The sequence below is a fragment of the Ovis aries genome, chromosome 17 (assembly GCF_016772045.2).
Source record: "Ovis aries strain OAR_USU_Benz2616 breed Rambouillet chromosome 17, ARS-UI_Ramb_v3.0, whole genome shotgun sequence".
NCBI lineage: Eukaryota > Metazoa > Chordata > Mammalia > Artiodactyla > Bovidae > Ovis > Ovis aries.
In genome coordinates this window covers 41,098,664-41,170,752 of record NC_056070.1, presented here as the reverse complement: position 1 = coordinate 41,170,752, position 72,089 = coordinate 41,098,664, and positions in this window count along the sequence as shown.

Sequence of the window (72,089 nt, the reverse complement as noted above, 5' to 3'; positions counted from 1 at the left end):
CTGGTGCATGGGAATGACCCACAGAGATGTTATGGGGAGGGAGGTGGGAGGGGGTTTCATGTTTGGGAACGCATGTAAGAATTAAAGATTTTAAAATTAAAAAAAAAAAAACTAAAAAAAAAAAAACCATATGGTTATCTCAATAGATGCAGAGAAAGCCTTTGACAAAATTCAATATCAATTTATGATACAAACCCTCCAGAAAGCAGGCATAGAAGGAACATACCTCAACATAATAAAAGCCATATATGAAAACCCACAGCAAACAGTATCCTCAATAGCGAAAAATTGAAAGCATTTCCCGTAAAGTCAGGAACAAGACAAGGGTGCACACTCTCATCACTACTATTCAACATAGTTTTGGAAGTTTTGGCCACAGCAATCAGAGAAGAAAAAGAAATAAAAGGAATCCAGATTGGAAAAGAAGTAAAACTCTCACTCTTTGCAGATGACATGATCCTCTACATAGAAGACCCTAAAGAAACCACCAGAAAATTACTAGAGCTAATCAATTGATATAGTAAAGTTATAGGACATAAAATTAATACACAGAAATCTCTTGCATTATTATACACTAACAATGAGAAAACAGAAAGACAAATTAAGGAAACAATCCCATTCACTATTGCAATGAAAAGAATAAAATACTTAGGAATAAATCTACCTAAAGAAACAAATGACCTATATATAAAAAATATAAAACACTGATGAAAGAAATCTAAGATGACACAAATAGATGAAGAAATATACCATGTTCATGGATTGGAAGAATCAATATAGTGAAAATGACTATACTACCCAAGGCAATGTATAGATTAAATGCAATCCCTACCAAGCTACCAATGGTATTTTTCAGAGAACTAGAAAAATACTTTCACAGTTTGTATGGAAATACAAATAACCTCGAATACCCAAAGCAATCTTGAGAAAGAAAAACGGAACTGGAGGAATCAACCTACTATACTTCAGGCTATACTACAAAGCTATAGTAATTAAGACAGTAGGTACTGGCACAAAGACAGAAATATGGATCAATGGAACAAAATAGAAAGCCCAGAGATAAATCCACACACTATGGACACAACCACTATGGACACTTTATCTTTGACAAAGGAGGCAAGAATATACAATGGAGAAAAGACAATCTCTTTAACAAGTGATGCCGGGAAAACTGATCAACCACTTGTAAAAGAATGAAACTAGAACACTTTCTAACACCATACACAAAAATAAACTTAAAATGTATTAAAGATCTAAACGTAAGGCCAGAAACTATAAAATTCCTAGAGGAAAACATAGGCAAAACACTCTCTGACATAAATCACAGCAGGATCCTCTATGACCCACCTCCCAGAGTAATGGAAATAAGAGCAAAAATAAACAAATGGGACCTAATTAAATGTAAAAGCTTTTGCACAACGAAGGAAACTATATGCAAGGTGAAAAGACAGACTCAGAATGGGAGAAAATAATAGCAAACAAAGCAACTGACAAAGAATTAATCTCAAAAATATACAAGCAGCTCCTGAAGCTCAATTCCAGAAAAATAAATGACCGAATCAAAAATGGGCCAAAGAACTAAGCAGACATTTCTCCAAAGAAGACATACAGATGGCTAACAAACACATGAAAAGTTGCTCAACATTATTCATTATCAGAGAAACGCAAATCAAAACCACAATAAGGTACCATCTCTCGCTGGTCAGAATGGCTGGTATCAAAAAGCCTACAAACAATAAATACTGGAGAGGATGCAGAGAAAAGGGTACCCTCTTACATTGTTGGTGGGAATGCAAACTAGTATAGTCACTATGGAGAACAGTGTGGAGATTCCTTAAGTACTGGAAATTGAACTGCCATATGACCCAGCAATCCCACTGCTGGGCATACAAACTAAGGAAACCAGAATTGAAAGAGACACATGTACCCCAATGTTCGTCTCAGCACTGTTTATAATAGCCAGGAGATGGAAGTAACCTAGATGTCCATCAGCAGGTGAATGGATAAGAAAGCTGTGGTACATATACACAATGGAATATTACTCAGTTATTAAAGAGAACGCATTTGAATCAGTTCTAATGAGGTGGATGAAACTGGAGCCTATTATACAGAGTGAAGTAAGTCAGAAAGAAAAACACCAATATAGTATACTAACACATATATATGGAATTTAGAAAGATGGTAACAATGACCCTATATGAGAGACAGCAAAAGAGACACAGATGTATAGAACAGACTTTTGGACTTTGTGGGAGAAGGTGAGGGTGGGATGATTTGAGAGAATAGCATTGAAAGATGTATATTACCATATGTGAAATAGATCACCAGTCCAGGTTCAATGCATGAGACAGGGTGCTCAGGGCCAGTAGAGTAATTAGCTTCCAAGTAATATAAATAAACAAAATTTAAAAAAAAACAATAACACCTTCAAAAATATTCACAATCCACTGGTAGTTCTACAGAGGTCTTTATTATTTTAGCTGCTCTCCCATTAAAGATAGTATTTATGAAGGAATTAAATGTCACCATTAAGTCATTTACAGTTCAGTGTGAATTAATGATGTAAGAGTAAGCTTTTCTATGGTTTTAGAAGAGAGAACATTTGGGTTCTGAGGCCTGGGAGGCATGCAGGAGGAGCTGACATCCAGAATGGGAGAAAAAGAAAGTATAACCAAAAGTGGGGTCCAGCTGCTCTCTGCTCAAAAAGCCAGTGAAGAGACAAGGTTGGTGGAAAGGAAAGTTTGTTTTATTTCGGATGCTGGCAACTGGTGAAGGGAGGTGGACACCTGTCCAAAGGCTAATCGCCATCTCCCCATCCCCCACTGACATCAGTGGGCAAGAGCTTTTATAGACAGAGGGAGGGGGCTACATACAGAAACATCATAGTCAGCTCCAACAGTTATCTTGCAATTGGTCACTGGTGATCTGACCAGTGTCATCTTGTTTGATTTAGGTACAGTTAACCTTCAGTTCCAGGCTTGTTTCCATCTCTGGAGGCCAATTCTAGGAACTGTGGTTGCTTATGTAATGGCTACATTCTGGTCATCACGTGGCTAGCTTCTTCCACCTGGTGAGGGTTTTAGCATCTTCAAGACAGCTCACCAGATATGACTCAGAATATTATCTACCAGTCCTTGAGGGGGAACTAAAGGTCCTTGACTTTGCCTAATGGGTAGACTTTTATTATTTGGTCTTCTTTGATAGTTTCCCTTCATTTCTGCATGTTCTCACTTCTCTGATTAAACTTATTCTTGTGACGTTTTTCCACAGACAAAAAGCAGGCTGAGGATGTGATGGGGAAGAACCATATAGTTCTGCTCCATTTCAAAAGGGATTATGCCCTGGGAATGCCAAAAACCCTTTCATAAATTCATCCTGCAACCATTTTTGATACAGAAGCAGGGGACACCTGAGTAACTAGAAAAAGCTTCTTTCATTCCTGATGATACACATTTCCTAAGGCTAATTTAGACTAGGGATTTTATAATATACAAAGAGCATAAAGATATTTTAATTACAGGTAACTCCTAAGCAGAACTGGAAAACAAGGAATTGAAATCTTTCAAATAGAAGGAAAAGAAGAAAAGAAACAGAGAAGAATTCATATCATTATCATACTCATCAACATCATCATCATCATAATTTGGCTCAATAAGGAACCGTGGAGACTAGGTGCTTTAAGATGTTTGGCCAGATGAGGTAAGTTTGCTAACAAGAGTTCTATTAGCATAAGTGAAAAATCCACTGGCTATACTATAATGCAGAGAAATCGCACTGCAAAATATGTGAAGACACAGCTATATAGAGTGAGGTCACATCAAAATTAGATCAAAATAATGGGGTTTACTGATCATCTACAAGTGAAGAAATATTGAAATGCTTTTAAAATACATCCTGCATGGTATAAACATAACTTTAAATAATCTTTTGCTGAGTGAAGGTATTGCTGATTCTAGTAACTGATCCAGAAAGTAATGCATCCTTCTCTTGCTGTCACTTTCATTTATGAAATTCAGATTCATTTCTCCCAAAAGAGATAGAAATAAGGAAGAAAGGGGGAAAGTGAGTTCCATAACCCTCACAGATCAAAGAAATTAAGTTTCTATGAGGTGAAAAATAACATCAACTTTAAAAATTAAATAACTCATTCTGAAGGCATTAAGTGTAATGTAACAACAAATGTAATCTTTCCATTTATTGAGAAAACATTTTAAGCAATGAATTTGAGAAAAGATGGAAACATCATTATATCAGTTACTAACACTGCAGAACAAATCTTAGCAAAACTTGGCATCATAAAACAGTAAAAATGGTGTTATTTCTCATGATTTTTATCTGTTAAGAATCTATAAAGATATTGGTTAAGCAGGTAAGACTCAGAGTCTCCCACGAAGCTGCAGGCAGATTGTAGGTGAAAAGGAGACAGCTGGAGGCTGGACATCCATCTCTCTCCTCATATAGTCTCATAGCTTTCCCATGACATCTTTTTCTGGATTTCCTGACAGCATGAGGACCTCATGGCAATGGAACTATTCATGTTACAGGTCAGGATTTCAGAGGGAGGGTGTTATTGAGCAATGTGGAGGTTGAATCTCCTCTATGACCTAGTCTTGGAGGTCATCAAACAGCACTTGGGTCTCATTTGACTAGTCAAAAGACTCAGCAGTCTTTTCTGTCTCAGATGCATAGGATATAAATCCAACCTCTCAACAGAAAGAGTGTGAAAGACAACACTGTCAGACAATCATGTGGCTTGACTATCTTGGGAAAGAACAATTTTTCATATCATGTCTTCCAACCCACATGGTCTCCTGAAAATACATCTTTCACATTTCTTTTACTGAGAGGTGAAATATCACATGCAAGCTTATTTTTCATTAGACTATGACAATAACAAAGATAATAATATGAAAATAATAAAGATAACACTGTCTCACTTAATCCCATCATTACTTCCATTTTATACTTGCAAAGTTTGAACTACACAGAGTACTGAGATACAGAGTGAAGTCAGAGAGAGAAAAACAAATATTGTACATTAATGCATATATATGGAATCAAGTAAATGTTGCAGAGGATACTATTTGCAAAGCAAAAATAGAAATGCAGATGTAGAGAACAAATGTATGGATGCCAAGGAGGGAGAAGAGGAATGGGAGGAGTTGGGAGATTGGGACTGACATATATGCACAATTGATACTATGTATAAAATAGACAACAAATGAGAACATACTGTATAGCACAGGGAACTTTACTCAATGCTCTGTGATAAATGGGAAGGAAATTTACAAAAAAGAGGGTATATGTTGTATACATTGGAGAAAGAAATGGCAACTCATTCCAGCAATCTTGCCTGGGGAATCCCATGGACAGAGGAACCTGAAGGGGCACAGTCCATGGGGTCACAAAGAGTGGACATGACCAAGTGACTAACACACACACACACGTGTGTATACATACAGTTGATTCACTTTGCTGTATACCAGAAAATAGCACAATGTTGTTATTGTGTTATTTAAAGCAACAAGGCAACTATACCCCAATAAAGATTAACTTTAAAAAAAGATAGCAGTGAAAATATTACTGTCAAATATAAACATAGATTGACCCATTTCAAATTCCAATTGCTTTCTATTATACTATGTCATTGTATAATTCAGTTCAGATCAGTTCAGTTCAGTTCAGTCGCTCAGTCGTGTCCAACTCTTTGTGACCCCATCAATCTCAGCACGCCAGGCCTCCCAGTCTATCACCAATTCCCGGAGTTCACTCAGATTCATGTCCATCGAGTCAGTGATGCCATCCAGCCATCTCATCCTCTGTCATCCCCTTCTCCTCCTGCCTCCAATCCCTCCCAGCATCAAAGTCTTTTCCAATGAGTCAACTCTTCTCATGAGGTGGCCAAAGTAGTGGAGTTTCAGCTTCAGCATCATTCCTTCCAAAGAATACCCAGGGCTGATCTCCTTTAGAATGGACTGGTTGGATCTCCTTGCAGTCCAAGGGACTCTCAAGAGTCTTCTCCAACACCACAGTTCAAACGCCTCAATTCTTCGGCACTCAGCCTTCTTCACAGTCCAACTCTCACATCCATACATAACCACAGGAAAAACCATAGCCTTGACTAGACAGACCTTAGTCGGCAAAGTAATGTCTCTTTTATCACAGTTTTATTCTTAATTTATTTGATCTAAATTCCTAACAGATAGCAAAGTCTCCAATTGAAAGAAGAAAATATTGTGAGGAATTAATTTCTTCAAATTCCCTTCCCTCCCCATCAAATTATCTTGAATCCTGTTTGTCTCTTTTCATTCTGTTCCTAGTTGACTGCAAAGCTAATTCTTTCCCCTTTATTTTGAATCTCCTCCCTTCCTGTCTGCTCTGAGAATTTTCCTTCTTAATTATATCCACTTATTTTACCTTCAACCTCCCTTCACTCTTGGCTCTTTCTCTTCCTTTTAAAAATAAACTCACATTTCTTATCCTGGAAAAAATAACCCTTCTTAAGTCTGTTCCTCTCTCTGTTAAGCCACTTCCCTTCCTGGTTTCCTGTCAAGTCTAAATTGCTTATCAGTATGGTTTATGTTAGATGGATTCGTTTTATTAGCTCTCACTCTGTGACTAATTCTGTTCTGGTTTCAGCCTCTTGTATCTTTAAGCAATTCTTTCAAGTAACACAGCTTTAGTTCAACTCCATGAGGAGGGGACAAGAGTTGAATTTGCATCCTTTTATAGTAAATATCCTTCTCCTAACCTTCATTCAATGGCACCCCGCTCCAGTATTCTTGCCTGGAAAATCCCATAAACAGAGGAGCCTGGAAGGCTGCAGTCCATGGGGTCGCTGAGGGTCGGACACGACTGAGCTACTTCACTTTCACTTTCATGCATTGGAGAAGGAAATGGCAACCCACCCCAGTGTTCTTGCCTGGAGAATCCCAGGGACGGCAGAGCCTGGTGGGCTGCCGTCTATGGGGTCGCACAGAGTCGGACACGACTGAAGCGACTTAGCAGTAGCAGCAACCTTCATTCAAGGTTCGATATTTGCCATGGATAAAGATTTTGCTTGATGAATTTTACCAGCTTCTCGTTAAAAGTATTTACTCCTTTTCCTTTATGTAGATAGAAGTGGGATAGCTGGATCATATGGTTGTCTTAATTTTAATTTCTTAGGCAAACTCCATACTGTTTTCCACAGTAGCTGCACCAATTTAAATTCCCAACTGAGCACAAGGGTTTCCTTTACCTCACATACTGAATGCTACTTGTTATTGATGTCTTTTCAATGATACCCATTCTGACAGGTATGAGGTGATAACTCCCTGTGGTTTCAATTTACATTTTCATGATAATCAGTGACATTATGCACCTTTTCATGTACCTGTTAACCATGTGTGTGTTCTTTGGAAAAATAGCTATTCAACTCCTTCACATGTTTTTTAACTAGGCTATTTGTATGTTTTGTATATTAAGTTGTATGAGTTTCTAGCATATTTTGGATATTTTCTTTCTATTGGTGATTTCCTTTGTTGTGCAAAAGCTTTTTAGTTTGACATAGTCTCATTTGTTTATTATTGTTTCCTTTGCTGTTGCTGTCAAATAAAAAAATTATTGCCAAAACCCAATCAGTTATAGAGCTTATGCTTTATGTTTTCTTTTTTATAGTTTCAGGTCTTATGTTCAAATTCTTTTTTGTGTATGGTGTTAAGTAGTGATCCAATTTCATTCTTCTGTGAGTAGCTGTCTGGTTTTCCCAAAACCATTTACTGAACAGATAATTTTTTTTCCCATTATGTATGCTTGGCTCCTTTGTCAAAAATTAATTGACCATAATATGTATGGTTTATTTTGGGCTCTCTTCTTCTACACCTATTTTTTACATCAATATCATATTGTGTTAGTTACTATATCTTTCTGATACAGTTTGAAATCAGGATGTGTGATGCCTCCAGCCTTGTTGTTCTTTCTCGAGATTATTTTAGTTATCACAATCTTTCATATAAATTTTAAGACTGGTTTTTTCCTTTTCTAAATACCTATTCAAATGAAATAAGTTCATTATTATAAAATATTCTGTGCTCTCACATAGCCACATTATTGATAGCAGCCAGGGTATGGAAACAATGTAAATTAAAACTCCATTGATAAAAAGGTTAAAAGTATATTTCTTTTTCTTTCTCAAATATTATTCAGTCTTAAAAAATAAGGAAATCCTGTCATTTGCAACAGCATGAATGAAACTGCAGGACGTTGTGTTCAGTGAAATAAGCTAGGCAGAGAAAGACAAATACCTCATGATCTCACTTATATCTAGAACCTAAAAATAAAATCCAACTCATAGAAGCAGAGTGTAGAAAAGTGGTTACCAGAGGCCAAAAGGTGGGGGAGATAAAGAGTGATTGGTAAAACAGTATGAACTTTCAGCTATCAGATGAATAAGTTCTGAGGAGTTGATGTATGCTATGGTGACTCTCATTGATAATACTGCATTGTAAAATTGAAATTTGCTAAGAGACTAGATCCAACCAGTCCATTCTGAAGGAGATCAGCCCTGGGATTTCTTTGGAAGGAATGATGCTAAAGCTGAAACTCCAGTACTTTGGTCAGCTCATGCGAAGACTTGACTCATTGGAAGAGACTCTGATGCTGGGAGGGATTGGGGGCAGGAGGAGAAGGGGACGACAGAGGATAGATGGCTGGATGGCATCACTGACTCAATGGATTTGAGTCTGAGTGAACTTCGGGAGTTGGTGATGGACAGGGAGGCCTGGTGTGCTGCGATTCATGGGGTCACAAAGACTAGGACACGACTGAGCGACTGAACTGAACTGAACTGAAGAGACTAGAACTTAAGTGTTCTCACCAATAAAAGCAGAAAAATAACAGGTAATTACATGAGGTGATTAGTGTGTTAATTATCAATGGAAGGAATCCTTTTACATTGTATGTGTATGTCAAATTAGCACATTGTATACTTTGAATATCTGAAAGTATATTTGTATCAGAATACAAATACACTGAAAGTATATTTGTATCAGAATAAAAATTTTATTAGCAATTAAAATTTTATTATCAATTATAAGTCCATAAAGGAAAAAAAAAAAAAAGATTCAGTCCCATGACTCCAGTAAAATGCCAGTAGCTTGGAAACTCAGGACAAAAATGTTTTCACTTCTCTATTTCTCTCAAGCCTAATGGTTGTCAGAGTACAATTGTCAATTATAATTACTATGCAGATACTTCTCATGGTTTAGTGTTTACCTTTTAAAGTCTAGCATGGCAACTTCAGCCAAAAAGCTAGGAAATGCTATAATAGGGTGTTTTATCACCCCTGTCCTGATAGGCAGGGCTGGCCAGTGTTTTTGTCTGCTCATGCAGTCATAATAAAAACCTAGACTAGATGGATTAAAGAACAGAAATTTTTCCCAGTGTTGGAGGTTAGCAGGCTGAACCTCGGAGAGCTGGCAGACTTGGTTCCAAGAGGAAGCTTTCCTCCTGGATTTTAGCTGCCTTCTCCCTGTGTCCTCACACGGCCTTTCTTCAGTGTGTGCATATAAAGAGAGAGAGACAGATTCCTCTTTCTTCTTCTTCCTAGTATAAGGTCACTAACCCCAACCTGAAGAGCCCACCCTCATGACCTAATCTAACTCTAAGCCTACCCTCATGACCTAATCAACTCCCAAAGACCTCACATATACACCATAACATTGGGAGTTGAGGTTTCAGTATAGCAATACTGGAAGGCACAAGTAGTCCGTCCACAATAGCTGTCCTATAATTGGTTCCAAAATTAGCAAAACTAAAAATTGATTTTAAGGTTATAATTCAATTCGGAATTATGAACTTCCTCATGAGCTCTGAATTTGACTGGGGTCATAAATGGTCATTTCTTCTTCCAAGGTTGTTGTGAAAGCCATCATATTCCCCGTCAGATATAAATAAGTCTCTGATGTCATTGCAATCTTGGGTCATGATGAATCTTTATTAGTCTTAGATATTTCTGTGGACTCCAGATTAGGACATAAGTCAAGAATAACAGCCAAAGAGGCAGATGGCCAGGTAAAGACAATGGATTGAATGCACATATCTAAATTTGGCCCATCCTGAAATTGCACTAAAACTACAATTAAAAGGTTGATTCATGTTGAGGTTTGACAGAAAAACAGCAAAATTCTATAAAGCAATTATCCTTCAATTAAAAATAAATTAATTTTTTTAGTGAAAGAATTTTAAATAAAAAGCACATACCAGAGTATGTGAACAGGAGAAGAATATATCAACAATATGTTTGAAACTGGAAAGCATAAGGATCACAGATCCAATCTAGCCCTCATTTTATTTTTTATTTTTTTCCTGATGATTTTCTGTGTGTGTGTGTGTGTGTGTGTGTGTGTGTGTGTGTGTGTGTTTTACTTTACAATACTGTATTGGTTTTGCCATGCATTGACATGAATCCACCACAAGTATACATGAGTTCCCAGTCCTGAACCCCTCTCCCACCACCCTCCTCATATCATCTCTCTGGGTCATCCCAGTGCACCAGCCCCAAGCATCCTGTATCCTGTATCAAACTTAGACTGGCGATTCGTTTCTTACATGATAGTATATATGTTTCAATGCCATTCTCCCAAATCATCCCACCCTCTCCCTCTCCCACAGAGTCCAAAAGTCTGTTCTATACATCTGTGTCTCTTTTGCTGTCTCCCATACAGGGTTATCATTACCATCTTTCTAAATTCCATATATATGTGTTAGTATACAGTATTGGTGTTTTTCTTTCTGTCTTATTTCACTCTGTATAATCAGCTGCAGTTTCATCCACCTCATTAGGACTGATTCAAATATATTCTTTTTAATGGCTGAGTAATACTCCATTGTGTATATGTACCACAGCTTTCTTATCCATTCGTCTGCTGATGGACATCTAGGTTGCTTCCATGTCCTGGCTATTATAAACAGTGCTGCAGTGAACATTGGGGTACATGTGTCTCTTTCTATTCTAGTTTCCTCAGTGTGTATGCCCAGCAATGGGATTGCTGGGTCATAAGGCAGTTCTATTTCCAGTTTTTTTAAGGAATCTTCACACTGTTCTCCATAGCAGCTGTACTAGTTTGCATTCCCACCAACAGTGTAAGAGGGTTCCCTTTTCTCCACACCCTCTCCAGCATTTATTGCTTGTAGACTTTAGGATTGCAGCCATTCTGACTGGTGTGAAACGGTACCTCATTGTGGTCTTGATTTGCATTTCTCTGATAATAAGTGATGTTGAGCATCTTTTCATGTGTTTGTTAGCCATCCATATGTCTTCTTTGGTGAAACGTCTATTTAGTTCTTTGGCCCATTTTTTGATTAGGTCATTTATTTTTCTGAAATTGAGCTGCAGGAGTTGCTTGTATATTTTTGAGATTAGTTGTTTGTCAGTTGCTTTGTTTGCTATTCTTTTCTCCCATTCCAAAGGCTGTCTTTTCACCTTTCTTATAGTTTCCTTTGTTGTGCAGAAGCTTTTAATTTTAATTAGATCCTATTTATTTCCAGTATTCTGGGAGGTGGATCATAGAGGATCCTGCTGTGATTTATGTTGGAGAGTGTTTTGCCTATGTTCTCCTCTAGGAGTTTTATAGTTTCTGGTCTTACATTTAGATCTTTAATCCATTTGTAAAAGAATGAAACTAGAACACTTTCTAACACCACACACAAAAATGAACTCAAAATGGATTAAATATCTAAACGTAAGACCAGAAACTAACCCTCATTTTTAAAAGCAACATTTGGTTAGAGTCCCCACAGGACAAAATGCCTCTGTAACGTGGAGCAAAGGGAAAACTGAAATGCAGAAAATGTCCTCAAAGCTGTTTGGTAAATAGCTAGACACCTAGATTCCCTTTCCACCCCACCCCTCCAGAGGGACAGTCAGTCCCCAAGTCTAGGAAGACTACTACATGGTTGTCATATGGAAAAGAAGAAGAAAAAAAGAGGATCCATAGATCCAGAGAAATCTGTTGAGAGGATGAACACACCAAAAATAGGGGGAATAAATGAACATAGGAAAACTGAATGATAAATTCTGAAACTCTATTATTTCCCCATCTGGGTTCTCAGAGCACTGAAAGCCAGGAATTCACTCCAGGAAGTGGAAATTCCCAGAACTTGAACTCTGAGCAGCCCTAGAGGAAAAGACCTAAAGAAGTTTTTGCCAACAGAGACTCAGCCAGGTGACACAACAGAGAGACATGAAAGAAAGAGTGATTTCATATCCGCAGATCTGAGAGATGACTCTTAACTATGGTTCTAGGAATTCAAGTTTACTCAGATCCTTTCAAGATTGGAAGAACTGGAGTCAAGAGAGACCAAATTTGGGTTCTGTGTAAGGCTGGAAATGAATGAAAAATATGGGTCATCACAGAAGAAATCTTGTTTGGCACCTATGGTTCATAGATCATGCTATAAAAGAAATACAATTCAAGCTCTGATGAGGCTTACAAATCGGCAACTGATTAAAGCACATAGATAACAATTACAGAGAGCAGTCAGGACCTGATAAAGCTAGATTTCAAAACAAGACGAAGGTGTCTCAAGGTTTCAACTCCACTGTGGGCAACCTGGCAACTTGTGGCCCCAAGGCCTCTGCTTATTTCCAAGGGTAACACAAAGACACAATGCTCCTGGTGGGACAGTTAAGAGAAGAGATGGACATGTGCTCCTGCGTTTCAGTTAGTCTGTTAATCCTCTCTCTGAGACTAAGAGTGTGTGGGTCTAAATTCATATCAAAAATTAGGTCAAGTCAGATCTATATAGAGCTCAGCATGATGCTACCATTCAGCACATGAGTCAGTTTACTAGCTCAGTGGCATGAAATGGGAAGGCTTTGAACCTGAAACTCAATTATCTCTTCAGAGCAGGTTGCAGAAAGTGGGGGTACAGACTCAACTAATTTCTAAGAGGTACACCAGCAATGAGAGAATGGTAGACAAAGGATAGACCATCAGAGAAACAGATCAACACAGAAGATGAGTTACCAGTCATAGCAAGGCTAACACCTAGAATGAGCTAACACTAGGAAAGTCAAGTTACAGGAAAGATAAAGAAGCTTTATGATTTATTCTCTGAACAAGAAAAAATTGGAGGCTTAGGTCTAATGCTCAGGGGTGAATTGTCTACCTAACCTAAATGATGAAAAAACAAGCTGACATAAACAGATTGAAAAAGAAAGAATCAGAGATACAATTGTGAATTTTGAATACTTAAATGCTTGTTTCATGAAAGAGGAATTAGAATTCTTTCTGGACCTCTTATTTTTACAGCTGAGTATACCCTACTGAATCTGTGCTGCAATCAGTTAAAGGCAGGATGGCTGCCTCTCAAAAAATGTGGTTCAGATGTGGAGGGGTTGCATCACTACACACACACATAAGAGGGTATGAAAAGGTTTATTGCTGACATAACGAGGCTTTCTGGGAATGCAGTGCACGCTCCCACGCAGGTCTGAAAATGGATTCAGAAATTGCAGGGAAAGGAGACGGGCTTAGCTTTTATGGTAATTAGGCAGTGGGGCTGGAGTGAACAGTCCTGCTGGCAGATCAGGACTTGCAGGGTCCAGATTTATTGCTGGTGCCAAAGAAGGAAAAATTGCATTTTCTTATCAGCTTGCTCAGATGTAGGGCAAAATGGGAGGGCAAGTGATGGACTTGAAAGCTCTTGGCAGTCAAACATCAATAACACAGTCAGAGTCTTTATTACAATCTAACATACCAAGTTTTGAAATGGCAAGAATTATTCTTAGGAAAGAAAATCTCATTTTTGGAGATTAGACAACAAAGAATTTATATAGTGCTAACTAGTGTCTTCTTGAGATCTGTGACTCTTATTCTTGCGTGATAGATGAGACAACTTAGAAACATCTAATTATCTAAATTTCTAGATCAAACAAAGATTGACTCAAATGTAGTAGTTTGGAGGTATATTATAATGTGCTTCATACAGCAGCTAATACAACTTTAATGTTATAAGAGCTAAATAATCACTAAAGCAGTGGACTTTTTTTTTTTACCACTATTTTAGTTCCAAATCAGAGAAATTCACAATGATTTGGAAGAAGATGGAAACGTGAACTTGGTTTCAATCTGGTTAATTCAAAAAATGCATTTGATTTAAAGATATCTCTACAGTTCACAGATGTCAGTTTTATATTACCTTTTAATACCTATTTAATAATGTTTTCTAAATCGCTGCTCATTTCAACATAATATTCCATGTACAAAAGAAAATATACATTTGTTTTGTAATTATAATGTGGTCGGCTAAAAGTTCTGTGTTAAGGATTACCAGTCAGGGACCAGTGTTTTTTCTGGATTAAAAAAAAAGGGGGGGGGGTGGAATTAACACAAGCATGTCAGGAATAACACCTGCTAAATGTTCAGATAGAGGCACAATAAATAAATTAGCATGTTTGCTACTTTTCTTGTAAATATATATATATTTATATATAATAGGTTTGAAAAAATGTTTTAAATTTAAGCATTATGGCTAAATAACTGTTAACCTATGACTGCCTGAAATCCTAGAATTAAGAGACTGAAGTGAAATTTGCCAATACTGCAAAAGTATGTACTTAGACCCAGTTAGTAGGATGGTCTTCTGTATTTCCCCATATTTTGAGAGAAGGATTAAGTCAGGCATGTGTGTGTGCTATCTCAGCAAAACTATTTGGTATACCTATCCACTTCCCCCATCTTTGTGGTAGATAAAAACCAGGTAGGCAGAGGGCCTGACTAGGCTGATCTATCATTTCCAGTGTCATTTCACAGCTGGTTTCCAGGTGAGTTGAGTCTCAGGCTGTTTCTGTTTGGGACCGACCAGAAGATCCCATGTGCTGTCCTGAAGTAATCATTCAATCCAACAACTCAGGGCTAATAAAGCTGCATTCCTGAACCCAAATGCTACACATTGGAATGGCCCTAACACAATTTCTGAACGGTTTTCATTTTAACAAAATGAAAGTTCTCAGCACGTAAATACTTTGGCTAGATGATTCCATAATGATGAAGATCTCCACTTAATTTTCAATGCACAATTTTAGTAAAAGGCATATTTAAAGATTTAAACCTCTGTATATATTTCATCGCAATAAATGTACCTATTATTATTTTTATACTTTAAAAAAAAATCTCCACTTCTAGCAATATGTCTGCTTAAACATTATGGAGGAACATAGAGACATTTTTCTTTCCAACTTCATATGTGATGCGTCAAGTTTGGAAGTAATCAACGGGAAACAAGCACAGAGATAGAAAGCTAGATGTGTGAATCTAGACTAATCCTGAAAGTCTATACTGTAAAGTTGAGTGCAATGAAGACATTATTGGCTTATCTGATTATCCTGCAAAAATGACTGATGCTGAACTAAAACCAGAGATAAATAAGAAATATAATAATCTCCTCTAATAAAAATTTACAGTTAAAAACGAGACATATATATTAAGTAAAAAAGAAAAATGTGTAAAATATAAAGACAAAATCTAAATCATATAATCCTATTACATAATATCTACTGTTAAAATTAGTTTTATGTATATGTGAGAATATATTCCTTAAAATATTGCTTCATGCTTTGTGTTTACATATAGAGATAAACATACAAATAGAAATACGCTGAGAACTTTTACTTTACATGATGCTATGCTATATTTTTCTATGCTTCTAAATTTCTTTCAAATTACCAATTTTATATGACTACATAATCCCCCACATTATCAATATGCTGCAATTGATGTAACTTTTAACCCTATAATTGGACATTTAGCTTGTATCTAGAGAGAAGGTTGAATGTCTTTGTCTTAAATAATACTTCAACGACCAACTTGTGGTTGTTCAGTAGTTCATCCATGTCCAACTCTTTGCAACACCATGGACTGTAGCCTACCAGGCTCCTGTCTGTCCATGGGGATTTTCAGGCAAGCATAATGGAATGGGTTGTCATTTCCTTCTCCAGGGGGTCTTCCCAACCCAGGGATCTAACCAGCATCTGCTACAAGTCTCTCAAATAGCAGGCAGATTCTTTATTGCTGAGCCAGCAGGGAAGCCCTTACTTGTGTATAAAGATTTGTACTAATGTCTAAATATTTCCTTTGGACATGAGAACTGTTTTATTGGGTCATAGTATTTTGCCATTACATTCTTATCCAAATTTCTTCATAAATGATTGCATCCTGTCCATAATCTCTACTAATGCCTTTTGCATCACACCTGGCCATGCAGGAGATGCAATAAATGTGCATTCAACCCCTGGTTGGGAAGATCCCCTGAAGGAGGAAATAACAACCCACCCCAGTATTCTTGCCTGGAAAATGCCATGGACAGAGAAGCAAGCCTGGTGGGCTACAGTCCACGGGGCCAGAAAGAGTTGGACTTGACTAAGCATCATCAGCATTATTGCTGTCATGAATACTGTCTTTTGAACCAAGAACTTCAATATTATACAGGGACATGAGATACCATTTCAAGGTTATATTAGATTTTTATGATTGTAGGCCAGATATATTTCCCTTTCATGAATCTTATCTCTAAGTTCTTTTCACATTTTCAAGTTACTAAAACATTTTTAATTACTATTATTCATTTGTAAGTACAGGTTTAAAATATTTTCTTAACTAGTTTTGTTTTCTTTGTTCATTTTCAAACTCAAATGAGCTTGTTTCAATTAAGCAAGAGTAACTCTCCAATATTTATAAATAAGCACAAGATTTGACATAGAAAAAAACATCAAAAGTACGTTTATTGCTTTCTTCTTTCACAGGGATCTCTAGGCATTTTTTTTTATGTTTATATCTTTAACTTGAGGAGAAAACATACAAGTTGTATGAGATTGAAGTTGTCATTATTCTCCGATATGCCCTTCATGTTTCTGAGCGTTCACTGTGCATAATGAATGCATACACTTACACAGGGACAATGAAATGTGATGAATTGTGGAAAAACCTTCTTTTGTGGAGAAAGAGTGCCACACATGTCTTTGGAATGGAAGGAATTTGACCCTAAGCAGACAGGAGTCACATTCTATATCAATTGGGCTCTATGGTAGCAACTTTCATCAACTGCAACCATTATGTTCATTTTAAGGAATAACAAAAGAATTGCTAAACTTTTCATAAGTTTCATTAAAGGGCAGGAGAATGTTCAAGAAGCAGGAACTGGTGTTGAAATTACAAATATGACATTGTGTCAGGAATGCCATGTCCAGAATCTGCCCTTTGACAACAAAACAGTTCTTGACCTTTGACTTTTAACAAGTTGTGGTTAAGTTTAAACACTCTGGAAGTCTTCTAGTCCACATCTGCATGATATTGCAACTATGGTAAGAAAAGAAAATGAAAAGACAAAAATATGAGTATCATTTCAATTGTGTTAAATGGCATAAGATACATATTATATGATAAGCTCTTTTAAAAATTTCACTAGCCATTCAAAGACAGAATAAAAAGATAAAAACACAAAAACGATGAAGACTTGAAATATATTTTTTAAAGTAAGTCTGATGCATGTATGCAAATATGCTTATCAGTAACTGGCACAAGGGCCCATGTCAGTTACATAAAACAAGATCATATACTAGGTTGTAAAGTGTGAAAGTCGCTCAGTTGTGTCCAACTCTTTGTGACTCCATGGACTATATAGTCCATGCAATTCTCCAGGCCAGAATGCTGGAGTAGGTAGCTGTTCCATTCTCCAGGGGATCTTCCCAACCCAGTGATCAAACTCAGATCTCCAGCATTGCAGGTGGATTCTTTACCTGCTGAGCCACCAGGGAAGGCCAGTCATAAACAGACCTCATAAATTAAAAAATATAGAAGTAATGCAAAAAACATTCCCTGATCATAATATAATAAATCCAGAAATTAAAACAAAATTAGAAACAGAAATCCTTGCACTTGGAAATAATTTTAAGTTTTGAAAGTTGAAATTTTGTCATAAAAAATCTTTTAGATCAAAGAGCTGTAAACTAAAACTTCAAAAATATTCAGAAAATAATGATAATGAAGATACTATATACCAGGCTTAACTAACTAATTAAAATAAACTAAATTAATCAAAAGCAAGAAACTTGTTATTCTTAAATCAGTAAAATGAGTTAAATCTTAGCTACTAATATTATAATCAAGAAAAGCAGAAGGAAGATAGTTTAGTGCAAACACATAAAAGAAATCTCAAGAAATAAATTTAGAAATAGAATAATTTTAAATTATTGAAAGACTACTTTCCCAACTCTGTATGTATCAAATTTTACATCTCGATAATATAAATATTTTCCAGGAAAAGTATAATTTACCAAAGTTGGCTATAGAATTTACATAAATCCTAAAAAACCTCACCAAAACCTAAAACTTAGATATAAAAGAGCTATCTCCCAAAATACAAAACACTAGACTGACAGCTTCAGTGGGTTTTCCTGAATTTTAAAACAAATAAATTAAGCTATTCTAAGTGTTATTCACTCAGTGGTGTCTGACTCTTTGTGACTCCATGGATTGCAGGCTGTCAGGTTCCTCAATCCATGGAATGCTCCAGGCTAAAATACTGGAGTGGGTAGCCATTCCCTTCTCCAGGGGATCTTCCCAACCCGGGGATCAAACCCAGGTCTCCTGAATTACAGATGGATGCTTTACTAGCTGAGCCACCTGGGAAGCTATTCTGAAAGTGAAAGTTGCTCGGTGTTTCAGATTCTTTGGGACCCCATGGACTATACAGTCCATTAAATTCTCCAGGCCAGAATACAAGAGTGGGTAATGATTCCCTTCTCCAGGGGATCTTTCCTACCCAGGCATTGAACCCAGGTCTCTCGCACTGCAGGCGGATTCTTTACCAGCTGAGCCACCAGGAAAGCCCAAAAATACTGGAGTGGGCACCCTATGCCCTCTCCAGCAGATCTTCCTGACTCAGGAATTGAACTGGGATCTCCTGAATTGCAGATGGATTCTTTACCAGCTGAGCTACCAGGGAAGCTATTCTACAGCACATTAAAAAATACAGTATACTAACACATATATATGGAATTTTAAAAGATGGTAATGATAACACTGTATGCGAGACAGCAAAAGAGACACAGATGTATAGAACAGACTTTTGATTCTGTGGGAGAGGGAGAGGGAGAAGGTGGGATGATTTGGGAGAATGGCATTGAAACATGTATACTATCATGTAAGAAATGAATCGCCAGTCTAGGTTCAATACAGGATACAGGATGCTTGGGGCTGGTGCACTGGGATGACCCAGAGAGATGATATGGGGAGGGTGGTGGCAGGGGGGTTCAGGATTGGGAACTCATGTACACCCGTGGTGGATTCATGTCAATGTATGGCAAAACCAATACAATATTGTAAAGTTAAAATAAATAACTAAATAAAGTTTAGAGACTAAAAAAAAAAATTAAGACTAAGGTCCATCTAGACAAGGCCATGGTTTTTCCAGTTGTCATGTATAGATGTGAGAGTTGGACTGTGAAGAAGGCTGAGCACCGAAGAATTGATGCTTTTGAACTGTGGTATTGGAGAAGACTCTTGAATCCCTTGAACTGCAAGGAGATCCAGCCAGTCCATTCTGAAGGAGATCAGTCTTGGGATTTCTTTGGAAGGAATAATGGTAAAGCTGAAACTCCAGTACTTTGGCCACCTCATGCGAAGAGTTGACTCATTGGAAAAGACTTTGATGCTGGGAGGGATTGAGGGCAGGAGAAGAAGGGGACGACAGAGGATGAGATGGCTGGATGGCATCACTGACTCAATGGACGTGAGTCTGAGTGAACTCCAGGAGTTGGTGATAGACAAGGAGGCCTGGTGTGCTGCAGTTCATGGAGTCGCAAAGAGTTGGACACGACTGAGCGACTGAACTGAACTGAACTGAAGATTAAGCATGAGTTATACTGACATTAAATCAAAAAAGTCATAGTCAAGCAAACAAGTAAAAAAAAAAAAATGTAGCAAACCCATACAACAGAACACGAAAATAACCATGCATCAAAAATAACCACCATCAAAAATAAATCTCCCAAATATCCCTGGGACTTATTCCAGGCAAAAAAAAAAAAGATAGTTAAATATTAAAAATACATTTTATTATATTTAATTTGCTTTCTATCTAAGGTAAAAAAAAATATCACATATTCCCTTTTCTGAATGCTGAAATGGCATTTGATCATTCTACACTCATTTTATTTGCAAAGGAAAAATGCTCCAAATTGAAAATCAGTGAAACATTCACTAGCACACACATGAGGGCACAGGTGCCCGGAAACCGGTCAAGCCCAGAAACCAGCGCCACGTGAGAAAGAACACTGGAAGCAGGAAGAGGAGAAAACTCACGACCTCCATGACTAATGAACAAGGTGCTAGAGGCACCAGCCATTACAATTATGGAAGAAATGTGTCTTTATCAGAAGTGTGAAATTACAGCAGAGTGAAGTAAAATCAATACTCTGCAGATAACATAGTTACAATTGGAAAATCCAAGATAGTTATCAATAGAACAAAAATCAAAACCTGCAAAGCATGAAACCATAAAATTATAAAAAATAAACATTGTTGCATTTTTTATACATTAGGGTGGAGAATGAAGGCCTATCTAGAAAGTGAAAGTGAAAGTCACTCAGTCTTAGCGACCCCATGGACTATACAGGGGTCCAGACTATACAGACTTCTCCAGGCCAGAATACTGGAGTGGATAGCCTATCTGTCACTTAAAATGCAGAAATCTTTAAAGTGAGTGACTATCAGAGTTTTGTTTTTTTCTTAATGCCACTATATGAAAAACTAATTGCAAAGTCATCATAAGCTGAAGAAAGATAAGTGGCAAAGCAAAAAGGAAATTTGGGGGGAATTCCCTAGCTCTCCAGTGGCGGAGACTCTGCTCTTCCTCTGTAGGGGATGAGGCATCCATCCCTGGTCAGGGAACTAAAATCCCATGTGACTTAAAGCTTTGTTGGAGGCAAAGTGTGATCTCCCAGATATGCAAATACTTAGAAATCAAGAAAAAAGTCAACAACTCATCAGAAAACTAAGCAAAGACATGAACAGTTCTTTGAAAATCAAATAAAATTATTTCCTGAGAAATAAAAATGTGCTTCATTCATCATAAATGAAATCTCATTTAAAATACTATTATTTTTTTACCTATAATATTGGTAAAATTTCAAAATGTTTGACAATATACTCTGTTGGTGAGGTTATATGAAAAACTGAAGTTTCATTCATTCCTGGAGTACAAAATACTCCAATCCATAGAGAGGGCAATTTAATAAAACCTAACAAAATTTAAAACTCTTTATCCAGCAATTTTTTTATGGAAACATTTTTGTTATTCAGTCACTTAGTCATGTCTGACTCTTTGCGACCCCATGGACTGCAGCATGCCAGGCTTCCCTGTCCTTCGCCATCTCCCAGAATTTGCTCAAATTCATGTCCATTGAGTCATAATGCCATCGAACCATCTCATCCTCTGTCAACCCCATATTCTTCTGTCTTTATTCTTTCCCAGCATCAGAGTCTTTTCTAATGAGTCAGCTCTTTGTATTAGGTGGCCAAAGTATTGAAGCTTCAGCTACTGCATCAGTCCTTCTAATGAATATTCAAGATTGATTTCCTTTAAGATTGTCTGGTTTGATCTCCTTGCAGTCCAGGGGACTCTCAAGAGTCTTCAGCACCACAGTTCGAAAGCACCAGTTCTTCGGTGCTCAGCCTGCTTTCTGGTCCAACTCTCACATCCATACATGACTACTGGAAAAACCATAGCTTTGACTGTATGAACATTTGCCGTCTAAGTAATGTGTCTGCTTTTCAATATGCTGTCTAGGTGTGTCAAGCTTTATCTTCCAAGGTGCAAACATCTTTTATTTTCATGGCTGCAATCACCACCCATAGTGATTTTGGAGCCCAAGAAAATGCAGTCACCACCTGTAGTGATTTTGGAGCCCAAGAAAATAAAGTCTGTCACTCTTTCCATTTTTTTCCCTATTTGCCATGAAGTAATGTGACCAGACACCATGATCCCAGTTTTTCGAATGCTGAGTTTTAAGCCAGGTTTTTCACTCTCCTTTTCACCTTCATTAAGAGGCTCTTTAGTTCCTCTTCACTTTCTGCCATAAGGATGGTGTATATACCCTGAAGAAGGTACCCTGAAGAATGTACCCTGCAGAAACACCTGAAATGATTTTTACATAGGAAATTATTTTCTAGCAGTACTTTTCTGTTAGTAAATAATCCAGTGACAACTAGGCATATCTATCTAAAGGGAAGAGATTAAATACACCATAGGATAATTGCACATGTGAAGATTTTTTTAATTAAAGATTTTTAATACCCCGATATGGAAAATTCTCCAAGATACATAGATAAGTGAAAGGAAAAAACCAAAAACATCATAAAGATACATGACACTGTCATATAGTTTATTTAGGGACATAGTGAAATATATTTACATTTGCCTGTATTTACATAGAGAGACACTAGAAAGTTACACAAGAGCATATAAAACATGTTTCCTAAAGGAGTTCAGTTGAACAAGTTGTTCAATGCAGGGCAGTCAGGGCAGAAGTGATGAATACCTACATGTATATCTTTGGTATATTATTTGGATTTTTTAATTCCATGAATGTACTATAAACTTTAAATTTTTTATTTCAATATGTATAAAATATTTTCCCAAACCTGAGATTATTATAGGATTAGTACATAGCAAGTAATTAATAAATATTTGTTGAGTACATTAGAATAAAAATGGTCTGTTCCATAAACAAATGGAGGGAAGAAAAGAAAGGTTAAGGAGAAGTAGATAAGAGAGAGGGAGGGAGGAATAAATTCCACTTGACTGCTGTGTTCACACTTTCTATTTTTATTTGAGGTTAATTTTAAACATAACATTTGTTGTCTTATCAGTAAGCATTTCATCTGAGGGCCAACAAAGTTTATTTAAGCAATGCTGTATCAACCAAGACACATTATATCCTTTTATGAATACATATTGTGAAAGTATGAGATCCTGATCAATATATATATCCACTATGCATATAAATACATTAAGTGCTTCATTAAAAAGAAAATTTAAGGTGGCATGTGCTATTCCTTAATTTGGAATTTTCCATCAGAATAAAGCTTGCCTGAAATTTTCCAAATTGGTTTCCAAGAGTTGTATTTCTGTTCAGCTTTGCTGCATGTTTGATTTATCTCGGCCTCATTTTTCATGTAATGCCTTAAGAGCATATTAAAAATGTGTTTCATTTTTCAGATTGGCACTATGTATGTATGTATGTAGAGAGAAGAATAATTGTATTTTTATTACTACTACCAAAAATGTTACCAATGATACAAAAAATAAATTTCAGACAGTATAATACAGTTTGAGAGATTAAAAAAGTAAAAAATTAGGCATTTTGGAGAAGATAAGGAGTTTCATGTGTATCTGATCCCAGCTGTGAATCTTTGCTCAGGGTTAGTTTCAGTAAGTAGTTTCTGACTGAGCTTTAATCACACATTTTCAATTAACTGTTGATTTTATCCAGCCACAGATTTAGAAGGCTCTGAGTACAAAGGGTAGAAGTCTGTTTTACAGATAACACCCTGCCAGAGAATATGCACTGAATGGTACTAAGTATGGCAAGCAGTTAACATTCAGACCCAAAACATGAGTGTGATGGGGCAGGATGGTGGTGGGCTCTTGATATATAGTCCTACAGGATCTCATCATCGTGTGGACAGGTTGGCTGTGTGACTTCCTTTCTTCTCCTTTCCCATCAGGAGTGTTTACTGTGGTGTCTTGGACCTAACCAGTTATTGTATATTGGATAGATGCAAGGCAAATAGCTTTTATTTTCATATATCTTTGCATTTAGAGATGCCATACCAGGACTTCACAGACACACCCCCGGCATCACCCTGTGAAGTGGAGACAAAGCACATCACCAGAGGCCTGAGCTTGATGCAGTGTCTGGATCTGGCTGGTTTCCCTGAGAAATGCTGGATTATTTTTTATTAGAGTATAAATGATTTACAGTGTCATGTTAGTTTCTTCTGTACAGTGAAGTGAATGAGTGTATGAGTCGTTGCTCAGTCATGTCTGACTCTTTGCAACCCCATGGGCTATAACCCACCAGGCTCCTCTGTCCCTGGAATTTCCCAGGCAAGAATAGTAGAGTTGGCCATTGCCTCTTCTAGGGATCTACCAGACTCAGAGATGGAACCTGTGTCTCCTGCATCTCCCGCATCGGCAGGCATCTCCCACATTACTCAGTGGTGGTAATCTTTACCACTGAGTCACCGCTGGCTATTTTACACTTGCTAGGATATATATGTCAATGCTACCGTCTCCATTCATCCCACCTTCTCTCCACCCCCACTGGGTCCATGTGTCCATTCTCTTGTCTGTGTCTCTATTCCTGAGAATGTTAGATTTTTAATACTGATCTTTACTAATGACCAAATGGGGAAGAGGTACCAAGGCCAGCCTATTATTTTTCATTTAAAGATCAGATAATGACCCTGTGGTCCCTTATACCTTGAGGTGTCACCATGGTGGTGACACCAAGGAAAGCCAGGTGTCGTTAAAATGTCCTACCTATCCAAGTGTCAGTCTGTACCCAGAAAGGAATGGAGAGCAGTGCGTTCTCCCTGCTTATATCCAGCAGAGACAGCTATCTGCCTCCCTTTCTGAAAGAAGGAGAAGAAATATATAACTTCTGCTCCTTTGAGAAGTGATGGCAAGGATTCTGGATTCTTACCCTGAACTTTTGAAATGTAAATACATCTTTCAGAGGTCAGATAGGCACTGAATGTCTCCTGCTTTCGTGACTTAGAGATGTTGCCAAATTCTGGACTTCATAGGTTTGGGAATGTAGATAGCTAGAGAGAGAGAGCTCTCCAGTCTTTCTGGCACCTTAGGACTTAACCTAGAATCCTATTCCAAATTGCCACCAATCTAACTCTCATAATATGTGAGGAGTCAACTGCTTCCAGGGAAAATAAAAGCAAACATTTCCTATCTTTGTGTCCTCTATGTTTCCTTGTCTCAGAAGGCTAGGGCTTTTTTATGGAAGTACTGAGAAATCTAGGAAGTTGTTTTTCCTCATAAGAAGGAGAATGTTTATTTTTAAATGAGATGGGGAATATACATTCAAAATATTTGACACCAATATTCCAGGCAGGCATAATCATCAGTATTGCTCAATAACATTTTTATTATTGTTTCTGTTCTCTTCTTTCAGTCATGTGGTAAAATTGTGCTTAATCGACCTTTGAAGTTGGAATAGCTGTGTCAGCCAATAATATAAGAGTGAAAGATTATGTATCTTTTGCAGGTGGAAAGCTTGAAAAATCACTCTTCCCTAAATGCTAGACTCTCTGATACCCACATTCCTTAGTGAAGATGATGTGGCAGAGCCCAAAGCATATATGTAATGAACATAAAACTAAACCCCGATTTTTAGGTCGTTGAGATTTGGTGGTTGCTTGTTACACAGCATCTAAGGAACAACCCTTTCTGATATGTACACATATAAAGTAATTGAAAAACACCACTGATCTAGATGGCAATGACGATCTATGCAGCATGCTGAGTTGAAAAGCACACATAGCCATCCTTAGGGCAGAGCCTGGGGTCCTAGGCAGCCCCAGCTTCAATCCCTGGGTCGGCAAGATCACCTGAGGTCACACAGGCATGACAAAATAAAAGATAATAGAAACAATAATTAAAACCTAACGTATGATAAGATCTTCTACTATAAGCTATACAATCCATGAAGCAACTCTGGTGTCAGCAACAACCCATGAACTCTGATTCATCTTCCATCAAAATATATTAGGTATTAAAGTTAATAGGATTAAATTCTGTGAGATCCTTATGTCCATTAATTTCCATGTATACATTAGTAAATGTTAACTTCTCCATAAGAATCTGCTTAGCTTAAGAAAGTCAACATTAATTCATCTACATGAAAAATGTGGTAACACTTATCTTTAATTTGTTTAGATTCAATAGAAACTGATTTCAATATACCAGAGATTGAATTTGAAGAACCCAAAGAATATTTTCATTTTTTTAATGTTCCTCAAACAAGATCATTCCAAAAGGAAGATCTAAACATTTTTTAGATAAAGAATTGTTTTCTATAGTTTACTTAGTGAAGACTGTTTGTTTTTCACATTAATCCTTAGAATTCCTATGGGTGAGTTTTATTTACTGTCTTATGAGGTCCTACAGGAAATTAATCAAAACAATCCTCTTGAGTAGCAGAATCCTCTAGAGTAGCTGAAATTCACAGACTACCAGGGCAATTGAAGAATAGTGCTATATTAATAAATTGTATTCATGATACACTCTAACTGGAAGCCAGGAAGTAAATTAAGTGATAAGTTTAACTTCTTATTCTCTAATCTCAGATTTTAAAACAGGTATCTTTCATTTTAAGAAATAGTTTCACTAAAGAGAACAACAAGTAATCATTCATTGTACATCTGAATTGCAGTGGAAAGAAATAGAAGTTATTGCCTCTAAAATTTATATTTAAGATAGAAAATGAACACAAAGTAGGCAATTATTTTTATAATTCAGCACACACAAAAAAGATATTTCAATAGAGATACCCTACACCTGAATTTGAGGCTTCTCTCTTTACAATATCACTATCAACCATTGTTGTGTCTTTTTTTCTTTGAAATGAAAGAAACCAGATCTTCTTCTTGACAGTATCAACAAAGTAAGTAAGTTTTTTCACTTCTATCTCCATCCAGTAATAAAAAGTTCTATGCGAGATTTTGTATGCTTTAATTTTTGGTTAAATTACTCTTTTTCAGAATCATTATTTTTATATTTTTAAATTTTTCCTGAATATGTATTAATACACAGTGCCTAAAAATAACTTTATTAAAATTAATGAGACACACACAAAATAAATTTTTCTACTTAGAATTGCTACCAAGTTCAAGTTCATATTGCTTGCCACAGGAAAGTGAAAGTGAAAGTCACTCAGTTGTGTTCAACTCTTTGAGATCCCATGGACTATATACCATGGAATTCTCCAGGCCAGAATACTGGAGTGGATAGCCGTTCCCTTCTCCGGGGAATCTTCCCAACCCAGGGATCAAACCCAGGTCTCCTGCATTGCCGGCAGATTCTTTACCATCTGAGTCACCAGGGAAGCCCACTTGCCATAGGACTGCTGCTGCTGCTAAGTCGCTTCAGTCGTATCCAACTCTGTGTGACCCCATAGACAGCAGCCCACCAGGCTCCCCCGTGCCTGGGATTTTCCAGACAAGAGTACTGGAGTGGGGTGCCAGTGCCTTAGGACAGGCCAATACATAGATGAATTGACAGGGCAAGGAACAGTGACTTCATTCAGGGAGCCAGAAGACTGGGAAGACGGCAGACTCATGTCCCCAAAAATCATCTTACCTGACTTAGAATTCAGACTGTTTTTATACTAACAAGGAATAGGCAGTGTGACTGACTATTACAGACTTCTTGGCATCAGTATCCTTTGTTCTTGCAACCATCCACATAGTTTAGGTCACCTGTTCCTGTAAAACTCCAACAAGGCAAATGTTATTCTCTGTTCTGCAACGTGTTATCTCTAAATGAATGGGAAAATGTATACTTTTAAAGGTCAAATTTGGGAGAGAGAGTCTTGAGAATGAGCCATGCTGTGTATTTCAGACTATAAGCAATGTTCTTCCACAAAGATGCTGAGCCAGCAGGACTAAACACAGGCAAAGAGCACAAGAGTTAGAAGTAAAGGAATAGATCCAACATGGAGTCAGACTTGTTCTTCTCTGCTATAAAACAACTTTTAACAAAAATTATGAATTTTTCTAAAAGTGTTGATATATCAATTCAAAGTTTTCGGGTTTGGTTTTGGTTTAAGTTGACCTTTTTTATTAATCCAGGGATTAAAGAATTCCTCTCCTCAAAAAGAGGAAAAAGAGATTTTTTAAAAATTGAAAAAATGCACTTGGTCAAAGACATATCTATTATTCGGTTCAGTTCAGTTCAGTCGCTCAGTCATGTCCGACTCTTTGCGACCCCATCAATCGCAGCATGCCAGGCCTCCCTGTCCATCACCAACTCCCGGAGTTCACTCAGACTCGGGTCCATCGAGTCCATGATGCCATCCAGCCATCTCATCCTCGGTCGTCCACTTCTCCTCCTGCCCTCAATCCCTCCCAGCATCAGAGTCTTTTCCAATGAGTCAACTCTTCGCATGAGGTGGCCAAAGTGCTGGAGCTTCAGCTTTAGCATCATTCCTTCCAATTATTAGAGATGCAAATTTGGAGAAATTTTTGATTTTCATCTTCAATATACTGTTGATTACAATCTTTAAAATCTTTATTTTAATGCAAGTCAAGACCAATTTGTCTTAACATACATTTAGAGGTAAAATAAAATTTAGGAATCTTAATGCATTAAGTTTTTTCAATATTTATTTCCACTTTTATTTAATCACCACGAAAACCATGTCCTGGATTAATTGAATAAAAAAGTGACTTGACTGAATTCTGTTTATGTCTAGGTGAGTAGTATCTCTTGGTTCAGTGTTCTAAGACATCTTTACTCAGATCTAACTGGATCTGCTCTCATGTAATAGAAAGGCCAGCCTGCTGAAGAGGTGCTGGGTGTTGACAATTAAAAAATCACAATGTATCAAATCACATAAATATGCTTCGTATGTAAAAGCTATTGAATTTGGGAGTAACAAAGACATCTGGATATTATCATGAACCTCATCTTTAATTTTTAACTAGTCTAGCTCATACCAAAAATATAGAAGGAGGAATTTGGTGTTTGCTATGGAAAGATGATGTATCCTTGTACAGCAAGGATGACTGGAGAGGGACAAATGAGATCCTCCCTAAAACAACTGATCCTTCCGAATCAACTTTGCTGTTTTAGAAAAGGAAAAAAAAAAGAAAAAGAAAAAAAAGAAAACTTTCTCCTTTCAGCCTGAGGTTGAGAATGACAGAAGGAAATGGCTGCCATCCTAGAAAACTCTGTGGTATAGCTGTCAAAACCTAAAAAAACAGCTGTTTAAACTCTAAATCATCCTCAAGAATGAGAAGGCTTGGCTAGATATATATTTAGCCATTCCAAATATGTAATTTGGAAACATTTATTTAGCCTCTTGAGGCCTCTGTTACATGATCAGAGATTAAACCAAAAAATTGATGGTACTTTAATTCTCTAAGTAGGTGTTTGGACAAAATACTCTATTAAATTTCTTCCTTAAATGAGAATTTTTATTTATAACGCATGAGGAAGCAAAGGACTTTAGGTTTTGCTTTTTCTTTAGTATCTAAGTTGGACTTTTCTTTATTGAGTCTCAGAAAAACGGGTGAGAACAGACATCAGTATGAGTCCCAACTTGCCCAACTGTGGTTCCCACAGGACCTTTTGAGGAAGAATTTCATCCCTCGTCCTGGATGCTCAGTGAATCAGCTCCACCAAGAGCCCTGGGATTCTAGAGGAAGTTTTGCAATGATTCTCTGAGGTTTTGGCCCTGAAGAAGAAAGCAGGAATTTTAAGAGTTTTGACATATTATGTATCATTTTGTCCCCATTCAACCGTAAGTTTAAAAAAAAAAAAAAAGCTGTTTAGAAGAAATTTTTTCCAAATGCCCAGCATAATGCAGCATGGAGACCTCATAAGGGACTTTTTAAAAGAGTGGCTATGCAGGAGACCCATCCCTAAAATAAGCTCATGATATCTGCATTAAGTAAAATAAATGACCAGTGTGAGTTCGATGCATGAAGTAGGTCACCCAAAGCCAGTGTTCTGGGACAAACCAGAGGGATAGGGTAGGAAGGGAGGTAGAAGAGGGTTCAGGATTAGGGGGATGCATGTATACCTATGGCCAGTTCATGTTGATGTGTGGCAAAAACTATTACAATATTGCAATTATCTTCCAATTAAAATAAATTAATTAGTTTAAAAAAAAACTCATGGGGAGGGGAGAATTTTAAGGTCATCCAGCACTTTCACATTCCAGGCACCTGGGACCCCATTTGCTCATAACAAAACGGTACCCTCAACTTTCTGAGGGACTTTATATATTTTAAGTCATTCCTGGTGACATCATCCACATAGAATAGAAGGTTTATAATAAGAAAACAGAATAAATCTGTCCTCTCATCAACCTTCTCCTCACTATTCCCTGAACCAACAACAAAACAATTTGGGTGGTATTTCAGCAAAGGAATGTGACAAGGCCTGTTTCATTTTGAAACAGCAGCTATTGAAGCTATTTCCTCAGACTTAAGCATCATGATGCTATGTCACTTTCCTTTCAAAGAAGAGAGGCTAATATTGCTTGTTTGTATTTTTAATCTACCAAGTCACATCTCTGTAAAAAAAAAAAAAAAAAAAAAAGACTGTTGAAATAATGGATGTGAAAATATCTGAAATGGTGCCAGGCACTTAGAAGCCAGTGAATAAGTGTATTTTATAAAGAATAACTGACATGATTAAATTTACTTGTAAAGACAAAAATCTTTATTTAATCAATTTATACATTTTAAACTGTTGTGCTTCCCAAACCTGGGTATACATCAAAGTCATCTGGAGGCTTAAAAAACAGTACCATGTTTTGCTTAAAGCAAATGACCTCTGCCCTCATCTTCAGGCAAAGTCAACTCTGATTTCCGCATGGCTGGAAAGACCAGCTGCTGAGAGTCAAGGCTTTGTAATATCATCGGAACTTACATCCACTTCCACAAAAGAATACGAAAAAAAAAAAATGACATATTTTGCTTCTAATCTAGATGGTAAAATTATATATAACTTTTATGGTAACTCTTTCCTAAGAATTGTCTTCAAATCCTGTAGTAAATCAAGATATTTTCAAACACATTCCTCCTTATTCCACAATTTTTTTATCTTAAGTACAATTGCAATAAATTAAATGTGTTTCTATTTCCAATAATTTGTTCAGAAACAAACTACAAGTTTGCATAAAGACCTTATGAGACCCAAGTATTATTATAAACATGAACCTTAAATTATTCAGTCATTTGCTTGTGAAACATAATCTCTGTGGGTGACGTTCCAGGTTCAAGTATAACTCAATGAATAAAAAAATAAAATATGGCCTACCCTGAATTATATTCCATAAACTGACTACTCATCAACATTAACAATTTCACTAAGATAAATAATTATATAGAGGGGATAAAGGACATGCAATAAAAATATTTGGCATACTGGGTTTCTACTTCTCTATTAGCTTCTATTCTTTTCTATGACAGAAAGTCTCCCTGTGTTATTTCAGAGACGGTCAGATGCCAGAGAGGGCTCTATGTGCTGACTGGTTTTAAGGCCACCAAACAATGATCTGTGTGATTCAAGTAGGCCAAACAGTCCGGGATGCCCTTCCAAAAACCTCTCATGTGCTGACTGATGCTAGACACTCTGGAATGTTTTATACCCTAGATAAGAAGTTCTTAACTGGGGTGCCTTTCAGTGTTTTAAAATGCTCTGTTTAAAAATATAGATGTCCAGGCCCCATCCAGAAGTACGGAATCCAAATATTTGGGGGTTGGATGCAGTATATATGAAAACTTTGATCTGTACTAAATACCAAACCCTCTGTCTCTCCGACCCATGTCCTTAGCAGAACTCTCACCTAAAATCATTTTTAAGAACCTATATTTTAGTGTGAATTACCTGGAAGCATGTCTTCAGGAGGTAAAGAAGAGAAGCCTCCATCAGTACTACTGTGGGAAGACTATGACACAAATTTCAGAAAAACGTAGACTGATCTCATGTGTTAGATCTAGCAGAAACTTACAAGAAAATAAAATACTACCAGATTTAGCAAGGCCTCAGATTACTAATTTTTTACAAAGAAACTATAAAACAATAAAATTCCATAATAGTTTGAAAAACTTTAAAAAAATTGCACACCAGAGGAAAAATAAGTCAGTCAAAAAATTAGGAAAAGGCCCCTTTCCCAGAAATGGACAAGAAAATATAGAGAGAGATAAATATTTTACAGTGGTTTCAAAATTTATGAAGTACATTTCACATATTTTATATTATTTGTGCATCAAAACAACCCTATTTGTAGAACTAGGTTTAAGTAGATTATGATTCACACTATATTAGGGGGATGAATAGCAGTAGTAGTAGTAATATGTATGTGCTCAGTCAAGTCTGACTCTTTGGAGACCCCATGAACTGTAGCCTGCCAGGTTTCTCTGTCCATGAAATTTTCCAGGCAAGAATACTGGAGTGGGTTGTCATTTCCTTCTCCAGGGACTCTTTCCGATCCAGGGACTGAACCCACATCTTTTGCATTTCCTGAATTGGTAGGCAGATTTTTTTTTTTTTTTTACCAACCATACCACCTGGGAAGCTCATATTTCAGATATGGAAACTTAAAGATGTTAGCTGGGTTTGCCAAGGTCCTATCACCAGGATCTAAGAGTGTGTGCTTGAATCTGTTTGCCTAAAAGCTGAGCGCCAAAGAATTGATACTTTTGAACTGTGGTGTTGGAGAAGACTCTTGAGAGTCCCTTGGACTTCAAGGAGATCCAACCAGTCCATCCTAAAGGAGAACAGTCCTGGATGTTCATTGGAAGTAATGATGTTGAAGCTGAAACTTCAATACTTTGGCCACCTGATGCAAAGAGCTGACTCATTTGAAAAGACCCTGATTCTGGGAAAGATTGAGGGCAGGAGGAGAAGGGGCCGACAGAGGATGAGATGGTTGGATATCATCACCGACTCAATGAACATGGGTTTGGGTGAACTCCGGGAGTTGCTGATGGACAGGGAAGCCTGGTGTGCTGTGGTTCATGGGGTCACAAAGAGTCGGATACAACTGAGCAACTGAACTGAACTGAACTGGAGTGAATCACAGCATTCCCTGGAAAACAAGTAAAATTTGATAATTAAGATAATTTTCCTGTCGCTGCAATCTAACAAAATATATGAGCTATGTCTTTCTCAAAGAAAAAACATTTTTCTTGGGTCTCTCATCAAAACCCGAGGACCATCTTGCTAGTGTTTCTTAGTTAAGTTTTCAACTTTTGTTAGTGGCATGAAGTTTTGATTCTCTTCTGAAATTCTTTGCTATTCAAAGAACTCTCTCAGGAGTCTGGGGGTTATATCAAACCCCCTCCTACTGCTTCCACATCATTACAGCATAAAAAATATCTATTTGACTAATGTCATCCAGGTACCCAAATTTATCTAGGAGTTCCTTAATGAGTAATCTGTGTCTGGAAGAGGTGAGATCAAGGTCAATGTACAATGTTTGACATTCCTTTTTATGCTCTGGTTTCTATCTCTCCATCTTTTGTTCTCATCTGTCTAGTAAAATATCTATTGATCATCCCCATGGAAAAGAAATACAAAAAAGCAAAATGGCTGTCTGAGGAGGCCTAACACATAGCTGTGAAAAGCAAAGGAGAAAAGGAAAGATAGAAGCATCTGAATGCAGAGTTCCAAAGAATAGCAAGGAGAGATGAGAAAGCCTTCCTCAGCAATCAATGCAAAGAAATAGAGGAAAACAACAGAATGGGAGAGATGAGAGATCTCTTCAAGAAAATTGGAGATACCAAGGGAACATTTCATGCAAAGATGGGCTCGATAAAGGACAGAAATGGTCTGGACCTAACAGAAGCAGAAGATATTAAGAAGAGGTGGCAAGAATACACAGAAGAACTGTACAAAAAAGATCTTCAACACCCAGATAATCACGATGGTGTGATCACTCATCTAGAGCCAGACATCCTGGAATGTGAAGTCAAGTTGGCCTTAGAAAGCATTACTACAAACAAAGCTAGTGGAGGTCATAGAATTCCAGTTGAGCTATTTCAAATCCTGAAAGATGATGCTGTGAAAGTGCTGCACTCAATATGCCTGCAAACTTGGAAAACTCAGCAGTGGCCACAGGACTGGAAAAGGTCATTTTTCATTCCAATCCCAAAGAAAGGCAATACCAAAGAAAGGCAATGCCAAAGAAAGGCAATGCCAAAGAATGTTAAAACTACCACACAATTGCACTCATCTCACACGTTAGTAAAGTAATGCTCGAAATTCTCCAAGCCAGGCTTCCACAATATGTGAAATTCCAGATGTCCAAGCTGGTTTTAGAAAAGGCAGAGGAACGAGAGATCAAATTGCCAACAACTGCTGGATCATGGAAAAAGCAAGAGAGTTCAAGAAAAACATCTATTTCTGCTTTATTGACTATGCCAAAGCCTTTGACTGTGTGGATCACAAGAAACTGGAAAATTCTGAAAGAGATGGGAATACCAGACCACCTGACCTGCCTCTTGAGAAACCTATATACAGGTCAGGAAACAACAGTTAGAACTGGACATGGAACAACAGACTGGTTCCAAATAGGAAAAGGAGTATGTCAAAGCTGTATATTGTCACCCTGCTTATTTAACTTATAAGGACTGAGCTGAAACTCCAATACTTTGTTCACCTCATGTGAAGAGTTGACTAATTGGAAAAGACCCTGATGCTGGGAGGGATTTCGGGCAGGAGGAGAAGGGGATGAGTTTGAGTGAACTCCGGGAGTTGGTGATGGACAGGAAGGCCTGGCTTGCTGTGATTCATGGAGTCGCAAAGAGTCTGACATGACTGTGTGACCAAACTAAACTGAACTGCGTTATCTTTACAAAGAACATTTTTTTAATTGAGTCCTCTAATGTTTTTCTCTTCTGTTGATTTCTACCTTGGTTTTATTATTTCCATCTTTCTCTTACTGGCACTGGATGGGCTGCTCTTAGTTTTCTATCTTCTTAAGGTAAAAGCTGAGACTATTGATCTTAGATCTTTCTTCTGTTTTACTATAAGTGTTTAAAGTTACAAATTTTCCTCTAAACACAGACTTTCTTCTGTTGTTCATTTCCAACAATTAAATTCACCCATCTGAAGTTATTAAAAAATTGTTTTATGACCTAGCCTAGGGTCTACCCTGGAGGATGAGTCACATGCAGTGAAACTGTACTGTGGAGTGAAAGTCCTCTGTAAGTCAGGTCAAGTTGAATAATAGGGTCATTTTAGTCTTCTGTATCCTTATTGCTTTCTTTTTTGTTTTTCCTGGTTGCCTTGTGATTATAAACTGTGGAAAATTCTGAAAGAGATGGGAATACCAGACCACCTGACTTGCCTCTTAAGAAACCTATATGCAGGTCAGGAAGCAACAGTTAGAACTGGACATGGAACAACAGACTGGTTCCAAATAGGAAAAGGAGTACGTCAAGGCTGTATATTGTCACCCTGCTTATTTAACTTATATGCAGAGTACATCATGAGAAACACTGGGCTGGAGAACAACAAGCTGGAATCAAGTTTGCCAGGAGAAATATTAATAACCTCAGATATGCAGATGACACCACCCTTATGGCAGAAAGTGAAGAGGAACTAAAAAGCCTCTTGATGAAAGTGAAAGTGGAGAGTGAAAAAGTTGGTTTAAAGCTTAACATTAAGAAAACGAAGATCATGGCATCCGGTCCCATCACTTCATGGGAAATAGATGGGGAAACAGTGGAAACAGTGTCAGACTTTGTTTTGGGGAGCTCCAAAATCACTGCAGATGGTGATTGCCGCCATGAAATTAAAAGACACTTACTCCTTGGAAGAAAAGTTATGACCAACCTAGATAGCATATTGAAAAGCAGAGACATCACTTTGCCAACAAAGGTTCATCTAGACAAGGCTATGGTTTTTCCTGTGGTCATGTATGGATGTGAGAATTGGACTGTGAAGAAGGCTGAGCACCGAAGAAGTGATGCTTTTGAACTGTGGTGTTGGAGAAGACTCTTGAGAGTCCCTTGGACTTCAGGGAGATCCAACCAGTCCATCCTGAAAGAGATCAGCCCTGGGATTTCTTTGGAGGGAATGATGCTGAAGCTGAAACTCCAGTATTTTGGCCACCTCATGCGAAGAGTTGACTCATTGGAAAAGACTCTGGTGCTGGGAGGGATTGGGGGCAGGAGAAGAAGGGGACAACCGAGGATGAGATGGCTAGATGGCATCACTGACTCGATGGACCCGAGTCTGAGTGAACTCCGGGAGTTGGTGATGGACAAGGAGGCATGGCGTGCTGCTATTCATGGGGTCTCAAAGAGTCGGACATGACTGAGAAACTGAGCGACTTAACTGAACTGTGATTACTACAAGAGGAGTATTGAAATCTCCAACTAAAATTGTTGAATAGTCCATTTCTCTTATGAATATACAAGATTTTTCTCAATTCATTTAAGGACTCCATTTAAACGCATTTACAGTTGTTAAAGCTTATGGCATATTGGCTACTTTATCAATAGGAAATGTCCCCTTCTGTCTTTAGCAATATTTCTTAAAGCCAATTTTGATACTAATATAACTATTTCGGATTATTTATAGTTGCAGTTTGAATGGTATATCATTTTGCCATCATTTGCTTTCAGTTATTTATTTCTTTGACTATAAGTAAAATATTTCTTTTATAGAAAGATTTCTTATTCAGTTTAGCAATCCCTGCCTTTTGGTTGAAATGTTTAGTGTATTTACATTTAAAATGATTATTGCTGGGTTTTAAAATGATTATTGTTAGGGTTGGATTTACATTTTGCTAATTTTTTACACATTTCATATCTTTTTTGTTTCTCTTTATCTGCCTTCCTTTGTGATAAACAAGCATGATTCAGTTCAGTTCAGTTCAGTTCAGTTGCTCAGTCACGTCCGACTCTTGGCGACCCCATGAATCACAGCACGCCAGGCCTCCCTGTCCATCACCAACTCCCGGAGTTTACCCAAACTCACGTCCATCGAGTCAGTGATGCCATCTAGCCATCTCATCCTTGGTTGTCCCCTTCTCCTCCTGCCCCCAATCCCTCCCAGCATCAGGGTCTTTTCCAATGAGTCAACTATTCACACGAGGTGGCCAAAGTACTGGAGCTTTAGACTCAGCATCTGTCCTTTACCATATTTACTTTCTCCTTTGATTTTTACCTTTATATGTAAACACACAGAGAATATTTATTCATTGACTCTATTTTTCTTCATCAACGCTTTGAATATGTCATTCTATCCTGCCTTTTGGGCTCCATTGTTTCTCATAAGCAGTCAGTTCTTAATCATATTATCGACAACCATTTCTGTTTTATTGCGTTCGAGATTTTCTCTCTGCCTTTGGCTTTCAGCAATTTGACAATGTTTAATTGTGGTTTTGTGCGTTTATATTACTTAGGCTTATATTACTTAGTTTTCATGAGTATCTGAGATCTCTCAGATTCTATTTTTCACCAAATTTGGCAAGTTTTAGCCATTACTTCTTCTTTTTTCTGTTTCTTTTTCTGTCTCCCAGCTGGAGACAGGAGACAGCTGGGATTCACAGCTGGAATGTGTCATATTGTCTCTTCACTATTTTTCAGTCTGTTTTCTTTTGTTGAAATTGGCTATTTTTTATTGATCTAATTCATGTTCACAGTGATTCCTTATTCCGCCAACTCAAATCTGTTCTTGATTTCCTCATTCCATTTGTTGTAATAATTGACTCTAGATTTTATTTTCTGTACTGATATTTTATGTTTACTAACTTGTTATCCTAATTTATTTTTACTCTTCAAATTGTCTCCTTTAATTCCTCGAATATATTTTAATGGCTGAATTGAAGTCTTTGCTAAATCCATCAAATGGACCCCTTCAGAAACAGTTTCTATGGACAGCTTCTGCTTCTGGAACTGAGTATAAACCATGCTTTACTACTTCTTTGTATGTCCCATAGTTTTGTTTGACATCATACGTTTTAGATGATTTATTGTATCAGCTCTATATAAATTCCCTTTTTATTTTTATGAGGGTTATTGTCTGGATTTAATCTCAGAATCTGCCTACTCCATCGTACACAGTCAGATATCTCTCCTCAGGTCTTCCATCCAATGTTTGTTTTTCAACTTGGCTTCCCTGGTGTTACCTCCTGTACCTACATAACTAAGAACTGAGTTAATGCTCTGAACAAAACTTTTACTCAAATACCTCAGACACATATGGTTTCTACCCTTAGCCTGTGGTTTAAGGAAATGCATTCGAATTTGCTCCCTGTTCTCAAGCCTCTCCAGGCTTACTTTTGTTTGCTAGCTTTCTTTTTGTGTGTTTGATAGTTCTGTTTTGTTTTGTTCCGTTAGATCTCTTCTGCACACACATAGATCCCACTCAGCCAGTGGGCATGGGAATTGTTTATTTTAGCACTTCCAAGACTCCCTCATTTCCAGAATTTACCCATGAAATGTCTGGCGTCTGGCAGGGATGTATTTCTTGCCCGTTCCCACTTGAGTCTATCACCATTGTTAATCAGCAAAGCAGAGGATTTTACCTCCACCTCTGTATTGAAATTGAGTCAGTCTGCCACAGGTTTTTTCACCCAGTCACCTCTTATGAAACTAGAACTCTTGCTATCCAACAGAGGCTGGGGGATGGGGTGAGGGGGTGAGCAGTCCAGTGATTGCCAGAGACTCCTAATGTTCTTTCCCAAAGTTCTCAATGACTTTTAGCAATTAATACTTCTCAAAATGCCGATTATACAGTGAACTAAGCCAGAAAGAAAAACACCAATACAGTATACTAACACATATATATGGAATTTAGAAAGATGGTAATGATAACCCTGTATGGGAGACAGCTAAAGAGACACAAATGTATAGAACAGACTTTTGGATTCTGTGGGAGAGGGACAGGGTGGGATGATTTGGGAGAATGGCATTGAAACATGTATACTATCATGTAAGAAATGAATCGCCAGTCTAGATTCGATACAGGATACAGGATGCTTGGGGCTGGTGCACTGGGATGACTCAGAGAGATGATATGAGGAGGGTGGTGGGAGGGGGGTTCAGGATTGGGAACTCATGTACACCCGTGGCGGATTCATGTCAAATGTTAGGAACTCATGTACACCCATGGCGGATTCATGTCAATGTATGGCAAAACCAATACAGTATTGTAAAGTAAAAAAAAAGCAATAATAATAAATTTTTAAAAATAAAATTAAATAAAACCTAAATCATTTTTTTAAAATGTTATCTGCTTTTGGTCAATTTCTAGTGCCTTTATTGTTTTTGACAATTTAGTATGGTTTTATAATCTGTTTATGGAGATGAACTGCCAGTCTGTTCATACAACTATTATCCCATTGATGAGTCAATCTGCAAAAGACAAAATCATAGAGACAAAAAATAGGTCAATGGCACCCAGGCACTGGAGTGGGATGGAGAAAAGTCCTGACTACAAAGGAGGTACCACGTAAGTTATCGGGGTAATGGAAAGGTTCTAGATCTTCATTTTGATTTTGGTCACATGACTACATGCATTTGTCAAAATTCATAATCCTGCACAATGAATTTTACTAAAGGTGATTTATGCCTTAAGAAAGTTGGTTTTACAATAACAATAATACAGTCTGTGGAGTCACACAACCCAGGTTCAATTCCCAGTTCTGCCTGTGAATACAAGTGACCTAGGACAAGCTACTTAACCTCTGTCTCATATCTCAAATTTGCCAAGTAAGTATGATAATTATAATAGTTTCCTATTGCTGCCAGAACAAATTACCACCATCTTAGTGGTTTACAACAACATAAACATATCACTGTACACTTTGGAAGTTCAGAAGTCCAAAATGGACCCCAAGGGCTGAAATTAAGGTGTTGACAGGACTGGGTCCTTCCTGAGGCTTGAGAGGAGAACTTCCTCTTTGCCTTTTACAGCTTCCAGGGGTTGTGTGCATTATGTGACCCTTCTTGCATCTGCAAAGTGCACAAAAGAGCATCTTCATATTTCTCTGTGACTCTGACACGCTGCTTCTCTCCTCCACATTTAATAGCATGTAAGGGAAAAGAATATTATATACACATTTTTTCAGGTATATATATACATATATATATATATAAAGAGAGAGAGAGAGATGGTGACTGCAGCCATGAAATTAAGAGACACTTACTCCTTGGAAGAAAAGTTATGACCAACCTAGATAGCATATTCAAAAGCAGAGACATTACTTTGCCAACAAAGGTCTGTCTAGTCAAGGCTATGGTTTTTCCAGTGGTCATGTATGGATGTGAGAGTTGGACTGTGAAGAAAGCTGAGCACCGAAGAACTGATGCTTTTGAACTGTGGTGTTGGAGAAGACTCTTGAGAGTCCCTTGGACTGCAAGGAGATCCAACCAGCAGTCCATTCTAAAGGAGATCAGTTTGGGGTGTTCTTGGAAAGGAATGATGCTAAAGCTGAAACTCCAGTACTTTGGCCACCTCATGCTAAGAGTTGACTCATTGGAAAAGACTCTGATGCTGGGAAGGACTGGGGGCAGGAGGAAAAGGGAACGACAGAGAATGAGATGGCTAGCTGGCATCACTGACTCAGTGGATGTGAGTTTGAGTGAACTCTGGGAGTTGGTGATGGACAGGGAGGCCTGGCGTGCTGCGATTCATGGGGTCGCAAAGAGTTGGACACGACTGAGCAACTGAAGTGAACTGAACTGAACTGATATAGTGTTGGCCAAAAAGTTCCTTTGGCTTTTAAGTAAAAATAAATAGCATATCATTCATTTTCACCAAGAACTTTATTGAACAATGTATTCATTGTTTTGTTCCACTACCTTCTGCCATTTTTTCAGGTAACTTTGTAATTTCATCTTCCCAAAACCTTCTATCTTTTTCAACACAGTTCCAGCTGCCTTTTACAGTCTTCAGGGAATTGAAATATTTTTCCATTAAGTGAATTTTGTAAAGACCAAAATAAATATAAACTCTAATGTGCCATGTCTGGTGAATACAGCAGATGAATCAGAACTTCCCAGCCAAGCAATTTTTGCCTGTTCATCAAAGAAACATGTGGTCTTGCATTATTCTGATGGAACGTTATATGTTTTCTGTTGACCAAGTCTGGTCACTTTTCATCACGTGCTGCTTTCAGTTGGTCTAAGTGGGAGCAGTACTTGTTAGAATTAACTGCTTGGTTTTCCAGAAGGAGATCATAATAGAGGACTCCCTTCCAATCCACACACATAGCGTCACCTTCTTTGGGTGAAAATCGGCCTTTAGTGTGTTGGTGGTGGTTCATTTCACTTGCTCCATGATCTGTTCCATTGCACATTGTGGTATAGTATCCACTTTTCATCACCCATCACAATTTGTTTTAAATGCAGAATGTCTTTTTCACAGTACATTCTCCATACACTCCACAAAAATTTTCTTTTTGTATTTCAATTGAATTTTTATCTTTATTGATATAATAAAGCATTTTATGCTTAAAATGTTGCCTTTTTATTCCGTGTTCAAGATTGAAATGGCTACATGAAATTCACCAATTTTGATGTCTTTTTAAATTCATGTTGAAATAACAACTGTCACATTTGAATCATTGTGCAGTACACATGAAACTAGCAAGACGTTGTAAATCAGTTCAGTTCAGTTCAGTCGCTCAGTCGTGTCCGACAATTTGCAACCCCATGAATCGCAGCACGCCAGGCCTCCCTGTCCATCACCAGCTCCTGGAGTTCACCCAGGCTCATGTCCATCGAGTCAATGATACCATTCAGCCATCTCATCCTCTTTCATCCCCTTCTCCTCCTGCCCCCAATCCCTTCCAGCATCAGAGTCTTTTCCAATGAGTCAACTCTTCGCATGAGGTGGCCAAAGTACTGGAGTTTCAGCTTTAGCATCAGTCCTTCCAAAGAAATCCCAGGGCTGATCTCCTTCAGAATGGACTGGTTGGATCTCCTTGCAGTCCAAGGGACTCTCAAGAGTATTCTCCAACACCACACTTCAAAAGCATCAATTCTTCGGCGCTCAGCCTTCTTCACAGTCCAATTCCCACATCCATACATGGCCACAGGAAAAACCATAGCATTGTCTAGATGGACCTTAGTCAGCAAAGTAATGTCTCTGCTTTTTAATATACTATCTAGGTTGGTCATAACTTTTCTTCCAAAGAGTAAGCGTCTTTTAATTTCATGGCTGCAATCACCATCTGCAGTGATTTTGGAGCCCAAAAACATAAAGTCTGACACTGTTTCCGCTGTTTCCCCATCTATTTCCCATGAAGTGATGGGACCAGATGCCATGATCTTCATTTTCTGAATGTTGAGCTTTAAGCCAACTTTTTCACTCTCCGCTTTCACTTTCATCAACGGGCTTTTTAGTTCCTCTTCACTTTCTGCCAGAAGGGTGGTGTCATCTGCATATCTGAGGTTATTGATATTCTCCCGGCAATCTTGATTCCAGCTTGTGCTTCTTCCAGTCCAGCATTTTTCATGATGTACTCTGCATAGAAGTTAAATAAGCAGGGTGACAATATACAGCCTTGATGTACTCCTTTTCCTATTTGGAACCAGTCTGTTGTTCCATGTCCAGTTCTAACTGTGGCTTCCTGACCTGCATACAGATTTCTCAAGAGGCAGGTTAGGTGGTCTGATATTCCCATCTCTCTCAGAATTTTCCAGTTTATTGTGATCCACACAGTCAAGGGCTTTGGCATAGTCAATAAAGCAGAAATAGATGTTTTTCTGAAACTCTCTTGCTTTTTCCATGATCCAGCGGATGTTGGCAATTTGATATCTGGTTTCTCTGCCTTTTCTAAAACCAGCTTGAACATCAGGAAGTTCACGGTTCATGTATTGCTGAAGGCTGGCTTGGAGAATTTCGTGCATTACTTTACTAGAGTGTGAAATGAGTGCAGCTGTGTGGTAGTTTGAGCATTCTTTGGCATTGCCTTTCTTTGGGATTCCTGGAGAAAGAAATGGCAACCCGCTCCAGTACTCCTGCCTGGAGAATCCCATGGAAAGAAGCCTGGTAGGCTACAGTCCACGGGGTCACAAAGAGTCGGACACGACTGAGTGACTTCACATTCACTTTCACTTTCACTTTCTTTGGGATTGGAATGAAAACTGACCTTTTCCAGTCCCGTGGCCACTGCTGAGTTTTCCAAATTTGCTGGCATATTGAATGCAACACTTTCACAGCATCATCTTTCAGGATTTACTATACTTCAGAAAATAAAATTCAGAAAGAAAGAACACTGGTATGCTGAATTTTCCAGTATAATGTTCTTAATTTAAGAGCTGATTAATATCATTAATTCCATCTGAAACCATGCCTCTTGCCAAGTAACATTTCACGTAACACAACATATTCCCAGATTCTGGGGACTGAGAACTGGACAACCTTGGGATGCTTACTGCAATAATACTACCTACCTCCTGGGTTTGTTGTGAAGATGAAGTGAGTTGTAAATGAAAACATCTAGAACAAAACCAGCACATAACAAATACTCAGTAATCATCAACTCTATCATTATTACCATTGTCACTATCCAGCTCCTGAAGTTGAGGCGGAGAGTATGGGAAGAGGTGGGGATGCACAGATCCACACAATCCCTTCATGCACTCAGCAGAACTGAATGTGGAAATGTCAAGATAGTAACTTTCATCCCAAGGCAAGAGTAGCTATTTAGCCTGCATTCCTCTTGCCTTCTGTCCTCATGTCAGACCTATACAGAAGCAGATCCCAGTACAATTTAGCCCACTGAGTGTATGAGGGAGAGAAAATTTTAAATCCTATCTAATTTCCAGATCAAGGTGAGTAAATTGACTGCATATCATGACAAATGAACTGATTCTCAGAATTCCATAAAACTCAGTGTAAATGCTTTTAATGGATCCAAAGACACAAACCCACTCTCAGGCACTGTGAAGTCCTTTGTTATACCCAGAAGATTACATCATTCTCAAGCTTTTGGAGACTTGCAAATTGAAACAAGAGGAAGCTAGTTGTATTTCTCAGATTTCTAAGAGGGTAGTTAAAATAAAATCCTGATTCTCTGTATGCACATGTGCTCAGTCACTTCAGTCATGTCCAATCTTTGTGACCTATGGACTGTAGACCACCAGGCTCCTCTGTCCATGGGATTCTCCAAGCAAAAACACTGGAGTGGGTTGCCATAGCCTTCTCCAGGGAATCTTCCCAACTCAGGAATCGAACACATATCTCCTGTGTTCCCTGCATTGCAGGCATGTTCTTTACCCACTGAGCCACCTGGGAAGCCCTGTTTTCTGTATAAGGATATGCAAACTAGCTAATCAAAAGAGACCCAAAAGATTCAGACTTAGTTTCTTCATTTCTATATTATTGCTGTTTCATGAAATAAATTTTTCAGATGGAAAAGTGTATTTCTCTTGTATTTATTTATCACCCTATCATGTTAGGTAGATGCATTTTTTATTTATTAATTACATAGAGCCACATCAAAGTAACTGAGTACATTAAGGTTAATTTGGCTCAGTAAAATTGATTATTCAAAATGTATTTGGCATAAGGAAGTAACTTCTGAAAGAAATGCAAGTTCACACCAGACTAGCAAATTTTGAGCAAGCATGCTATACAACTAAAACATTACTCAAAAGAAAATCTATTACATAGATAATTATCTATTATCACATTAATACTTAAAAGATTAAAATAAGTAAAATAAATCAAGAAAGCATTTCTCCTGAGAGGATATAAAAAATAAACTTGTAGCCAGTAAGTGGAACTAATAAATATAAAAGCAAACTTTAATGGATTAAAAATTATTAGATTAGTAGAATAAAAATACATTAAGAATAATTTTCTTTAAAACACAAAAAATATTTAAACCACTAATTATTGAAACAATTTAAAAAGTAAAATATGAATACAAAAGATTGAAATGCTTTTGTGACAATAACCATGGACAGAGAAAACACTAGTAGAATAATGAGAGAATATTTTGCTCACTACTCTGCTCAATGACAATGAGAACTTGTAGGAGATAAATTATCTGGGTATATAAATTAAAATTAAAGCCTGAAACAGTATAAAATATTGCCAGAACAATTACTCTAGAATATGTTGCTATAAAGCTATTCTTTCCAAAATTCAAACGTTCAAACAATTTCACAGGAATTTCTACCAAACTTGTAAGGAAAAATTCACCACAATGCAATCATATTCTTCAAAATATATTAGTAAAAGAGGGCAAAGAATGTAAAAAACCCAAAACTCTTTAGGAAATAAGAATAATATAGACTTGGAACCCAGAACAACAGCAGAAAAGAAAAGCTAAGTAGAACTTACTCTCAATGAATATTATAACTGTACAAATAAGAGCAAATTCCAAAAAGCAAATTAATATACTAATACAGCTTATGAATTGTTATTTATTCTAAGAATTAGGGATTCTTAAATGCTAGTATATCTATTTATATAAATTTGAAGATGGAGGAAACAATAAATGAAAATCATATAAATGACCTTTATATGCACCAAAAGGGCATTAACAAACACCCACAGTATTTGTTAGTATTCTCAATCTAAGACATTTAAGTTACTTGTAAAAATCATACTTAATTGAGAAACATTAGCAGCATTTAATTGAAATAAAATAAAACAAATATATATCTTATCATCATTTTAAATAACATTGTTTTGAAAGTATTAGTTAGATCAGAGAAGAAAATAAATACAGAAATTGAAAGTTTTATTATCATTATATTTAGGCTATATTATTGTTTTCCAGGGGAAAAGAATAAAAGAAACAGCTGAAAAAATTATAAGCAGTAAAAGCATTTACCAAATTTCGGTGAAAATTTAAATATATAGAAATCAGTCATCTTCACATCACCAAATAACTGCCATTTGGAAAAGATAATTCATTTGAAATGAAACAAAAGGAGCAAAATATCTAGGAATAAACTTAAGAAGCCTACAAGATGGACATAAGAAAAATTTTAAATGCTATTCAAGAATTCAAATTTAGAAAAGGTATTCTAAATTCAAATTTAGAAAAGACAGAGGAATCAAATTGCCAGCATCCATTGGATCACAGAAAAAGCAAAAGAGTTCCAGAAAAACATCTACTTCTGCTTTATTGACTATCACGATAAACTAGAAAATTCTTAAAAATATGGGAATACCAGACCACCTTACCTGCCTCATGAGGAAGCTGTATGCAGGTCAAGAAGAAACAGTTAGAACCAGACATGGAACAACAGACTAGTTCCAGATTGGGAAAGGAGTGCATCAAGGCTGTATATTGTCACCCTGCTTATTTAACTGATATGCAGAATATATCATGCAAAATGCTGGGCTGGATGAAGCACAAGCTGGAATCAAGATTGCCAGGAGGAATACCAATAAACTCAGATATGCAGATGACACCACTCTTATGGCAGAAACTGAAGATGAACTAAAGAGCTTCTTGTTGAAAGTGAAAGAAGAGAGTGAAAAAGCTGGCTTAAAACTCAGTATTCAAAAAACTAAGATCATGGCATCTGGTCCGATGACTTCATGGCATAGAGACGGAGAAACAATGGAAACAGTGACAGATTTTATTTTGGGGGGCTCCAAAATCACTGCAGATGGTGACTGCAGCCATGAAATTAAAGGATACTTGCTCCTTGGAAGAAAAGCTATGACCAACCAAGATAGCATATTAAAAGCAGAGATATTACTTCGCCAACAAAAGTCCGTCTAGTCAAAGCTATGGTTTTTCCAGTAGTCATGTATGGAATCGAGAGTTAGACTATAAAGAAGACTGAGCACCGAAGAATTGATGCTTTTGAACTGTGGTGTTGGAGAAGACTCTTGAGAGTCCCTTGGACTGCAAGGACATCCACCCAGTCCATCCTGAAGGAAATCAGTCCCGAATATTCATTGGAAAGACCAATGTTGAAAGCTAAAGCTCCAATAATTTGGCCACCTAATGCAAATAACTGACTCATTGGAAAAGATCCTGATGCTGGGGAAGATTGAAGGCGGGAGGAGAAGGGGACAACAGAGGATGAGATGGTTGAATGACAACACCAACTCAATGGACATGAGTTTGAGCAAACTCCGGGAGTTCATGATGGCCAGTGAAACCTGGTGTGCTGCAGTTCATGAGGTCACAAAGGGTCTGACAGAACTGAGTGATTGAACTGAAAGAATTCTAAAAGAAATGTGAACAATTGTAAAGTAAAAGTTATTGTTAAAGATAAAGACTTCACATAATAAGATGTTAATTCTCTTCATATAACTTGTAAATTTTTCAAGATTACAATAAAAAACACAATAGTCATTTCTTTGGGAACTAACACAGCTTTAACTTTCATAATGAAAATTAATAAGAATATAACACTAAAGGCATGATCCATGAAGATATATATAATAAACTGGTCTTCATTAAAATTAAAAACTTCTACTCTGCAAAAGACGATGTCAAGAGAGTGAGAAGACAAGCCACAAACTGTAAGAAAGCATTTTCAGGAGATATTTGATAAAGAACTGGTACACATAATATACAAAGAACTCTTGAAACTCACCTTAAGGATACAAACAGCCTACTTAACAATTGGGCTAAAATCCTTAGATATCTCACCAAGGAACACATACTAATAGCAGATAAGAATACAAGGTGCTCATATATCATCAAGGAAATGCAAATTAAAACAATGAGGTACCTACCACTGCATACCTATTAGAAAGGCCAAAATCAAGAGCATTGACAACACCAAATGTGGTTAGAGTGTGAAGCAACAGGGACTTTGATCCATTGGTCATAAGAATGCTTCTTTGTTTCATCGGGACAAAGGCTTTAGGGAGAGAAAATGACACCTGTCAGCCTTAAGGCTTAAGTTAAGATCCACTGAGGAATTCTTGGCTAAGGAAAGAACCAGCAAACTTGAAGATGGGTCAGTTTTGGTGTTTTGAAATCACCAAAACATAAGCACAAAGAGAAAGTGAGTATTAAAAACAGAACATCAAAGAGCTGTGAGGCAATGTCAAATCATCTATATACTTATAACTGGAGACTCAGAAAGAGAATAGACAGAGTACAAGGCAGAACAAATATTTGAAAATATAATGGCTGTAATTTCCAAAAGTAATAAAAGATACCAAAATTGAGAGTCGAGGTTAGGAGAACCCAAAGCAGGATACAAACATATATACCACATACAGAGATAACACACTCAAACTGCTGAAAAAGATAAGGAAATGTTGAGGGTAGCAGAGGAAGGAAAGACCCACCATGCACAGAGGAACAGTGATGAAAATTACTACTTCCTCCCATCAGAAACCATGTAAGTGAGAAGATAACCAGTGGTACTGTTAAAATGCTGAAGGAAAAAAAAATTTTTCTGTCCCAGGTGTCTATACCTGTAAGAAATATTTCTCAGAAATGAAGTTTAAAGGCTTTTTCAGACACTAAACTGAAAGTGAAAGTTGCTCATTCATGTCTGACTCTTTGCAACCTCATGGACTGTACAGTCCATGGAATTCTCCAGGCCAGAATACTGGAGTGGGTAGCCTTTCCCTTTGCCAGGGGATCTTCCCAACCCAGTGATTAAACCCAGGTCTCTTGCTTGGCAGGTGGATTCTTTAGCAGCTGAGCCACCAGGGAAGCTCAAAAATACTGGAGTGGGTAACCTATCCCTTTTCCAGCGGATCTTCCTGACCCAGGAATCAAACCAGGGTCTCCTGCATTGCAGGGGGATTCTTTACCAAATGAGCTATCAGGGAAGCCCTTCAGAGACTAAATGTGATAGGAAAAGACTGCCTGAGTGGTCACTGAAGAACAGCTAGCTGCCCTAACCTTAAATGTTTTCATCAGGGCAGAAAAATGGCCCAGCTCAGTGGCCTAAGCTTCCACCTTTAGAAACTAGGAAAAGAAAAGCAAACTAAATCCACAGTAAGCAAAAGGGAGAGAATAATAAACGCAGAGAAAAAATCAATTATATTGAAAAAGGAAAAAGAAATTGGAAACAAATCAGTGACACCAAAAGCTGATTAAAAAGTGATCAATACAATTGATAAAACTCTGGCCAAACTGATGAAGAAAAAAAGATGTGAAAAAACAATATCCAGATTCTACTAAAATGCAGTGAAAAGGAAAGTACAATCATGTAACTGGATTGTACTACAAGCAACATAGACATGAGATAAAATGTGTGTAGTAGGACTACAAGCTGTCAAATCATGCAATGAGAAAAAGAGAGAACCTTAAGAACTGATAGTGCTAGATGGATCCATGTGGTTATATATGGAACCAAGAAGTATGAGAATAATAGTGATTATTTCAGAAACAATATCAAGGAAATGGGAAATTTGTTAAGAAAAATTAATTTGGACTGTTATTCTCACACTTTGCACAAGTGAAATTTTGATATCTTAGGTGTATGAAAATGTGTAACACTGTAAAAGTTAAGTGTAAAAATGTGTTAGAAAGCATCTATCAAAAGGTGAAACATCGATGGATGTGAATACCTCAAAATTAAGGATTTTTGCTTTACAGAGGAAGTTTGAGAGAACATTATGGGTGCGGGCAATTGCAAGAAAGAAAAAAAAAGACAATGTTATCTAGAATATGAGAGTCTTTTACAAGCTTGGGAAACATAAATTGCATCCCGAGTTTTAACAAAAAGGTGACATATGTGACTAGGAAGTGAAACTTCTCAGATTAAAAAGCAGATGCAGGTGTTTCAGTCTCCCTAATCATCAGAGAAATGCAAAGTTAAATCATTATTTATCACTTTACATCCATCACATTAAAATAACTACAAAGCGATATGATACCAAATGCTGAGAAGGATGTGAGACAATAAGAACCTCCTGTGTTTTAGGTAGAACTATAATCGGGCAGAACTAATGTGAAGAAAATCTGAGAACGTAGTAACGGTAAGGATGGTCCAACAATGCTACGGCTGGATGTACAAGAACTCACATATAGATGTACAGGAGTGTGTATGCATATGTTTATTACAGAATTACTTGTGATCACAAAACCTGGATACATCCTATGTGTCAATTTCTGGGAAGTAAATTAGGAAAAAGTCACAGACATGTGAAAAAAGATCATTAGGGAAAAATCATAGACTTGAAAAAAGGTCATGCGGCAGTTCAGAAAGCAGTGCCAATGAACCACATTATAGAACAATAACAATACCACTAATGTCATTTCTAAATGCACACAGTTTACAAAAATACATATCCAAGGAAAAACACCACACAAACTAGTAATGCCTATGGTGGAGGAGAGTGAGGAAATGCATTTGATGATCAAACACAAAGGAAAAGAAAAGAATAATAAGGGAGACGCATAGAGACCAATAATATATTCTAGTGCACCAAATAATGTAACCTCTGTATTTAAGCTCCATTCACACATCTATACACACACAATACCCACATACTTACACAGACATATGTACATAAAAAAAGTGAAACACAAAGCCAGAACATTTGACAACATTTTGGTATGAGAACTGGTTAAAAATATTATGGCACATTCATGCCATGGCATGTTATGAAGCTGTTAAAATTAATGAAGTGCTGATAGGAATCAATCTCAAATGTTTATTGTTGAGGTAGCATAGCAAAGTTTCAAACTATGTGAAGAGCGTGGTACTACTTGTTTTATCTAAAAGAATATATAAGTCAGTGCTTGAATATACACAGACTGACTCTGGAAGGAGACAGGAGAAAATGGTAATGGTGATTGTTTCCAGGGAAGATACATAGCCAACTGACAATATTGTGATGGGAAGTTTACATATTATGGCATATCATTTACTTTGAATTCTGTAGTCCATCTGCACTTCTAATTCAAACAAATAAATAAAAGACACTGTTAACGAAAACTTACACCAATAAAATAACTGTCTGCTTTGAAATCAGCAATAAGCTTATCATAGGCTAAATTATTGCTAAAAGTAAAAGCTAAATATTTGTGATATATATTTTGATTAAGGTGACAGATGAGAAAAACAGAAACAGGATTTCTATGAAGTCAGAAAATTTTGAAATGTCAATGCTTAATCTAAAATTTGTTTTGTATTCAGACACAACTATCTTTATTCATATCTGCAACTCTGTGTTTTTATAATACTTGCTGTATCACAATTTTTGGAAGTAAAGCTATGCTTCTGATGAGTTAGAAGCATATTATATTTAGAAGTCAGAACAACTAGTAGGTTGGTAACAATCCTTTTTTTGGCTTCCCAGGTGGCCTAGTGATAAGAATCCACCTGCCAAGCAAGAGATGTGGGTTTGATCCCTGGGTTGGGAGAATCCCCTGCAGAAGGAAATGGCAACCCACTCCAGTATTCTTGCCTGGGAAATCCCATGGACAGAGGAGTCTGGCAGGCTACAGTCCATGGGGTCACGAAGAGTTGGTCACAACTTAGCAACTAAACAACAGCAATCTCTTTTAGGGCACACACAGCAGCATCTTCACTTTCCAATGGTGAAGGATCCCTAGATACTAAAAGGTTCAAAGGATCCCCATGGCAACCCTAAACACATTGATCTGCAGATGTACTGGGGAGCTGTCCTGTGAAAGGACCTTCCTGGTTTGAGAACCAGTTTCAAATCTTGGCTCTCTCTGGAGTACTTTTGTTCAGAGCTTCACTTTAATCTCAAGAGCCATTCACTTAAATCCTTCTTGATATGTTACTCATCACTCTCTGATACAATTTCAGACTTCTATCAACTTGGACTTGTACTCTGAATTGTTCTACTGAGAGCAATTTCTTTCCTAAATCTCTCTATTCACCTCACTTAACTGATCGAGGCCATTCTACAAAAACTTTATAAGAATATTTCGTATTTCTAGAACAGACTCTCTAATTAGGGAAGGTATGGAAGTCTGCCTTTATTCAGGACCTGGATACTGACTTATCTTGAACATATCATGATCTTGTTGAAACAATGATATGTGCTCTTAAGAAAGAGTACAGAGAGAATAAGAAAGAAAAATGCAAAACAATACTAATGCAGATTTATCTTTCCCCAGAGCTGGCTCCTAGAGAATTAAAAGTATTAGAAAGAGTAACTAAATATTCAGCTAAAAAATGAACATTGTCTTTAACCTTAAAATGTTAGTAAGACATTCAAATATTCCTTTGCTTAATAATTGACAAAGCAGTTGCTAACAGGACAACAACTAGAAACGCGATTTGATTTACAGAATATAGAGAAACAATACCATTAACCTCAGTAACATTTTCAAAAGGAAATACTCCCATATGTTTAGATAGATAAGTTGAAAACATAATGTTATTACCAACCTTCACATGTAAGGAAAACAATAAAAATTAAAACACAGCTAGAGAAACAGGAGTGAATCACTATTAATTTTTCTTCCACATGGAAGAGAGGTAAGACAATCTGTTGTGCTCTTTGTTTGGATTTTTTTCCTTGTTGTTTATCTATTTTATTTCATTTTATTTGGGATATAGTTATTTCACAGGATTGTGCCAATTTCTGGGGTACAACAAAGTGAATCAACTATATGTATACATATATCCCCTCCTTCTTGTACCTCCCTCCTACCCACAAACCTGTCCCACCCACTTAGGTCATCACAGACCACCCAGCTGAGCTCCCTGCACTATACAGCATAAATGACACTAAAGACAGCCCACAGAAAAGCGGGAAAATGTTTGCAAACAAAACAACTGACAAGGTATTAATCTCCACAATATGTAAACAGCTCATACAATTCAATATCAAAAAAAAAAAAAAAACCCAATCAAAAAAATGGGCGGAAGACCTAAACAGACATTTCTTTAAAGAAGACATACAGATGACTAAGGAGTATGAAAAGACGCTCAACATCACTAATTGTTAGAGAAATGCAGATCAAAACATTGAGGTATCACCTCACACAGGTCTGAATGGCCACCATCAAAAAATCTATTAATAATAAATGCTGAAGAGTGTGTGGGGAAAGGGAACCCTTCTCCACTGTTTGTGGGAGTGTAGATTGATGCAGCTACTATGGAGAACAGTATGGAGTTTCCTTTAAAAAAAAATCATATGTTTGATTTTTAACTGTGATTTGTTTCAGGCATCAGGAAGCTTTTCCTGTACAGGGACAGTTAGTAAATATTTAAGACTGTGTAACCAAAATGGTATCTGTGATAGGAACACGGTTCTGCCATTGGCGTGCCATAGACAACAGGTTAATGATTGGACATGGCTGTGTTCAAATAAAGCTTTATTTACAAGAGAGGAGCCAGGCTGGATTGGTTTGCAGTGTATGGTAATTTGCCTACCAATGATCCATGCGATAGAAGCAAATATAATTCAGAGTTTCAAATCTCATCAGCATGTGTCTTTTGTGACTTCATAAATTCACCTATCTAATATCTAACTTGACATCATGTTATTACTATACATTCACCTTCCTTTCCCCTTGGACTCACGTTAATGATAAATGGCAGAATTGGTGGATTCTTTAATTTTTTTATTTCACAATTTATTTTCTGGTCCAAGGTAAAGCTCTCACAAAGAAAACCATACTGTGTTAGCAAATATTTTCCAGAATTCCAGTACTCTTAATGGCTACCAAAAAGAATGTTGCTATGAACAAGGGGGTGAGGATATCTTTTCAAGTTAGTATTTTATTTCCTTGATGTCTTCCTAAAGTGGAGTTGCTTGATCATATAATAGTTCTATTTTTAGTTTTTGAGGAAACTCCACACTGTTTTCCACAAAATGTCACAATTTATATTCCCGATAGCAGTGCACAAGGGTTCCCTTTCCTCCACATTTTTGCCAGCAATTGTTATTTGTTGTCCTTTTTGATAATAGATATTTTAACAGGTATGAGGTGATATCTCATCGTGGTTTTAATATGCATTTTCCTAATGATTTGTGATACTGAGCATTTTTTCAGAAATCTGTTGGCCTTTTATGTATCTTCTTTTCAGACATATCTATTTAGGTTCTTTGTATATTTTTAATTTGTGTTATTTGTTTTTTGGGGTTTTTTTCTGCTGCGGAGTGTATGTAGTTCAGTAGTTCAGTCACTCAGTGGTGTTCAACTCTTTGCGATCCCATGAATCGCAGCACGTCAGGCCTCCCTGTCCATCACCAACTCCCGGAGTTCACTCAGACTCACGTTCATCGACTCAGTGATGCCATCCAGCCATCGCATCCTCTGTTGTCCCCTAGGTGAGACAGGCAAGGCTTTATTGGGGCCCCTCCTGCAGCAGGGTGGAGCAAGAACAAGCAACACGTTGCCTTGCTTGTTCCCCTAGGTGAGCCGTGAGCTGGTTCCTTAAATGGGGGGAGGGTAGGGGTGTGTCCAGGGGTCAGGCCTGAGGGGGGCTTAGGTTGTCTGCCCACCCCTCTGGTGGTGTTGTGTGCAGAGTATGCACAGTACCCTGCTTCTGCTCCCAACATCCAGTTTTTGCTCCAGGCTCCTCAGAAGTAGCAGTTGGGTTTTTATTTTTTTGTATATTTTGGGTCCAGAATTTGCCCCAACCGCACATACAAGCAGTTACTTTTAGTCCCACATAGATTCTTTGTGTTTTGTTGCTAGAGGAGAGGTGTGTCCAGGTGCAAGCTTTGCAGCAAAGGATCCCAGATTCCAGCCTGTCCCATCTCAAGGGGGTGAGGAGGCGACTTAATTCAGAAAAGCTGTATTGGGGCACAGTTTGAAAGGCCAGGGTAGAAAGGCTGGAAACATATTCAAGAAAAGATCTTTTATTGAAAAGCCTTGTGCTTCCCTGGTGGCTCAGTGGTAAAGAATCTACCTGCCAATGCAGGAGAGGTGGGTTCAATCCCTAGGTCAGAAAGATCCCTGGAGAAGGAAATGGCAAGCCACTCCAGTATTCTTGCCTGAAAAATCCCAAGGACAGGAGCCTGGCTATAGTCCATGGGGTCGCAAAGAGTCTGATAGAACTGAGCATGCAGAGAAATAAGATCTGGTTTTTAAAATACAAGGCTGACAAGAATGAGACTGGCCCTGAAGGGTAGGTGAGGCCAGAAAAGGCTGGTCTCCTCTGCCTCTCTGTATCCTGGAGGGAGCTGGAGCCAGCACCGTGATTTCTCCCTAAGGGGAGTCACAGAGACTTGTCCTGCTTGTCCTTTCTGAAAACTTTGGGGCCTCAATCTTCTAACAGGAAAAAAGTCAAACTTGTTTTCAGCTCCTACTGCCTCTTGGGCAAAGGGGCAATGCCATGGGTATCTACCTACCCCCATCCCCCACAACTTGATTTGTTTAGTCCCAAGAAAAGACAAGGCAGTTTGCCATTATTTGGGGACTTGTTCCTAACAATTAGGAATTCTTGTAAAAGCTATCTTCTCTCTCAAGAAAGAGAGAATTATTTCTCTTTCAAACAAGGTTTTGCATTTTCTGTGCATAACTGTTTGTTAGAGACAAGAGAAAACATTTCCTCTCCATGTACAACAAGAAAATTATATGAAGAGGAAAACAAAATCTATTCTCCATGGAAAGAATTCTGGTAACAATAGAAGCTTGGGTCCTTTCCAGAAAAAATGTGTGTTGGCATATTTTTCCCATGAACAGGGGTGACCGTTGGACACTGACCCATGTTAAAGCCCACTTTCATTATCAGGTATTACTCAGGTCTTACAGAAAGAAAACCAGAAAAACTCAATAGGCAGAGTTCTTCACAGACACCATGATGCAACATTACAAAATGCCTTTAATAGACCATTGTCTTTCCAAAGGCTAGACTTGTAAGTAGTTCTGTGAAACTATGTGGAATATAAACCCCAGACTTCATGCTTCAGCCTGGCTTCCTGGTTTGACCATGAGGAAGTCTAAAGCCTCAGGGCTTCCCAGGTAATGGTGCTAATGGTAAAGAATCCGCCTGCCAATGCAGGAGACATAAGAGTAGCAGGTTCAATCCCTGGGTCAGGAAGATGCCCTGGAGAAGGGACTGGCTACCAACTCTAGTATTCTTGCATGGAAAATCCCATGGATAGAGGAACCCGGTGGTCTATAGTCGACAGGGTTGCAAAGAATCTGACACAACTGAAGTGACTTAGCATACATGCACAAGCCTAAATCATCACACTTGTTCACTGCAACCCTACATGTGAAGCTCAAGCCAAAAATATGGCTCTGTGTGAAAGAAATAAAATGAAACTACAGAGCAAACCGCTCCCACCACACCCAGTCCATACAGCATTCTGCGTGTTCTCTACGTGGATGGATTGATTGATTGATGTGCTGCTGATTCGCAGTGTAGTATCACTTTCAAGTGTATGGCGAAATGATTCAGTTAAGCACACACACACCTTCCTTTTCAGATTCTTTTTCCTTATATGTTATTACAAGATATTGAGCATAGTACCTTGTCCAATACAGTAGGTCCTTATTGGCTATTTATTTTATACATAGTAGTGTGTATCTGGGCTTCCCTTGTGGCTCAGCTGGTAAAGAATCTACCTACAATGCGGGAGACCTGGCTTCAATCTCTGGGTTGGGAAGATTCCCCTGGAGAAGGGAAGAGCTACCCTCTCCAGTATTGCGGCCTAGAGAATTCCATGGACTGTATAGTCCCTGGGGTTGCAAAGAGTTGGACACAACTGAGCGACTTTCACTTTCTTTTCACTGTCAGTGTGTATCTATTAATCCCAAACTTTTAATTAATCCCGCTTTGGTAAGCATAAGTTCTCAATGTCTGTGAGTCTGTTTGGCAGATAAGTTCATTTATATCATTTTTCAAGATTCCATATATAAGTGATTTCACTTTACATTTGTCTTTCACTATCTGACTTATTACTTAGTATGATAACCTCCAGGTCCACCGGTATTACTTCAAATGGCATTATTTCATTCTTTCTATGTCTGAGTGATATTCCACATGGACTTGTTATCACAGTGTGCTGTGCTCCTCCCCGCTAGAACACCAACAAACTCACTAGGTCTCAAACTCACTAGGTCTACACCAAATCATTCCTCTCCCCACCACCCAAAACTATGCCTTCTTTTGTTCTCTATTTTGGATAACAACAACATACTCCAAGGCTATAAAACCTTGTTGCATACTCACCTTCCCCTGCTCATCCTCCAGATTCAGACCATCACTGTCTACTCCTCTAGCCATGATCCTCATTCAGACTTTCAACATCTCTCACCTGGAAAATCACAATACCATCTTTATTTGGTCTGCCAGTCTCTACTGTCTCCCCTTCTTATTTCCTCCTTCACACAATGGCCACAATCAGCTTTGATAATATTAATTCTCTGTTTGGGAATTCGTCACTGCTAATAGTACCATTTCCTTGGCAAATCAGGTTTGGCTTTTTCTAAGGTACTTTATGGCAGAAAGTGAAGAGGAACTAAAAAGCCTCTTGATGAAAGTGAAAGTGGAGAGTGAAAAAGTTGGCCTAAAGCTCAACATTCAGAAAACGAACATTATGGCATCTGGTCCCATCACTTCATGGCAAATAGATGGGGAAACAGTGGAAACAGTGTCAGACTTTATTTTGGGGGGCTCCAAAATCACTGCAGATGGTGACTGCAGCCATGAAATTAAAAGACTCTTACTCCTTAGAAGAAAAGTTATGACCAACCTAGATAGCATATTCGAAAGCAGAGACATTACTTTGCCAACAAAGGTCCATCTAGTCAAGGCTGTTTTTTCCAGTAGTCATGTATGGATGTGAGAGTTGGACTGTGAAGAAGGCTGAGCACCAAAGAATTGATGCGTTTGAACTGTGGTGTTGGAGAAGACTCTTGAGAGTCCCTTGGACTGCAAGGAGATCCAACCAGTCCATTCTGAAGGAGATCAGCCCTGGGATTTCTTTGGAAGGAATGATGCTAAAGCTGAAACTCCAGTATTTTGGCCACCTTATGCAAAGAGTTGACTCATTGGAAAAGACTCCGATGCTGGGAGGGATTCGGGGCAGGAGGAGAAGGTGACGACAGAGGATGAGATGGCTGACTCGATGGACATGAGTCTAAGTGAACTCCGGGAGTTGGTGAGGGACAGGGAGGCCTGGCGTGCTGCGATTGATGGGGTCGCAAAGAGTCGGGCACGACTGTGTGACTGAACTGAACTGAACTGAACTGAACTGAACTGAAGGTACTTTCAAGTGATGTAGAAGGAAAGAGGTAAAGACAAAGACATTGGAAAGAATAAAAGTATCTCAAAATCTACAAAATATGTTTACTTCAAATTTGGCTTTGTGTTTTACTTCTGTATGTTTAATGGACCTATTGAACAAAACACTCCTATTTAGGGAAATAAGAAAACATATATGGATCTGCTTATTTTTGTGAAAACAACCAAGAAAAGAATAAATCTGAAACTAATATAATTAGTTAGCTACAAGGGATAAAACACAGATTAGACTGAAATCAACTTTTCTGAATTTTGTAACTATACTTGATTTTATAAGACAATATCTTTGTTCTTATGAAATACTTATTATATTAACAGATAAAGGAGTATGCATAGTCTGCCTACTCTTAAATGGTTCAGATTAAAAAAAAAAAAGAAACCAGTTTGTATATGTACATGTGTGTGTGTGAGAAAGAGACAGAGAGACAGGCAGAGTCAGAGACAGATCAAGAGAGAAAAACCAATTTTGCAAGCTGTTAAAAATTGGTCAATCAATGCCAAAGCGTCATTCTTTTTTACTGACGGAACATCTATCAATTATTGCTTCTGAGGACCAATCAGAAGACCTTCCAGGTCACAATATCTATTTCTCGACACCAAAGGACTGGGAACCATGATAATTTGCTATTTCTGTGTCAGGAAAGACTGTCAATGAGTGCAGTTCCTTATCTGTGACCATGGGTTTTAGCATAGATTTAGTGAGTGATTACTTTTTGCATGTTTTCTCTTTTGTAGAAGTGTAACAGATAGTTAATTCTTACTCTACTTTCAGCTTTATTGGCCAGTCTCTCGTGTAGCCTGTTCTTATGAAATGAATTTTCTGGGCTTAAATTTTCTCATCTGCCAAATATGAACAGTTTCACTAGATTACATCTTGAAGTTCCTTTACCCCTAAAAATCTTTTACATTTCCTTCCTCAATTTTCTTTTTAATTCTGAATGAATTTCATTATCTCTCACACAGCATTTCTGTCTCCCTAAGGAAGAAAAAGCAATGCATTCATGACCATGTTTAAAGTGAAGTGAGGTTTGTTGTCATGCTTGTCCTTTCCTACATGATTTTAACTTCTTAATTGAGCCCAGAATTGAGAGAAGCTTAGTATAATCAGGATTTCAAGAATACTAACTCATGCCTAAGATTGTTTGCATTCTTACAAATAAAAGAAAATTGTTGAATAATTGATTTGTTGCCAGCGGAATGCTTTCGATTTTTATTACTTCTCAGCAGTGGCTTTGTAGAATCACTGTTACAAGGGTTTGCTGCAAGTGCTAACTTGGCATTGGCTAAAAATACCCAGCATCAGGAAGGAATGATGTGCAAGACCAGTGTTTTATAGTTGGCAACAATTCTTCCCATTGTAACCAATGTCTGTTTATTCTGTAAATCATTGGCTAAATCATGTAAAAGGTAAATGTATTTCCTCATCCTTTTCTTTCCCAAGAATCTGAAAGGAACTAAAGCAAATGAAGCTGAGAAGTAGGCTTGTGACCTCTGACAGGTACTGGGTCTAGCTGGAATTCCAGGGAGAGAGTATTGAAAGGGAAAAGGGACTACAGGCCATGTTCCAATAGTTGAAACCCTATGGGAGGTCTGTGTCCAAGGATTTGATTCCTCCTTTCATCGTGACACTCACAGACACCCTCAGCCACAATAGAGAGCCTACTTTAGGGGAAACAAAATTAATATGTAAGAATATAATAATAAAAGCCAGGAAAATAACCTGGGGTTTACCTCCTAGGCCCCTGAGTCTGCACCGCTTTGGAACACAATGATTTCTGCCAGCCCTAAGGAGGCCATCAGGAAGATGCTGGTGACAAGGACCAAGCTAACTGCTAGGAAGATGACCAAGATGCCTGGACCACTGAGCCCTGTAGACAAGCCACCACAGCCTTTGACAATCCCTCTCCAGTCCCCTGTCCCATACATACCCGCTCCTGCCAGATCTGAGGATCTGGAAGGATCGCAGCAGAAGGAGGGCAAGCCCATCAGCCCACTTGCCAAAGCCTTCTTTGCCCACCTTTCTCCCTGATGGCTCTGAATCTTCTAGTTCCTTTTGGGGTGAAGCAGACCAAGTTTGTCCCAAGTACCCCAGTTTGAGGTAGACTTCAGTTTATAAAGTATACAATTACATTGATACTATTAAATAAAATCAATGTTACATATTAGAATTAGGCTAAACAGGATGGAAATCTTTTTTTTGTCAGTGAAAGCTCACCAGTTAAAAAATAGCCTTAGTTCATTCATCCAATAAACATATATTAAGTATTTATTACATCCCAAGTTCTGTGGTCCACAAGACAAGTCCCTGTGTTCAGGAAGCTTACAGGTAAAACACTTAAGAAAACATTTTACACCTTAAGTATTAATTTTTTTAATAAAAAGATATTTTAAAAAATAAAAAGGAAAAGTAAAAAGAAGATTTAAAAAAATCAAAAAAAGATTCATTTGTGGTGGTTGAAATCTTTAACTTGTGTTTTGTGAAAGACAGATTTGTTTAAACGATGAAAATGCCAAGAATATAATTTAAATTTTTTCCCCAATTACAAGTGATATCATTCTTGAAGACCCTTTGAGAATATCCTTGAAAACTATACTAATAATACTTTTTCTAAAACATTTTTTGAGTATTATTGTTTATACTGTCCTTTACCTTGCCACTCTACAGTGTCCATGTTAAACATCAAACGTGTATTTCCAGGGATCTGCAGAATCAATACATTAGAAATTTCTATTTTCCAGAAAATATTTTTATTTCCTGCTATGGCATTCAGCTCACTTCAAGTTTTAAAGGTTCAGACACCTACCTGGCGTTGACAACATTGTTAATCTTCCCTCGCAGACATTCAGGAAAATTACCAAGGCAGGGTAGGAAAAAGTTAGAGTCATTTTAAAAATGACTTCTATTCAAACAATATTGTCATTGTCCAAAAGCCAAGGTCTCCTTGGAACTATAAAAGTTTTCATGATATCAGGCTGTACTGTTTGTTAAGCAATAAGCAGTTTTGGCTTTTCAAAATATGCTCTATGTGTTTCTTCCTAAGAAATATTACCTTTGAAGGAGAAGATAGCATTATTTTAAAATTAATGCTTAATAAAATTATTTTGCTAAGATTGATTTTTAAATAAATATAAAACAATATTGATACTTTTATATAATAATCAATGCTATATAATAGGCTGATATAGAACAGACTTTATATTAAAAGTAGAAATCATTTTCTTAAGTCAGTTAAATCTCATCAGTAAAAATATAGCTTTAAGGAAGTCCCATTCATTAACTTTAAAAAAAAAATCTTTAACTCAACCATAAAATGTCAACCCAATTAAAAATGAGGCAAAGAATCTAAATAGGCATTTCTCCAAAAAGGATATGCAGTAGTTACTAAACACATGAAAAGAAGGTCGCTTCATTAGCCATCAGGGAAATTCAAGTCAACACTGGAAGATAGCCCTACTCTGCCTCCACCAGGATGACTAAAATCTCTGTATAGTGTAACTTGTGTGGCTTCCATATAGTGGAGACTCTTTGGAAATACATTTTTAAATTTTTATTTAGATATTAAGTTATTAGGGTTAGCATTATCTAATACTGGTGTTAAAGTACTAGAGATGTTGTGGGGAGGGAGGTGGGAGGGGGGTTCATGTTTGGGAACGCATGTAAGAATTAAAGATTTTAAAATTAAAAAAAAATAGAAAATAAAAATAAAAGCAAGTACAAAAAAAAATATTGGAATAACCCCATATTCCTGGATAAAATTTTAAATACATATACTAATAATGGTATAAGTTTAAATATTTAAATAAAATGAGTAGTATGAATTGGAGAAATTAAGTAAATTAAATTAGTAAAATAAATTAAATTAATACATTGAATAGATAAGATGAATATTTTAAATACTTGATGAAAATACTTTGGCTTTGCCCCTGCTTAGCTTCATTACAAGTTTGCTATAAAGAAAATGGAAGGAAAATTAATTTTTAAAAAGTCATTTTTAAAACAGGGGAATGTCTTCAGCCAGATATGTTGTTGACAGCACGTTTTTCGTTTTGTTTTGTGGCAGCTTTACACTGAATACAGTGTTGGAAGGAGAAGGATCACTTCTGAGACAGGACATGTAACTTTCTAGTACTACCACAGAGCTGTCTGAAAGAGGACGCAGAGGAATTTGCAAAAAGCAATTGCAATAGACAAAACAAAAATTAGAAGTTCATCAGTAAACTGAAAGAACCAAAATGAACAAAAGTAAATTGGATGCTGAATTTTAGGGGGAAAGATTCTGAAATTATCCCACGAAACACACACACACACAAATGGCTCATGAAGGCATTTATTTCATAAAAGTTTGCTTCATCAAAGACCACGAATCATTCACAAACACTTAACTCATGGAGAGTTTCCATGGAGACACAGAAAGCCCAACATGGAAACAACTTTTATAGGTTCTTAACCCATACAATGGCCAAAACTATCTAGAATCGTAGTGGCAGCTCAAGATATAACAGCCACAAGCAATTTCAGAGAAAAATCACTTTATTAACAATAAAGACATAATAAATCACACTATTCTCAGGCAACAGACAACAAATTCTGAAACATTAATGAGTTGCTGTACCAAATGACATGTCCATATTTCTTGAACTGTAGACTATTGATAAAACTGTTTCTTTCCTTTAATACATTTAGTGTGAGTCTCTGTGGTTGAACAAAACCAACATTAACTGTTGCTATGGTACTTATGTATTCAGTACACATTTCCTACAAAAGAGTTTGTGAAGCTAAATTTATGTGAAGACATTTTTGTTTACATGTTTGGCAATACACACAAGGGATAAAAAGTATGATTACAGGGCACAGATGTAATGCTGTTTGACTCCAATTACTTGTAACCTGTGTTAAATAATCACTACTGCCCTCCACACATCCCTCCTCTTATATTTAGTGGAAAGAAAATTGCAGGGCTATTTTGTGCCACCAACATAGCCCTTCCTAGATGAGAGGACTACTACAACGTCTTGCTTTATCTCTGGATTTCTCTAGTCTAGTTTCCCTTTCTAGATTGGAAAGAAAAGACATACTTAAAGATGGCTTATTTGAATTGATACACTGCAGGTCTCTGTACTCCCAACCTTGTCTCTAATGTTGTTGTTTAGTCACCAAGTAGCATCCAACTCTTTTGCAAACCCCTGGACCATAGCCTCCTCTGTCCATGGAATTCTCCAGGCAAGAATACTGGAGTGGGTTGCCGCCTCCTTTTCCACTGTCTCTAATGACCCTGAGTAAATTAAGAACTACAATGCTCTTTTATTTCCTTGTAGGAGTCTCAGTTTTACTATTATGAGTAGGTAGAACTTGATGGTTTATTTCATGTTTCTTGCATGAACTTCAGAGGACTAGAATTATGAAAAAGCTTACATTTTCCCCTCCAGTATTCTGTAGTGCTAAATATAATCAGGATTGTCTATGTCTCTATCTTTATTAATTAGAAAAGTAGTGTGTTAAGGAAATTAAAATGAAAGATGTCTTATTCAGGCCTCAGAAGCAGAACAGGCTTGTGACCTGCTTCTGATCTGCCTGGATTCCATGCCTGCCTCCAAGCACAGCAAGTCAGGCAGCACTTTAGATAAGGAAAGGAATGAGTCCTGAAATCTTTTGAGTCCCTGAGGGCCTGGCTAACCACCTCTCCCAGTGGGTCTTATGACTCATTAGGTGAAACAAACTGAATTTAAAGAAAAAGAACAGAGCTGTATTTTCAGAGTAAAAAAATGATGATGATATCAGTTCATGGTCTGGTGTTATAAAAAGGAGCCCCCAAAACTGCAATTTGAACTCTCACCCATGTGGTGGATGCACTGCCCAGGACTCTTTCCCAACCAGGACTCCAGATTGCTGTTAATGAGGGACTTCCCAGTGCTGTTCAAGACTGGATATAGGTCACTGGCCCAATTTGGTGATGTACATGCTGTTACTTCTCTTTATTATTTGTATTTCTGTTCTTTTAATGACTGTATATTGAAATTATGTCAAATAATACTCTATTAAATGTTGAAATTGTTTATTTGTGCGTAACAAGTGGTTTCTATTGTTAGCAAATCCTTGGAACCTAAAACAAAAGTAAAACTTTGAACAAAATACATTCATTTCAATTCTATAAATTATTACTCTATACATATCAAATGTTGGATCTTTTAATATAAAAGCTGATCAATCACAGAAAACATCTTTAATAGAGTTGTTGAACGCAGGCACATTCTTTTAATCAGTTTTGGCAATTTTCTTCATCTAAAAGATAATTATTGGGTTGAATTTTTTCTCAGAGACTGTTACACTATCTGCTGATTTCAATGACAACAACCTAGATGTCCATCAGCAGATGAATGGATAAGAAAGCTGTGGTACATATACACAATGGAGTATTACTCAGCCGTTAAAAAGAATTCATTTGAATCAGTTCTGATGAGATGGATGAAACTGGAGCCGATTATACAGAGTGAAGTAAGCCAGAAAGAAAAACACCAATACAGTATACTAACACATATATATGGAATTTAGGAAAATGGCAATGATGACCCTGTATGCAAGACAGGGAAAGAGACACAGATGTGTATAACGGACTTTTGGACTCAGAGGGAGAGGGAGAGGGTGGGATGATTTGGGAGAATGACATTCTAACATGTATACTATCATGTGAATTGAATCGCCAGTCTATGTCTGACGCAGGATGCAGCATGCTTGGGGCTGGTGCATGGGGATGACCCAGAAAGATGTTATGGGGAGGGGAGGTGGGAGGGGGGTTCATGTTTGGGAATGCATGTAAGAATTAAAGATTTTAAAATTTAAAAAATAAAAAACTAAAAAAAAAAAGAAATTTAGGGGCAGCAAAAGAAACAAGAGGGCTGCATTTTTAGAATAAGAATAAAAGGAGAATTAAAAATCATAACCAAACGGGAAAAAAAAAAAAAACTCATGAAAGGGAGAGGATGAAAAACAAAACCATAGAAGATGAGGAGAAAGGTCCTGATTGTGAGATATAGAGTTGAAAATTTTAAGACTGATACAGGAAATATTTTCATTTAGACATTATATTAATATTTAATAATTGCAGGCATGTTACTCTTTAACACACCTTTTAAGACTTCTCAAGTATCAGTTCAGTTCAGTTCAGTGGCTCAGTCATGTCTGACTTTTTGCAACCCCAAGAATCGCAGCACGTCACACCTCCCTGTCCATCACCAACTCCCGGAATTCACTCAGACTCACATCCATCGAGTCAGTGATGCCATCCAGCCATCTCATCCTCAGTCATCCCCTTCTCCTCCTGCCACCAATCCCTCCCAGCATCAGAGTCTTTTCCAGTGAGTCAACTCTTCTCATGAGGTGGCGAACTACTGGAGTTTCAGCTTCAGCATCATTCCTTCCAAAGAAATCCCAGGGCTGATCTCCTTCAGAATGGACTGGTTGGATCTCCTTGCAGTCCAAGGGACTCTCAAGAGTCTTCTCCAACACCACAGTTCAAACGCCTCAATTCTTCGGCACTCAGCCTTCTTCACAGTCCAACTCTCACATCCATACATGACTACTGGAAAAACCATTGCCTTGACTACACGGACCTTAGTCGGTAAAGTAATGTCTCTGCTTCTGAATACGCTATCTAGGTTGGTCATAACTTTTCTTCCAAGAAGTATAAATGCATTTAATTCTCACAGCCCATACTGAGTAACAGATGTTCACACTGTGAGGTCCACCATCACAATCAAATGATATGGCTGTCTCCCAAACTGGCCATTCTTTTCTGCCTTCCTTCTGCTCAAGTAAACAATGATCTGCTTTATGTTACTATAGATTAGTACAGACTACTATGAATTAGTATGTTACTGTGAATATAGCTACAGTCATACATAAAGGGAATCACAAAGTATGTGGCCCTTTTCTGTCTGGTTCCTTTCCCTCAACAGGGTTATTAATATTTTGAAATCATCCATTCTGATACATGTATAAAGTCAGTTCAGTTCAGTTCATTTCAGTCACTCAGTCGTGTCCAACTCTTTGAGACCCCATGGACTATAGCATGCCAGGCTTCCCTGTCCATCACCAACTCCCAGAGTTTACTCAAACTCATATCCATTGAGTCGGTGATGCCATCCAGCCATCTCATCCTCTGTCGTCCCCTTCTCCTCCCACCTTCAATCTTTCCCAGCATCAAGGTCTTTTCAAATGAGTCAGTTCTTTGCATAAGGTGACCAAAGTATTGGAGTTTCAGCTTCAGCATCAGTCCTTCCAATGAATATTCAGGACTGATTTCCTTTAGGATGGACTGGTTAGATCTCCTTGCAGTCCAAGGGACATGTATAATTAGATATCAGTTTTTCTTGCTTACTCGGTTCTATCACACGGTGTACCACTACTTGTTTATCCATTTGTATGCACACTGATTGTTCCAGCTCCTGGTTATTACAAATCAAGCTTCCATAAATATTTACGGACAAGTTTTTGAGTTATTTTCTGAATAAGTGACTAGGAGCAAAATGGCTGGATCATGTGATTGATAGCTGCATGCTTATTAAAGATATTGCCGAATAGTTTTCTAAAGTGGTTGTATCACTCTACATTTCTGCCACCAGTTTATTGGGTTCTATTTCTCCACATCTTTGCTCACATTTGGTATGGCCAGTCTTTTTAAGTTTTTGTCCTTTCTACACAGTCTACAGTGACATCCCATTGTGGTTTTAATTTTCATTTGCCTAATAATAAGTGTATTTTTACCTGGAAAATCCCACAGACAGAGCAGCCTGATGGGCTACAGTCTATGGGGTTGCAAAAGAGTCGGACACAACTTAGTGACTACACAACAACAACAATAAATAAAGAGCTAATTATTATTAACAATAATAAGTTTTGTGTGTTTGCTTATTGAAAGTCACTCAGTCCTGTATAGTCCATGGAATTCTCCAGGCCAGAATACTGGAGTGGGTAGCCATTCCCTTCTCCAGGGGATCTTCCCAACCCAGGGATCAAACCCAGGTCTCCCACATTGCGGGTAGAGTCTTTACCAGCTGAGCCCCCAGGGAAACCCAAGAATACTAGAGTGGGTAGCCTATTCCTTCTCCAGCGGATCTTGTTGACCCAGGAATCCAACTGGGATCTCCTGCATTGCAAGCGGATTCTTTACCATCTGAGCTACCAGGAAATCCTGTTTGCTTATTTGCTATTTGTAAATCCTCTTTTGTGAAGTGACTCTTCAGATCTTTTGCCTATTTTTATGGGTTGGTTCTTGTTTTACACTTACTGAGGTTTGAGAGATTTTTACATATTGTGTGTACAAGTCCTTGAATTTTCTCTTGGTATATGGCTTATTTTTTCACTCTCTTGAGTGTCTTTTGAAGAGGAGTTTTTTGTGTTTTTTTTCTTAATATTGAAAGAACAATTTGCCGGTTTACTCCTTTGCCAATTATGCTTTTGGTAGTATATCGAAGATATTTTCACTTAATACAAAGTCACAAAGATTTTACCCTATGTTTATATTTAGAATTATTACCATTTTATGTTTGATATTTATATCTATAATCCATTTTAAACTAATTTTTTATGGTATGATTAAAGGATCTTGCCTTTTGTTTGTGTATGTAAATACTCAACTGTTCCCGAATCAGTTGTTGAAGAGACTATCTTTTTTTCATGGAATTTCTTTCATCTTTGTAAAAAGATCCAGTGTCCCTATACGTGTGAGTCTATGTCTGGACCTCTGTTCTTTTAATTGATCTATTTGTCTATCTCAATGGCAATGCCACATTACTCAATTGTTGTGATTTTATTAAAGGTCTTGAAATCAGTTAGGATTAGTCCTGTAAATTTGTTCTTTTTAAACGTTGGCTTTTCAATGTTTTGGTATTCTAAATCCTTGGTATTTCTTTATGAATTTTAGAATCAGCTTGCCAGTATTTACAAATCACTTGCTGAGGTTTGATTGGGATGTATTTTATGACTGAGAGTATGAGTGATCTTGATAAATATTCCACGTACAGTTGAAAAAAATGCATATTATTCTTTGTTGGGTAGAGTGTCTTATATTGAGGTTTTCATCAAGCTTAGAAATGTTTTGGCCGTTATTTCCTCAGATGTTTTTTCCTGATCTTACACCTCTCTCCATCAGGAGCTTGAATACATGAGACTGCTTGAAGTTTTCCTACAGCCTACTAATGCTTTTCATTTAATTTTTTTCTTTCTGCTTTTTATTTTGTATAGTTCCTGCTACCATAACTTTAAATTCACTGATTTTTTTTTCTTCTAGGTATCTAATCTGTTGTTAATTCCATCCAGTGTATTTTATGTCATACTTTGAAAGTTTAGCCTCTAAAACTTTGAATTTGGTCTTTTTCTACTGAACGCATTAAACATATGGAAAACAGTTATAACTATTTCAGGGTTCATTTTTGCTAATTATAACATCTATGGCAGTTCTGGGTTGCTTTGGCTTCTCTGATTATTTTCTTCACTATGCATAATGTTTTTCCAACTTCTTTGCATGCCTGGTAAGACTTCAATTCAATAACAAGCATGGTATAACATATATACTCTACTATGTATAAAAATAGATAAACAACAAGGATCTACTGTAAAGCACAGGGAACTATACTCAGTATTTTGTAATAACCTATAAGGGAAAATAATATAAAATATATATATATAAATTAAACACTGTACTATATACATGAAACTAATACAACATTGTAAACCAAATACACTTCAATAAAAAATTAATCTTAAAAAATAAGAGAAACAAAAAATAAGAGAATAATAAGTGGTGAATTTTGCTTTTTTGTGGGGTTTTATTTTAGTATGCAATTAAGTACTTGGAAATAATTAAAGCTTTTTGATCTTGCCTTTCTGGTTTTTTAGGCAGAGCTGCTCAGTCTAAGACTAATAATTTCCTGCTCCTTGGGCAAGACCTACCTTGAATTATGAGTTTTTCCAGTCTGGCTACTGGAAACCGGCACTATTCCCAGGCTGTGGGAGTGCCAGTCACTGTTTCCGATAGCAGTTTTGGTTGGTTGTTTCCTTAGGCTTGGACAGTTCTTTCTTCCTGTGCACTGACCAGTGCTCTGATGAAACCTCCAGGGAAGATCTAGTCTTTAGATCTCCAGGGAGCAAACTCTGTGCAGCTCTCTTGTTTTGGGGTGGGGGTGGGGGGCTTCTCTGATGGTTCAGTGGTAAAGAATCCACCTGCAATACAGGAGACATGAGTTTGATCCCCAGGTCGGGAAGATGCCATGGAAGGGGAAAGGGCAACTCACTCCAGTATTCTTAGCTGGAGAATCCCATGGACAGAGGAGCATGGTGGGCTACAATCCATTGATTTGTAAAGAGTCAGACACCACTGAGCAACTGAGCAACACTTGTTTCCAAGGGCTCTGTCCTGAGAACTCCAACCTCCTTTGTCTCCCGAGATGGAGACTCAGGTCCAACTCTTACAGGAGTCTCCTGGGCTCCATGTAAGTTCCCTTCCTCCCCATACAGCAACCTGGGGCAGTAATGAAGGGAAGTGAATGACAGGACTCACTTTCTTTGTTTCTTTTGGGGATCTTTAGGCTTTGAGTCTGATGGCCAGTGTCTTGAAAACTCTCTTTACATGCTGTCTGGATTTTTGGTTTTGGTTTTGTGTTTTTATCAAGCAGGAGGGTGCTTTCAATCTCTGATACTATATCTCATGCAAAAGAGGAAATTATCCCTCACCTTTTTAAAAAAAAAATACTAAAGGAACTAAGGAAAAAGTATGAGATAGATAGAGAGCAGGAAAAGCTGAAAAACTGTCCTCTTCTTAACTTTTGATGATGTTCAGTAACTAATAGATTTCTCTTGCTGCTGCCAGAAATTATCATAAACAACACAATTTTATTATGTATATTTCTGTAGATCCAAATTCTAAAACAGATCTCAGTGAGCTAAAATCAATTTCATTCTGGAGGCTTTATGAGAGTATCCATTTCCTTGCCTTTTCCAACTGCTAAAGACCACCCACACTCTTCAGCTCATCACTTCTTGCTCCATCTTCAAAGATAGCAAATTTGCACCTCTCTGATGGTTATTTTGGAGTCCTAGCTCTCTCTGACCACAGAAGGGAGAGATTCTCTGCTCTCAGGACCCCTGTAGTTACACCAGCCCACCTAAATAATCCAGCATACTCTCAAGAACCTCAAGATCATTAACATAATCACCTCTGCCCTTTCTGTTGATCCATGCTGGCTACAGGCATTGCAGTTTTTGATGCATCTCATCAATTTGCTGAGCATACTTTTCAGATGTAACTGTTTCACCAGGATTCAGAAAACTGTAGTGGATCGGACTAGCAGCAGACCACCAAATAGTGGCCATGACTTTTTTAGTGCAAGTTTGGCTTTGGGAAGTGCTTTGGAGCTTATTCTCAGTCCAGCCACTGAGCTGGTCATTGCCGGTTGTATAAAACCCACTTTTTATTGCAGATTACAATCTGATCAAGAAATGGTTCATTGTTGTTGCATAGAATAAGAGAAAATGACACTCAAAATGATGACTTTTTGATTTGCAGTCAGTTCTTGAGGCACCCACTTATAGAACATTGTGATCTTTCCAATTTGCTTCAAATGCCCAACAACTGTAGGATGGTCAATGTTGAGTTCTTTGGCAACTTCTTATATAGTTGTAAGAGGATCAGCTTCAATGATTGCTCTCATTTGGTCCTTGTCAACTTCTGATGGCCTGCCACTATGCTCTTCATCTTCAAGGCTCTTGTCTCCTTTGCAAAACTTCTTGAACCACTCCTGCCCTGTACGTTCATTAGCAGTTTCTGGGCCAAATGCATTGTTGATGTTGCAAGTTGTCTCCTCTGCTTTATGACCCATTTTGAACTTGAATAAGAAAATTACTCAAATTTGCTTTTGGTCTGGCAACAATTTCTACAGTCTAAAATAAATATAAAGTTAGCAATAAGTAATAAATCATTAGCAAAAGAAAAAACATAAAGCAAGAAAAGTGCATTAAAATGATGTATAATATAACCACATTTATATGAGTGTATTCCAATATCAAATGACAAAGCTGAGCAATGCAAACCACAATTACTTTTGCATCAACCCCAATAAAATATTCACAACATTTAAGGAGTAGGAGATAGATATCTTTAGGAAATCATTATTCTGTCTACCACAAATAAGATTTGGTAACTTAAATTTTACTATTTATTCGTTTTAAGCAATGAGAATGACATTCACATGTTTTTTAAAACATTCAGTCAAATTCAAAGTTTTAAGAAAAGAAATTTGCCTGTTATTCCTTTCTACTCGGTTGATGAAAAAATTAACTGGACAGATTGCTTTTCTGCACAACCCACTGGTAAACTCTCTTTCATTGGCCTAAAATACTGGCTCTTTCTCAGTTACCTAGATTAAAATAGTGAAGTCTCACGTGCAATGAGTTTTATATATATATATATATATATGTGTGTGTGTGTGTGTGTGTGTGTGTGTATATATTTCCCTGTATTTTTGTATTGTATAATATATGTGTGTGTATGGTTGTGGTTATTGTTCAGTGGCTAAGTCCTGTCCAGCTTTTTGATCCCATGGACTACAGCATGCCAGGCTTCCCTGTCCTGCTCAACCTCCCAGAGTTCGCTCAAACTCATGTTCATTGAGTCAGCACCACTATCTAAATATCTCATCCTCTGCCACCCTCTTCTCCTTTTGCCTTCAATCTTTTCCAGCATCAGAGTCTTCTCCAGTGAGCTATATATGTGTGTGTATGTGTGTGTGTGTGTATACATACACACACACACACACACACACACACACACACACACATATATATATATATATATATATATATTTCAGGGTTGAATCTTGTTTCTTAGCATTCACACCCAGGAGTTTCCTCTAAAATTATTTTTGGTATTGGTTAATATTGCTTTGAAAATAATTTTATCAGTAATATCAATAATGTAACAATAGCAAATGTTTATTATGCAGTAGACATAAGCCAAACACTTGATTTAACCTAAATAACTCGTTTGACTTATTTAATTTATATGCAAAGTACATCATGAGAAACGCTGGGCTGGATGAAGCACAAGCTGGAATCAAGATTGCCAGGAGAAATATCAATAACCTCAGATATACAGATGACACCACCCTTATGACAGAAAGTGAAGAGGAACTAAAAAGCCT